The following is a 72,089-nucleotide window of genomic DNA, read 5'->3' as shown; positions in this document are numbered from 1 at the left end:
TTGGTAGAGTGCTTTAGGGTCCTCTGGGATGAGAACATCTCTGTAAGCATGAGTCATTACCATTAGACCAAACTACCTCCTTCCTATTACTGACAGCTCCAAAGAGTTTTCTTCCCATCTTCCTGCATTCGATCACCAGCTGCTAAGATGGAGATATTAGGATAATGCTGCTATTAGAGGTGATTGGAAGCATTTATACCTTTATTAGAAACATCTATATGGCAATGGCGAGGGGCATCCAATATGGTTCCCGAGGTAAAGGAAAAAAGATGCTTCCCTTATTGCCTTTTGTCATACTATCTTGTCATGAACATCAGCACCCCATCAGGTTGAGGTAACATTTCTAGTTAGTGATTGGGAGAAGCCAGATAAAATTCTGTAAGGAAATAGAAAGCAGTGTCTGCAGAGTTAAAGACAATCCTCTAAGGCAGGGAATATTGATCTTGTCTATGAACTTAATATTTATATATATATATATATATATGATAACTGAATTTCAATAGGTTTCCCTTATAATTCTATGCATTCTATTTTATGCATTTAAAAACATTATTCTGAGGTTTCGTTGTCCAGGATACAAAAAAAAGAAAAAAAAAAGGTTCAAGATTTCTGCTCTCAAGGTAACCTGGGACTTTGTTTTGCTTTCCAAGATTATTCTGTAGATATATTTTCCCACCTGGTTATCTGGTCCAGGTCTTCCAAATACAGTAGCCTCTCCAGCAAGACCTGTTCTGGCTGCAAAGACTCAGAAAGCTGTAGGTCTTCCCATTGTAGGAATGGAAGAAAAAGTGATCAGCACTGGAGGTTGAGAAGTTCCCTATATAGGGAGAGCTTGAAGGATCTCTTAAAAGGAGGTCAGCAAGGAAAAGAGAAAAGAGAGATGGTGAGATGTCCCTTGGATTTCTAGAACAGCTGTGCAACAGTAGCCTGTAGCTACTGTAGCTGTGCAACAGTAGCTACATCAGCAGTTTCCCCTCTTAAAATCTAAACCTCCATGGAAAAACTATAATAAGAAAAACTCTCAAAAAAATAAAGAGGCATATAATTCTCTCTCTCTCTCTTCTCTCTCTCTCTCTCTCTCTCTTTCTCTCTCTCTCTCTTCTCTCTCTCTCTCTCTCTCTCTCTCTCTCTCTCTCTCTCTCTTTCTCTTTCTCTCTCTCTCTGCTTTGTCTCTTTCTTATCTCTGTCTCTTTCTCCCTCTTCCCCTTCCTTCTCTCTGTCTCCTTTCCTCCTCCATTTTTCTCTATCTCTGACTGTCTGTCTCTCTCCCCCTTTTATCCCCTTAAATCCTCCTCTCTCTCTGTTCCTGTCTCTTTTTCTATTCTCTCTCTCTCTAAACTATAACTATATACAAACATGTATGTATTATATATGTATGTAAGTATGTATATAATATCACCATTGCCCCTTCTACCTGAAGGCCAGGTGTGTTACATTTCACTTCTTCCCCTGGGTTCTCAGGTATGCTTAAGAAATTTGAGGATGTTGGGGTTCTGTTCCACTTGCTCCAGCCTTGACTAGTGGTGTTTCCTTAATTTCAGGGGGCAGGATTTCCTTGTATCCTTATTCCATTTATCCACTAACAGTCAGATTAGCTTTTATACAGGAATGTTTACTTCAAAGGTATAATCCTAAACATGCAATCACTTCCCCCCAATATATGAGAAGGATTTCCAGTTCCAAGTCCCAAACCACATTTGGGTTCAAGTCTCGGGGACCCTGCCTTGTCAAGGCATTCTTGCTGGGCCAGCTAGCTGCAACATCCCTCCTATTATCCTGGCTCCAAGGTGGTTGTGTCTTGATCTCCTTGTCAGGTAAGGATCACCCTGGCACCTGAAACAAGACAAACAACACAGAACAGTCAATAGTCAATAAACACAGAAGAGAAACAAACATAAACTTTCCCAGTCCATTTTTCAGAACCAGAGTAAAGGATAAAGAGGGAGGGCAAGGAAGGAGATCTTTCCCTCTCATCAGCTCATGGTAGGTAATCTTTACCATTTAGAGATGGCAAAAAAGAAAAAAAATATGCCAAAAATAGATTGTCTCAGTGTTACAAGTTTTAAAGTTGCAACTTGTTTCAATTGCATAGTTATGGGCAGTTGGTGGCACAGTTAATAGAGTACCAGGCTTGGATCAGGAAGCTTTATCTTCCTGAGTTCAAATCTGGCTTCAGACACTTATTAGCTGTATGATCCTGGGCAAGGTGCTTAATCCTGTTTGTCTCTGTTTCCTCCTCTGTAACATGAGCTGGAGAATGAAATGGCAATGTAATAATACTCCAGTATCTTTTCCAAGAAAACCCCAGATGAGGTCAGAGAGACTGAACAACCCCTAACTATATGGTAGATGATTCAGTGTACTTCTATATTATGCTATCTGGCCATATTCCAAAAGCCTCTCTCATCTTAGGAGATTTTGGTATGCCCAAACAAGGCCTTACCTACCATTATAAATGTGTGTATACATACACATTTGTAAATATGTGTATATATCCATATACATACATATTTACAAACACACACATAGTGTTCCAAAGTTTTCTTTTCTTTTCTTTTTCTTTCCTTTTTTTTTTTTTTTTGTGAATTTGACAAACCAACAAAAATTAACATTTCCATATACAAAATAAACCAGGAAAGAAATGATTGTTTAGGACAGAAAGGGCACAATGGGAAGAGCACAGTCCCTGGAGTCGGAAGGATCCAAGTTAAAAATTCACCTCAGACACTTACTTTCTATAATGACTGTAGGCTAGTCACTTAGCCCCAATTGCCTCAAAAAAAGTGATTATACATAAAACTAAATCTTTATTATATAAAACTGGTGTTTTTAAAAGCATTTATTAAAATTTAAATAAAAGTATCCACACTGCTTTGCTTATTAATGTCCTTTTCTGAACTTCCTTAAGTTTTCTTCTGTGTTTAAAAAATAATTTACTGACTTCTTTCTTTCTTTTTTTAAACATCATGATCTCTACCACTATACTGCCTCAAACTCTCTCACACCCCCAAATAAATCCCTTCTTTGTAATAAATAAGCATAATCAAGCAAAGCAAATTCACATATTTTTCATGTCTGAAAATATGTCTCATTCTATTTCTGCAAGTCCATCACCTTTCTGCATGCTTCATCATTAAGTCTTTTAGAGTCAAGACTACTTACCACATTGATCAAAGTTCTTCAATCTTTTGAAGATGTTTTCCCTTATAATATTGTTGTCAATGTATAAATTGTTTTGGGCCTGGTTACTTTTCTTTGCACAATAACATAAAAATATTTATAGGTTAATGTAAATCCATCATTTTGAACTTATTTGTCTTTGTTCTCTTTTTATTCTTATATAGATACTTTGTTACATTTATAATAACTAATAATAATTTTTTATGTAGTACTTTGCACATATTTCACTTTATCCTCATAACACTCCTGTCAGATAGGTGCTATTATTATTCCCATTTTTCATATGAGCTAATTGAGACAGACAGAGGTCAAGAAATTTGCCCAGATTCCCATGGTTAGAAAGCATGAGGCTGGATCAGGCCTTTCTTTATCCAGGTCCAGTGCTCTAGCCATTGTGCTACTTAGCTGCCTCTCAATTCATTAGGATGAAATGCCTGGTGAGTAGGAATTATTTTATTCTTTGTATTTGTTTTCCCTGGTAACTAGCACAATGCCTGACAAATAGTTAATTTAATAAATGCTTGCTGATTGATTTTCATTTTTCATGTCATAGTGATATTCCGTTGCATTCATATACTATAATTTGGTCTAGTCATTCTGGGTACCTACTTTGCTTCTATTTCTTTGCTAAAACAAAAAGTATATATATATATATATATATATTTTTTTTTTTTTTTTTTAATGGCTTTTTGAGTTATAGGTCCAAGTTGTTTTCTGGAATAACTAGACCATTTCAAAGCTCCAGCAATAGAGCATTAATGTGTCTATACTTCCATACTACCTCCAATAATTGAATTTTTAAGTTTTATTTTATTTTATTTTATTTTCCTTTTTTCCTGAGGCTGGGGTTAAGTGACTTGCCCAGGGTCACACAGCTAGTGTTAAGTGTCTGAGATCAGATTTGAACTTGGGTCCTCCTGAATTCAAGGCTGGTGCTCTATCCACTGCTCCACCTAGCTGCCCCGAATTTTTATGTTTTATAATGGGTACGAGGTGAAACCTGAGGTTTCAAAATTTGCATTTCTTTTATTATTAGTAATTTGTATAGCTTTTTATGTAATTGATGAGTGCTTGCCTTTTTTTATGAGTGGCTTGCTCACATTCTTTGATCATTTTATCTTTTGGGGAATGGTTCTTGTTCTTATATATTTATATAAATTCTTACCATATATCATTTATAATTATATATTATATATTTATACTATATGTATGATATATTTCATTTATGTATATATATATATATTTATTAGAGAAATTTGATACAAATATTTTTCCCAATTAATAGTTTTTCATCTAACTTTAATTGCATTGATTTTATTGTGCAAAGCTTTTCAATTTCATATAATCAAATTTGTATGTTTTTTTTTTTTATTACATCTCTCCCTTGTTTGATCAAAAACTTTCCCCCTATACATGGGAAAGTATTTTCTTTATTTTTCTGTTATTTTGCTTATAACATAAACTTTTATTTTTAATCATATTGCCATTTAGAATGTATTGTAATATGTGGTATAAGAAGTTTATTTAAACCTAAATTCTGTCAGCCTGGTTTCCAGTTCCCCCAGAAATTTTTGTGGAATAGTAATGTGGTAGGTGAAAGATAAAATGACTGAAGAAATAAAGGTTCAAGTATCTGAATGTATCAATTATGAAGAAATGCATGTTAATTGTGTAATAAATCAGACACCAATCCTTGAATATGGGGGAAACAGAGTTTATGAATTAAAAATAATTAATCAAATAAAACCAACTAATTAAAAGAAAACAATTTACCAGGGAACAAAATTAGGTAATCTTATTTCTAAGTAGAGGAAAGACCTGATTTATAATCAGGCAGGAGGTGTAATTCCCTAAACCTAGAAAAAAAAAGTGTCCTACTCCCCCCAAGTGTCTGTATTAAATTAAAGAAACATAGAAACAATAACTAGTTGACCAGTAACGGACCAGTTTTCAGATAAGATAGATGAGTTGTTTGAGTTATACAACTGTGAAAAAACTCTGTCCCATTCATGTTTACAGTTAGAATTATTATTTGTGTATTTCTCTCCATCATATCCACTTACGGTTTTTTTCATCTTTTTGCTGACCTTCATGTTTGTTTTCTTTACAAAGATGGTAAAAGAGAAATAATGTGATTACTAATAATCTATAATTAAACTGATCTAAAGATTCAGTTTGATCTTTTCCCTCCTCATCAAGCTGAGATGAATCACTGTTTTTGTACTTATTATTTCTCTTATTTTGCTTCTCCCCTTTTTGATCCATGCTATGAAATTAAATTTTGCTTTCCTATCCCCAACTTTATCCTTCAAATTAATTCTTCTCTCTAATTTTCTACCTATTTTCCTGTTGATTTTAATATACTTTGCATTAAATTCTTTGTATAGATGTGTATGAGCATGAAAATTTCTTTTCAAATAAGAGGGAGAATCATGAAATGCCTATTTCCCTCATTTCTTACTGTATGTTTGTATATTTTAACTCTAATACACCTCTTCTTTCTTTCTTTCCTAGTGATATTTTCTTTTTTTCTTCTTTTAAAATCAGACATAACAAAACAAAACCCAGATCTTACACTGTTCTGAAGGGACACATGTTTTCTGCTCTTATTGGAGTGTAAGCACTCCAGAATCATTTAACACTTTTTAATCATTCAAATATATGTGCTTTGTTAGGTTTTTCTTGCTTCCTTTATTTGTATTTCAATAATTCTACCCAACTCTTGTCCTTTCATTAGAAAAGTTTGAAAGTTTTCTATTTTATTAAAAGTACAATATTTTTTTTCCTTTTAAGAATATGTTAAATTTTATTTTTAGTTGTAAGTTTTTTTTAATTATAAATGTTATTTTTTAATTATAAATTTTTTATCTTTTGCCTCTTGTAAAATTGCATTCTAATATTTTCTCTTCTCATGGTAGTTCTGCTCAGTCTTATGTGATCTTGACTGTGGTTCCTAGATGCTTAAACTCTTTTTATTTTGATGCTTGCCATATTTTTCCTCTAGCTTGGAAACTATGACTATTAGCCATAATATCTCTGTGCTTTCAGTTATTTTGCCCAGTTGTTTCTATTTTCCTTTTGCTTTCTGGTTCTATTTTTGTACTTTTGTCTTATTTCCTTCTTTGACCTACTCTTTTTCCAACCTGAGCAATTTGAACACTCTTTAGGAATCTTAGTAGCCGTTTTTCCTCAGGACTTCATCATATTAGTGCCATACTTAGTGTAAGATTCCTGTTTGGCTTTAACCCTATTCCTGCAGCCCAGAACTACTAAACTCATGCAGTCTGCTTTTCTTCAATCTCCCTAGAAGAAGTCATTATAAGTGTGTGTTGCCATAGTAGTTTTTGCTTCATTTCTTCCAGCCACTCTTTCAATTCTTATGGCAAGGCACTTTTTTCCCGGAGGAATCATTTGCACTTATCATGTATTCTCTTTATCTGGGTTTATCTCTTGAGCTGCACTTAATCATTTCTTATTTGGATTAAGACTTCTCTTAAGTCAAGAAGCATGTATCAAGCTCCTATTATATGTGAGATGAAGAAGCTTCTTGATGAGGGTGAAGAAAAGAGTGTAAAAACTTACTTGGAGTTTAACATAAAAAAACCCCTAAGATCTTGGTAATTTGTCTCATCACTTCCTGGCAAATAGAGGGAGAAAAAAAGGAAATAATGCCAGGTTTTATATTTTTGGGCTCAAAGATCACCGCAGATGGTGACTATAGCCATGAAATTAGAAGATACTTGCTCCTTAAAAGGAAATCTATGACAAATCTGGACAGCATACTAAAAAGCATATATCACCTTGGTGATAAAACTCCATATTGTCAAAACTATCTTTTTTTTTTTCAATAGCAACGTATGGTTGTGAGAGATAGATCATAAAGAAAGTTAAACACTGAAGAACTGATGCTTTCAAATTGTGGGCTGGAAAAGATTTTTGAGAATCCCTTGGAAAGCAAGAGATAATCATTCATTATTTAAAGAATTAATTCAGGATATTCATTAGAAAGACAAATACTAAAGCTGAAGCTTAAATACTTGAGCCATATAATGAGAAGAGAGGATTCATTGGAAATTACCCTGATGTTGGAAAAGACTGAAGGCAAATGGATGCAAAGAATAAGATGGAAAGATAATATGGAAACAGTGAACATGAACCTGGACAGACTTCAAGAGATAGTGGAGGACAGAAGGGAATGGTATATTTTGGTCCAATGGGGTAATGAAGACTCAGACACAACTAATTGACAGAACAACAAAGGTGTGAGATATTATGCTATGTTTTTGCAAAGAAAGGCAAAAAATAATATGCTCTGAAAAAGTTGACAATCTAATAATGGAACAACACGAAAACAACTATGTACAAACAAAATTATAAACAAGATAAATTGGGGAGCACTTCAAAGGGAAGTCATTAGCATTAAAAGGGAGCAAAAATAAAATTTCTTGTAAAAGGTAGGATTTTAGCTGAAACTAGAAGGAAACTAGAGGCAGAAGAAATGACAGAAAGAATTTCAGGCATGGGAAAGGGGGATCAGACAGTGGAAATGCATTGAATTCAAAGATGGTGTGTCATATTCAAGGCACAAAAAAGCCATTTTCACTGGATTACAGAAAGTAGAGCATCATGTATACAAGTTATGAAGAATACCAGGTGTGAAGGACTTCAAAAATCAATCAGAAGATTTAATCCTAGAGGTAACAGCTATCCACTATTTTATTTGTTTATTGAATAAGGGGGTGGCAAGCTGAGACCATTACTTGATAGTTTATTAGAGAATGGACTGGAGTAGGAGAAAATTGAGGCAGGGAAGACAACTGGTAAACTATTGCAAAACTCCAGGATGATGAGGGCCTATTGCAGGGTGGTGATAGTGTCAGGGGAGAAAAAGATACATAGCAGAGGTGTTAAGGTAGAATCTACAAGGCTTGGCAACTGTTGATAGTGAAGAGTTGAGAATGACATCTAGGTTTCAAGCTAGAGTAACTGAGAGAATGGTGGTGCCCTTGATAATAACAGGGAAATTAGGAAGAGAAGAGGGCTTGGGGGAAAGATAATGAGTTCAGTTTTGGACATGTTGAATTTAAGATGTCTATGGAGTATCCAATTTGAGATGCCTAATAGGCAATTGGTGATGTGAGACTAGATGCCTGGAGAGAGGTCAAGGCTGTACAAGTAGATCTGAGAGTCATCTGCATAGAGATGATAATTAAAACCATAGGAGCTGATGAAATCACCAAGTGAAACAGTATGGAGGGAGAAGAGATGAGGGTCAAGGACAAAACCTTGGGGAACACCCACAGTTAATGGGTATGACAAGGATGAAGATCTAGCAAAGGAAATTAAGAAGGATCAGTTAGTTAGGAGGAGAATTAGAAGAGAAAATCAAGAGAGAATAGAATAGCGAGAAGAAGAGGATGATTAACCATGTCAAAAGCTGCAAAAAGGTCAAGCAGAATGAAGATTCAGAAAAAAAGTCACTAGATGTGGCAATTAAAATATCATTGTTAACTTTCTGGATTGAGGCTTTTTGTTAGAGCCAGATTTCATTTCTTTCCATGCTCGTCAATTAGATAGGCAGGTAACAGTTGGTCCAGCCATATCATCTTTATACTACTGTTCTGGGTGGGAGGGTTCATATTGGGATCATAATCTCTGACATCTAGGTTTATTTTCTGGTGGTTAAGTACAGATTACTTATCCTGCAGACCTGGCTTTTTTTTCCTACTGACACTTTACCAGACCATGCACTATATACAGGAGATCATCCTGACTTTTGCCTCATCTAGTCTGACTCCTTGTCTAGTACCCACACCCTAGTACGCTTCTTTGTCTATTTTCTTATGCAGACCTGGACTGGGTAGAAGAGCTTACTGCTATTTTATTGATCTTTACTGTCTGGTGCCCTTTCAGATCTCCGTAGGAGTATAGACTAGAGAACTGGGCTTCTCTACAATTTTCTATGTCACCATATTAATCAAAAGTCTCTCCTAACATATTTTTCATTACTAAGTCATGTCTGGCTCTTTGTGACCCCGTTTGGGGTTTTCTTGGTGAAGATTTGCCATTTTTTCTCCATCTCCTTTTATAGATGAGGAAATGAAGTAAACAAAGTTAAGTAACTTCCCCAGAATTATGAAGCTTGTAAGTAGATGAGGTCAGATTTGAACTCAGGTCTTCTGACACTAGGCCCAATGTTCTATGCGTTTTGCTCCCCCAATCTGCCTTTTACATCTTTATTAGAGTATAATAATAATCTCTTAAATGATTTCACTGCCTTCTCCAATACATGCTTCACATGCCTCTCAAAATGATCCTTCTAGCATATCGCTTTAGTCATATCAATACTCTATGAAAAAAAAATACTTCAGAATTTCCCTATTGCATATAGGATAAAACCAGCTCTGTAGCCTGGCATTTGAGGTCTTTCACAATGTAGGACCTGTTGACCTTTTAATATTTGTTTGCTCTGTTCTCTCTTATTGGAAAGTGAAGAGCTCCTCCTAAACCTCTATTTGAGACAGGCTCCCAAGCTAGTCATCCTTTCATTTTCTACTCAATTGCACTCCTTTGATCTTTTCAATCAATAAATCTCCATGATTGACTCTTTATTGACTGACTGGTTGACTGATTATGTAACCCAATGGCCCAGTCGTACTGGACTTGATCTCATTCAGTCCTTGTTATTACACAATGGATGAATAAATGCACTTCATCTTCCATATCAAGAATGCCATTTAATTATTTTCTCTCCCTTCAAGAGCCAGTTCTAGCACTACTTCCTCCATGAAGACTTCCTTGATTCCCTCAATTGAAAGTGATCTCTTTCTGTTCTCCCTGTTCTCTTAGTTTTCTCATCTATAAATTAAGGATTTTATATTTATTATTTCCACTTTATATTACACTTATGCAGATAATTCTTCTTCCCTGATTGATCATAATTTCCTTGAGTGCATAGATAGCATTTGGTTTCATCTTTGCATTTCTAGCATTTCTTTTATACTGAAAATATAAATCAAATTAAATTAAGACATCCCAGTACTATGGAAAAAGCAATGATTCTGGAGTTAGAAAATCTCCATTCAAATCTCACTTCTGATACCACCTGTGTGATCTTTAACAAGTCATTTGTTTTGTCTGGATCTGTTTCCTCCTTTGTACCATGAAGGGGATGAACTAAATAATTTCTAGTGTCCTTTCAGAAACATGCTGATAAATGTTTGACCACCAACTGTCTAGAATATATGTGTATATATAAATGTGTATGTGTGTTTATATCTATATCTATATATCTAAACAAACACACACATGTGTAGGATCCAATTTTAATTTAATCTACTTAATAATGTTTTATCTATCATATTCTTAAGTCTACAGTATCATCAACAAAGCAATAAATCAAATCCTGATTGTAGCTTTTGCTAATTTCCAAGGTATAAATGCTCACATTGAAAGTTTAACTGTGACTTCCGGCCAAGATGGCGGCGTGGAGGCAGACAGCTGCTTGAGCTCCTCGTTTTCTCTCAGAACTTACTTCATGACAAGCCTCTGACTTGATGCTTGACCCAGAAAGAAATCCACAAATTAACACCAAGAGAAGACATCCTTGAAAGTCGCCAGAAAAGGTCTGTGTTTGTTCGGGGGAGGGTCAATCAGACTGGGCGCAGACTGAGGGCAGACAGCCAGAGCAAGACAGGCAGCTCACACAGCTCAGACCAGAGGGGGAGGGGTGTGATCTCTGCCGTTTCTGTGAAAGGGCTTTTGCCCCAGTGTGGATGCTCCGTCTTGGCAGCAAGCCAGGAGCAGCAGAGAGGGTGTAAACACCGGAGGTGAAGATTAAAACCCCAGAAAGCCAGCGTCTCTCAGAGCCCGGCCACCCCCAACCCCCACCTGGACTGACTCGGTGCGTTCTCATTGCTGTTCTGTTAGCGGCTCTCTGCTGCCCTAGCCCCAGTCTGTAGAGGAAGCCCATTAATAACATCCAGCCTTATCCCCCGCAAAACAGACCAATTGTTTCTCTTGTCAGTTTGTTTTCTTTGATTCCTACTCTGACAAAATGAACAAAAAATTCAAAAGGGCTCTAACCATTGACAGCTTCTGTGTGGAGAGGGAGCAGACTTCAAATGCTGAGGAGACTAGGAACAGAATGTCCCCAGATGTATCCCCTGGGAGGGATATAAGCTGCTCCTCAATACAAAAGAACCTCATTGAGGAAATCAAAAGGGCTCTCACAAGAGAGCTGGAAGAGAGATGGGAAAAAGAAAGGGAAGCTTGGCAAGAGAGCCTGGAGAAGTCATCCCATGCATTCAAAGACAGAATGGATAAAGAAATCAAATCATTGAGAAACAAGATTAGTGAGCTGGAAAAGGTAAACAACTCCAAGGAAAACAGGATTAGTGAGCTGGAAAAGGTAAACAACTCCAAGGAAAACAGGATTAGAGAGCTGGAAAAAGAAATCAGCTCTCTAAAAAATAAAATGGATACAATGGAAAAAAATTCCATAGAAGATAAAAACTCAATTGGACAATTACAAAGAGATATAAAAAAAGTGAGTGAAGAAAATACATCATTGAAAATTAGACTGGAACAAGTAGAAATGAATGACTCAAGGAGAAACCAAGAGGGAGTCAAGCAAAACCAGAGAAATGAAACAATTGAAAAGACTGTCAAGTACCTTACCAGAAAGACAACAGACCTGGAAAACAGATCCAGGAGAGACAATTTGAGAATAATCGGACTCCCTGAAAAATGGGAGGAAAAAAAGAGCTTGGACACCATTTTTGAGGAAATTATCAAAGAGAACTGCCCAGACGTTTTGGAAACAGAGGGTAAAATAGACATTGAGAAAATTCATCGATCACCTACTGAAAGGGACCCTAAAATCAAAACGCCAAGAAATATAGTGGCCAAGTTCAAGAACCATCAGACAAAGGAAAAGATATTGGAAGCTGCTAGAAAAAAACAATTCAGATATGGAGGATCCACAATAAGGATAACACAGGATCTAGCAGCATCCACATTAAAAGAACGCAGGGCCTGGAACATGATATTCCGAAAGGCTAAGGAACTTGGTATGCAGCCAAGAATAACTTACCCAGCAAGAATGAGCATCGTTTTCCAGGGAAGAAGATGGACATTTAACGAAATAAATGAATTCCATCTATTTTTGATGAAAAAACCAGACCTACATAAGAGGTTTGATCTTCAAATACAGAACTCAAGAGACTTCTAAAAAAGGTAAAAAGAAATCTTGAGAACTATACTTCTGTCAAAAAAATATGTAAAGAACATATGTACAATTTGTCTTAGAAAATAGAGGTGGAAAGGAGATTATATCATAAAAAAGTATAAAGTGGTGGTACTACATCTCATGAAGAGGCAAAGGTAACCTATTATATCTGAGAGAAAGAAAGGAGGGAGATGAACATAGCGTGTATCAATAGACATATTCGATTTATGGTGAAACTTCTTCCACTTCATTGAAAAGTGAAAGGGAAGGAGTAAGCTAAGGGGAAGGGAATACAGTAATTTCGAGGAAAAGGGGTAAAATAAGGGGAGGATCTTTAAGGTGGGGGAGGGATCCTAAAAAGGGAGGGCTGTGAAAAGCAAGTGGTGTTTACCAGTTTAATACTGGATAGGAGGGTAAAAGGGAAGGAAAGGGGAAAAGCATAAGCAGGGGTTAATAGGATGGCAAGCAATATAGAATTAGTCCTTCTAACCATAAATGTGAATGGGGCAAACTGCTTCATAAAGAGGAAGCAGTTAGCAGACTGGATTAAAAGTCAGAATCCTACTATATGTTGTTTACAGGAAACACACCTGAAACAGGATGAGACATTCAAACTAAAAGTAAAAGGGTGGAGCAGAATCTATTATGCTTCAGGCAAAACCAAAAAAGCAGGAGTAGCCATCCTCATCTCAGATCAAGCAAAAACAAAAATTGATCTAATTAAAAGAGATAAGGAAGGGCATTATATCCTGCTAAAGGGAAGCATCAATAGTGAAGCAGTATCAATATTAAACATGTATGCACCAAGTGGTGCAGCATCTAAATTCTTAAAAGAGAAATTAAGAGAGCTGCAAGAGGAAATAGATAGCAAAACTATAATAGCGGGAGATCTCAACCTTGCACTCTCAGAATTAGATAAATCAAACCACAAAATAAATAAGAAAGAAGTCAAAGAGGTAAATAGAATACTAGAAAAGTTTGATATGATAGATCTTTGGCGAAAGCTAAATGGAGACAGAAAGGAATATACTTTCTTCTCAGCAGTTCATGGAACCTATACAAAAATTGATCATATACTAGGGCATAAAAACCTCAAAATCAAATGCAGTAAGGCAGAAATAGTAAATGCATCCTTTTCAGACCATAATGCAATCAAAATAACATTTAATAAAAAGCCAGGGGAAAATAGACCAAAAAATAATTGGAAACTAAATAATCTTATACTAAAGAATGATTGGGTAAAACAACAAATCATAGACATAATTAATAACTTCACCCAAGAAAATGACAATAATGAGACATCATACCAAAATGTGTGGGATACAGCCAAAGCAGTAATTAGGGGAAGTTTTATATCTCTACAGGCCTACCTGCATAAAATAGAGAAAGAGAGGGCCAACGAATTGGGTTTACAACTAAAATTGCTAGAAAAGGAACAAATTAAAAACCCCCAGACAAACACAAAACTTGAAATTCAAAAAATAAAAGGTGAGATTAATAAAATTGAAAGTAAAAAAACTATTGAATTAATTAATAAAACTAAGAGTTGGTTTTATGAAAAAACCAACAAAATAGACAAACCCTTAGTAAACCTGATTAAAAAAAGGAAAGAGAAAAAGCAAATTGATAGTCTTGAAAATGAAAAGGGTGAACTCACCACTAATGAAGAGGAAATTAGAACAATAGTTAGGAGCTACTTTGCTCAACTTTATGCCGATAAATTCGATAACTTAAATGAAATGGAAGAATACCTTCAAAAATATAGCTTGCCCAGATTAACAGAAGAAGAAGTAAGTAGTCTAAATAGTCCCATCTCAGAAAAAGAAATAGACCAAGCTATTAACCAACTTCCTAAGAAAAAGTCCCCAGGACCAGATGGATTTACAGGTGAATTCTACCAAACATTTAAAGAACAACTAACTCCAATGCTATGTAAACTATTTGAAAAAATAGGGATTGAAGGAGTCCTACCAAATTCCTTCTATGACACAGACATGGTACTGATACCTAAACCAGGTAGATCGAAAACTGAGAAAGAAAACTATAGACCAATTTCCTTAATGAATATTGATGCTAAAATCTTAAATAAGATATTAGCAAATAGACTTCAGAAAATCATCCCCAGGATAATACACTATGACCAAGTGGGATTTATACCAGGAATGCAGGGATGGTTTAATATTAGGAAAACTATTAGTATAATTGACCATATTAATAATCAAATTAATAAAAACCATATGATCATCTCAATAGATGCAGAAAAGGCATTTGATAAAATCCAACATCCATTCCTACTAAAAACGCTTGAGAGTATAGGAATAAATGGACTATTCCTTAAAATAATAAGGAGCATATATTTAAAACCTTCAGTAAACATCATATGTAATGGTGATAAACTAGAACCTTTCCCTGTAAGATCAGGAGTGAAACAAGGTTGCCCACTATCACCATTACTATTCAATATAGTACTAGAAACTCTAGCCTTGGCAATAAGAGCCGAGAAAGAGATCCAAGGAATTAGAGTAGGAAATGAAGAAATCAAATTGTCACTTTTCGCAGATGACATGATGGTATACTTAGAGAACCCCAAAGACTCTGCTAAAAAGCTATTAGAAATAATTCAGAATTTTAGCAAAGTCGCAGGATACAAAATAAATCCACATAAATCCTCAGGATTTTTATACATTACCAACACAATCCAACAGCAAGAGATACAAAGAGAAATTCCATTCAAAATAACAGTCGATAGTATCAAATATTTGGGAATATATCTACCAAAGGAGAGTCAGGAATTATATGAGCAAAATTACAAAACACTTGCCACAAAAATAAAGTCAGATTTAAATCATTGGAAAGACATTCAATGTTCTTGGATAGGCCGAGCGAATATAATAAAGATGACAATACTCCCCAAACTAATCTATTTATTTAGTGCTATACCAATCAGACTCCCAAGAAACTATCTTAATGACCTAGAAAAAATAACAACAAAATTCATATGGAAGAATAAAAGGTCGAGAATTGCAAGGGAACTAATGAAAAAAAAGTCAGAGGAAGGTGGTCTAAGTGTACCTGATTTAAAGCTATATTATAAAGCAACAGTCACCAAAACCATTTGGTATTGGCTAAGAAATAGACTAGTAGATCAGTGGCATAGGTTAGGTTCACAGGACAAGATAGTGAATAAAAATAGCAATCTAATCTTTGACAAACCCAAAGATCCCAAATTTTGGGATAAGAATTCATTATTTGACAAAAACTGCTGGGAAAACTGGAAATTAGTATGGCAGAAACTAAGCATGGACCCACATTTAACACCACATACTAAGATTAGATCAAAATGGGTCCAAGATTTAGGCATAAAGAACGAAATCATAAATAAATTGGAGGAACATGGGATGGTTTACCTCTCAGACTTGTGGAGGAGGAAGGAGTTTGTGTCCAAGGGAGAACTAGAGACCATTATTGATCACAAAATAGAACATTTTGATTACACCAAATTAAAAAGTTTCTGCACAAACAAAACTAATGCAAACAAGATTAGAAGGGAAGTAACAAATTGGGAAAAAATTTTTACAGTTAAAGGTTCTGATAAAGGCCTCATCTCCAAAATATACAGAGAATTGACTTTAATTTATAAGAAATCAAGCCATTCTCCAATTGATAAATGGTCAAAGGATATGAACAGACAATTTTCAGATGATGAAATTAAAACTATTTCCACTCATATGAAAGAGTGTTCCAAATCACTATTGATCAGAGAAATGCAAATTAAGACAACTCTGAGGTATCATTACACACCTGTCAGATTGGCTAAGATGACAGGAACAAATAACGATGAATGTTGGAGGGGCTGTGGGAAAACTGGGACACTGATGCATTGTTGGTGGAGTTGTGAAAGAATCCAACCATTCTGGAGAGCAATCTGGAATTATGCCCAAAAAGTTATCAAAATGTGCATACCCTTTGACCCAGCCATACTACTACTGGGCTTATACCCCAAGGAACTACTAGAGAAGGGAAAGGGTCCTGTATGCGCCAAAATGTTTGTGGCAGCCCTTTTCATAGTGGCTAGAAGCTGGAAGATGAATGGATGTCCATCAATTGGAGAATGGTTGGGTAAACTATGGTATATGAATGTTATGGAATATTATTGTTCTATAAGAAATGACCAACAGGAGAAATACAGAGAGGCTTGGAGAGACTTACATCAACTGATGCTGAGTGAAACGAGCAGAACCAGAAGATCATTATACACTTCAACAATGATACTGTACGAGGATGTATGCTGATGGAAGTGGATTTCTTCAACATAGAGAAGAACTAATCCAATTCCAATTGATTAATGATGGACAGAACCAGCTACATCCAGAAAAGGAACACTGGGAAATGAATGTAAACTGTTATTTTTACCTTCTGAATCCAATTCTTCCTGTGCAACAAAAAAATTCGGTTCTACACACATATATTGTATCTAAATTATACTGTAATATATCTAACATATATAAGACTGCTTGCCATCTGGGGGAGGGGGTTGGGGGAGGAAGGGAAAAAAATCTGAATAGAAGTAAGTGCAAGGGATAATGTGGTAAAAAATTACCCATGCATATGTACTGTTAAAAAATGTTATAATTATAAAATAAAATAAAAAATTAAAAAAAAAAAAAAAAAAAAAAAAAAAAAAAAAGAAAGTTTAACTGTTGGCTCTTGGGAGCCAACTGCCTCCACTGTGCCCTTGGGGCCCTACCAGATTTAAGCCTATGATCCTATGACTCGAACTGATATACATGAAGGTTCAGGAGCTTCTGGTTAATATTTCTCTAAAGCACTGCTCTGTTCAATTGTGCACAAGGTTCTCTCTTCTACCTGCTTCTCACTTCCTGTTCTGGCCCATCTGATGACTTCCAATAATGATAATTCTCATTTATTTAGTGGTTTAAGAGTTATGTTTTTTCCATAACCCTGTAGCAAAGTAGTTCAAGCATAATGATCTTTCTTTGGTAGATTCTGTAAATAATATTTCAAGAGGTAAAGTTACTTACCTAGGTAGTCTTAGCTTCTAAAACTTTAATCACAATCCCCATTTGGTCAGATCTCTTTACTTGAGGAAGATAAAGAAATTGGATATGAGCATTTTAAAAAATAATAGCTATTATTTATATAGCATTTTCAGGTTGGCATAGCATTTTACAAATATTATCTATTTTATCTTTAAAACAACGTTGGGAAGTAGGTGCTATTATTATACCCACTTTACAGATGAAAAAAAAACTAAGGCATACAGATAAAATGACTTGCCTAGGATCATACAGCTAGTATTTGAAGCTGGATTTGAATGGACAAAGACTTTATAAAGATACTCCCAGAATACTCATTTACCTCCTCCATTTCCCTGTACCTAGCTTCTTCTAACCTCTCTAACTTCTCTTCTCACAACTGATAGGATAATATTCAGAAAACCCAAGTTACTCCTCTGCTCAAAGAGCTCCAGTGGCTCCTTTTGCCAAGGGATAAAATATAAGCTTCTTTGGCATTTAACATTTTTCATAATCTACTATTACCTAACTGCAGATCTCTCTTCTGATTGTGCAGACTCTGACCGCCATTTTATAGGATGCTCAGACTCCTTTCCCTAATCTCAGGATTTCTCTGCCCAGAAGTCTTATTTGATGGATAAACAGAGGCCTCTGAGAAGTTGTGATTTTATCCAAAGTCATATGGGTAGAATGTGGCAAAACTAGGCAAAAGGTTCCCTTCTTTCATCCTGGAAGAGAATATCCCTCGTATCCTTTTCCAATTGTTTGTTCTATGATACGTTACAGCTGTTAGGGATGTTGAATTTCATTTGTGCAGGTAGAGACTAGAACTAGAAGAAACTTCAGTCATCATCTGCTACAATACTCCCCATCTCCCCTTCATTTACAGATGCGGAAATAGACTAAGAAGTTAACCTCTTTAATTCAGGTTCTGTGATCCTAAATATAATATCCCTATATATACCAGAGATATTTTGTATTTACTTATTAGGCATTAATAGGCAATATTCTCCCATTTCTCTTACTCCTGACCCCAGTAAGTTGTAAGAAGGGACTTTTTTTTTTCCTTTGAGTCCTCAATATCTAGTGTGTATTATATATGTGTGTTTGTGTGTATGTGTATATATATATATATACACACATGTGCATAAACATATATATGTGCATTGTGTAAACATGCATGCATGTGTGCATGGGTATATTGCATAAATATGCATGTGTATGTGTTGAATATATATGTATACGTGTAAATATACATGTCTACATATAAACGTGTGCATGGGTATATTGCATAAACATATATTTGGATGTGTTGTGTATATGTGTGTAAATATATATGTGCCATGTATATAAACATATACATGTGTGTATAAACATAGATACATGTCTGCATTATGTATATGCACACACACATATATAGTCTACTAGATGGTAAGCACTTAATAAATGCCTGTTGAATCATTCATTCTTTATTCTCAAAGAATGACATCAGGAGGGTTATGTCTTGACTTTTAAGTGACCTGAATTTAAGGGAGGCAGGGCTGTACCAAGTCACCAGTCTCTCTCTCTCTCCTCCAGGGACATCTGAGCCCAGTGGTAAGACCTGAGTCAGGACGACTTACCACAGACCCGGGAAAGAGCGGGAGACTTAACCTTTTTAAACGAAAGTCTCACTTTTATCTGAAGCAACACCCATTCAGTGACTAAGGCTAGGTAAGAACTGAGACAAAAGATGGTCTGGTTTGTCTACTCAAAAGACTCGATCTAGGACTGGAAGACCCGTAGAGTTAATGGCCAGCACAGAAACAATTGCTGTTTACATTCCCTCCGAATTGAATTGAACAGAACGGTGCAAATTGCTTTCATACTACCCAACGGCGAGTTGAGCCAGTGGTGACCCCGTTCTGGACTAACAGGGGCAGCCTTCCGTGACAGCAAGTCCGGACACGAGATTCGGACTTCAGAGGGCTTCCGAAAACACAGGTCTTGCCCCAGCCGAGGCCGGCCATGTGTTGTTCTCCTGGAGAGGGTTAAGGGAGCTGGAGCCAGTCCCTAATCATAGCCCTTGTAAAACGGCTTCGCGGGGGCCGGCTTAGGGGGTGGGAGCCCCTGGGCCAGAGCAGCTGAGAAGGTGTTTGCCTTCAGCGCAGACATTGTTAAACCAGAGCGGGCAGCTCTGTTTCATTTTGAACTTGACAGATAAAAGGCCGACTTTGACTGAGGCTATTAAGCTTTTGGCAACCGCCCAAGAACGCTGAACAGATGAGGAAATAATATAAAATAAAAGGCGTCTGCAAACATTGATTGTCGGCTGCTTTCCATAAAATACGCCCACTGTCGTGTGTGCAGAACTCCCCAGCCCTTCATTTCCCTGGCCCCACCTCCGCGTCCACCTTTCCCTGGCTTGCAGTGATTATAGAAATGGGTTTTTAAAAAAAATTAAAAATTGTATTAATGCAAAAAAAAAAATCCAAAACCACACACTGAGAACATTTCTTTCTTCACAAGGAACGCTGAAGCATTGTAGCCAAACAGTTAATGTACATCCTCCTGCCCCCACAACCGTGCACACACTCACACCCCCCTCCCCTCCTCCTTGCTTCCTTTTCAACCCTCCATCCCATTAGAAAACACAGAAGGAAGCAGCAGCGAGATGCGAACACAGCAGCTGAATGAATAAGGTTGCTGAGCTGAGCATGATTTAGAAGCTATTGTGGAACTAGACTCTATACCCTGACCTCCATGAGTCATGGGTTTCAAATGAAGATGTGGTTCACATTGTCAGGAGTCATCAGCGCCAAAGAGAACAGAATCACAAAATGTTGGAGGTGGAAGAGGCCTTTAAAAAGCATAATTTCTTATTGGAAAGATTGCTGAATTACAAATCAGAGGATCTGGGGTTTTTTAATCTGCTTCTGCTTCTTAGGAACTGGGTAATATTGGAGAAGTCACTTAACCTCTTAGTTTATTTCCTCATCTGTCAAGTAAAGGGAGAATTGGACCAGATAATCATTAACAGCCCGTCCAGTTCTATGATCCTATGTTTCTCTAGTCCAGTGCAATTTTTCCAGACAACATGAAATTCAGCATCAGTAACAGCTGTCGCGTCTCAAAGAACAAATACCAAGGACAAGGACATGGGAGGAAGTCTCTTCCTGAATGAAGGAAGAAGACCCTATTTCCAGTAAATGAGGAAGAAAAAGATGACAGTGATATAGGCTGTATGCACACGTGGTAGTTATTGCAAGGAGCAGTAGCAGCTCATATTGGTTTGGTTTTGCCTTTCTTCAAGACACAGGAAGGCAAAGTGTCACTTTGCAATTAGCCCAGCAAGGGAATAGTTTATTATTTGTCTACTAGAAGCTACCAATCCTGTGCACTTGCCAAGGTTTCTCTCATTTAAGAGTCAAGAGATCTCTAAGACTCTCTAATAATTTCCAATAATTCTAATCTCTAATAATTCCAAACTACATGACTTGAATTTACAAGGGAAGATTGAAACCTTTACAAATTAGATTCTATATTCAAAGCCAGGGGTTATTAAATATTGCATCAAAATACAAAATTAGAGAAATTTCTGTGATTTTCCTGCATTCCACATCTACGAAATTTCCTATTTCAGTCTCAACCAACCACATTTGTAAATTCTAAACCAACTATTTTTTGTGGTCACTAATTTGAGATATATATATATGTATATATATATATATATATATATATATATATATATATATATGGATATAAATCTGGCTCTTCCTGTCTTCATCTCTAACAAATGTTCACAATTCCTTAAGTCATGAAAAATGGATGATTTTAGAGGTGTGTGTGTGTGTGTGTGTGTGTGTCCTAAATTTGACCTTGAAATGAGTCTCAGATTGTCTCAAGGAGAAAAGCCCATTTCCCTGCTTCAAGTTCACTACTTTACACTCTGTGATGACTGACAGTTTCTGGCATTCTGGAATTCACCAAAAGCAATGTTCCCCACAGTCTTGGTCAGCAATTGCTTGAGGTGCATCTGCATGAGGGGTAGAATTGGTACAAGACGAAAATAAAAGCAACTCTGAAATTCTGTCACATCTTTCAGATGCACGAAGATGACAAAAATAGAGAATGACAGTTGATGACAGGACTAGAAGTCAGGAACTTATACATTGCTGGTGGAGCTATGAATTGGTCCAATCATTCTGGAAAGTAATTTGGAAGCAGTTAAAAAAAAAGTCTTTAACTAGTATATTCCTTCACTCACCAATATCATTGCTCAACCTACTCTGCAAGGAGATGATAGAAAGAGAAAAGAGCTCATATGTACAAAAATATTTATAGTGGCATTTTAAAAAGTTATACTAATGATGCCCACTAAATGGAGAGTGTCTGAACAAATTATGGCATACATATAAAAGTAGTCTAATAAATAATGAAAGGGAAAGTTTCTAAGAAACCTGAAAAAAGTTGTATTAACTGATGCAGAGCATAGATAAGCAGATCCAGAAAAATAACATATACAAGTTTATTGTAAACAAAAACAACTTTGAAAGTTTTAAGGCCTTTGATTAGTGTATTAACAATTCCAGAAAACAAGCAAAAGAGTGAGCCTGATTCTCATCTTTTGGTACAGAAGGAGTCATATCTTCTAGGTACAGAATGAGATAGACATAATTAATATAATACCAATTTGTTTTCCTTGATTCTACTTGTTACAAGGGAGAATTTTTATTTGGATGACAGAGGTTTATTGGAGATGGCACTAATTATGATACCAAAATGAAAGAAAGAAAGAGAGAGGGAAAAACAAGAGAAAAGGAAAGAAAGAGGGAAGAAGAAAGATAGAAGGAAGGAAGGAAGGAAGGAAGAAAGAAAGAAAGAAAGAAAGAAAGAAAGAAAGAAAGAAAGAAAGAAAGAAAGAAAGAAAGAAAGAAAGAAAGAAAGAAAGGAAAAAAGAAAGAAAGACAGAAGGAAAGAAAGTGAAGTAAATGTCTTGCCCTAAATCATACAACCAGTAATAACATTGGAACTTAGATCTTCCTAATTCTGTGTAGAATTCTATCCACTAGATCATATAGTTTTCTGATATACTCTTATTTTCCTAATTCCATTCAATACATTTCCTTTTCTTTCCCTTTAATTCAGTGATGTTATTAAAGTTTTCTACAATGTATACCAGCACTTAGTTATTGATGTAATCTTTGACTATCTATCCATAGGCAGTCAATAGTTTTTTCAAGCAGATTATGCCATGGTGGTTTTTAATGCCTGTCTTTAAGAGTATTCTCAGATAATTCTACCTTCTCTTTTTATCATCCTTGCCATGGTAACAGCTACAGCATATGCAATTGTGTGAGAATCCTGAAATATTTTTCTTTACACTCTGTCAATTGTTGTGAGAGAATACATTCATTTATGATGTTTATAGCAAAGACCGTCTTTTAAAAATTACTCTGCACTAGTATAGTTTGTCTCTAGGTTGGTTTCATACTTAAGATGAAAAAGACTTAAAAAAATTCCATTCTAAGTATGCCCATCTTCCTTTCAAAACCATTCAACCTGTTGGTATTACTTTTATGACCCATTTCATTGTTAGCGAGCACATCTGGGGCTTAAGTATGGTTCTATAATTCCTTTGGGTTCTTCAGGGATCTCTTTCTTCAAATGTTAACTCTTCAATTTTCACTCATCTCTTCTAATCTAGGTTTGGAAATGAAGTTATTCTTTAAGAATGTCCTGAATTTATCTGGATTATCTTGTAGTGTAACTGGGACCCAAGGAGATTGCTGTTTTAAAGCAGTATGAAGCCCTCTCCTAAAAGTGCTAAGCTCTGTTTGGAATGTTAGGTTGTGTTGTTGGTGTGTTTTTTCAGTCATGTTTAATTCTCTATGACTCCATTGGGGGTTTTCTTGGCAAAGATATTGGAGTGGTTTTGCAATTACTTTTCCAGCTCATTTTACAAGTGAGGAAACTGAGGCAAATAGGGTTAAATGGCTTGACTAAGATCACACAGCTAGTGTCTGAGCCTGGATTTTAACTCAGGTCTCCTGATTCTAGGTCTGATGCTCTATCTACTATGCTTCCTTGGTAGATTGTAGTACTGTTGAATAATAAAGGGATTCAAATCTTCAGTCCATTTCATTCTCACCTATGGTTCACTATCCTCAGTAGAGAGAATTATTTGCATCAAAGCACTTGCAGCAAAAGGCACTCTGGTATTTCCAATATCTTTTTTTTATATCTGGCCTTTTTTTGTGGTATTAGAATATGAAGAGGCAGCATTTATTCTGCTGTTATCTGTGTCAAGCAGATCATCACCATGGCTCAGAGTGGGCCAATTTGCAATCCTATGCCGCCCTTCTATTTTTTAAATACCCTGAAAGACTTGACATCACACTGGTTAAGCCTCTAAACTAATTATCAGCATCATCAGAACTCACTTGCTAATGTTTCAGGATTCTTATCAAGTTTTCATGGCTACCAAAATGCCCTCAGAAAGCACAGTCACTGATGTACATCATTCTGGCTGAGGTGCTCTTACTTGGTTATTGTCCCTCCACCTCCACGACAAAGAAAACAGGATGGGCATTGGTAACTATTTTATAATAATTATTATTATTTCCAATAATAATTATAACAATATTATGAATAGATTCTTTGTGTTTTCTTAGTATTGCCATGGAGACTTAGGATGTGGTAAATGATGGTGGCAACTAAGGAGACATTTTTAACCAGAGTTCCCAAGGATCTGTGGCATTGAATTTGGGGTAGATCAGGTGCTGGAACAAGGACAGAGGAATATGATCCATCTTGGTTAGCCATGTAGAAAAAGGGAATTGATGAAGATTCCAGCAATATCTTTCCCTTTCTTCTACCTAATCACTACAAACTCTTTCTCAGTCATTAGGAAGAACAGAAAGGACTGAAATGGAGGGGATGATCTAGAGATTGTCAGTAACTGAGAGGCATATTAATTGAGACTAGATTGGTAGCACAGTGGAAAGACTTTGCTTCCCTTTTGTTTGTTTTGAAGGAGTTTTTCCCAAAGTTTCATAGTGACCTATTTAACAGCCAATTGACTTACTCAGTTCCCTTCTTTTCTCTTGAGGGAAGAGGTGAAAAGGAAAAAAGTTAGACTGCCTATTCTCAGTAACCAGCAACTAAATTCTTTCTCTAGAAAATATGTTAATATTTTTACTCTAGAAAATATCTAAATACAAAAGATAATGTGTATGATTTCATTAGCATAGGAAATTCCCAGATAAGGAAATTTTCTCTAGTAATATTTAGGTAGGCAACTCTTTTGTAATATAGAATTCTTAGAGTGGCTTATAACAAGAGAGCTTAAATGGCTTGCCTAATAGGTCAGTTAGGAGGCCTGGCAAATAGAATAGGAAGAGGGCAGGGAGCATGGCTAAAGTCAAGAAGACTCTTATCAGCTTTGTGATCCTGACTAAGTCACTTAACCCTGTCTGACTTAATTCTTTATTTGTAAAATGAGTTGGAGAAGAAAATGGCAAACCACTGAAATATCTTTGCCAAAAACAAAAACAAACAAAACTAAAACAAAAGGGATGATGAAGAGTTGGAAATGACTAAAAAAAATAAATAAATAAATAACCAACAATAAAGTCACAAAGTAAACATTTGACAGAGCTGAAACTTGAATTCATGTCTTCATGGTCAGCTTATTACTCACTATACCACATTGCCTCTCTTTCAATGTCTAAGTATTATGCTATTTCAGTTGTTTAATATAAAGGTGCTGACCACAGCCCACACTGGTATGATTGATGGCAATAGCAGACTGAGAATAGGGAGGGAAAGAAAGATTTTGAAAAAGGTTTCCACTCAGCTGCCAACATCATCTTCCTAAAGCATAGGTTTGGCCCTACTCAATAAACTACATTGGCTCCCAATTACCTCTCAAATCAAATATAAATTACTCTGTCATTTAAAGGCCTTTCTAACAGCCCTTTCTTGTCTTCCCAGTCTTCTTAAACATTATATCTTTCCATACAATCAATGGTCTAGCCATATTGACCTATTTGTTGTTCCTCACACAGAACAATTCATCTCACAATTCCTTTCCATTTGCACTGGCTGCTCCTCATGCCCAGAAAGCTGCTCTTACACTCCCAGGCTTTCTTCAAAACTCACTTCAAGCTCCACATTCTTGAGGGGGAGGAAGGGAATAAAAGGGGTGGGGCTTAGCTTTTCTAGTCTTTCTACTCAAAAGCCTTCACTTAAGGTAATTATGTATATTTATATGCACTGATTTATGTTTATGTAGTTTCTCCTACTATAAATATAAATATATATATATATATATACACACACACATATATATATATATATATATATATATATATATAAAGTATGGAGACTGTCTTTGATCTTTCTTTCTTTCTTTCTTTCTTTTTTTTTTTTTTCTTTTTTTTTTTTTTTTTGGTAACTAGAGACTCAAAGACAATTAACATGGGACACTTTTCTCACCAGTGTCGATCAACACCCCAGGGCTGCATGAAAGATAGACCAGAGTTGAACAAAGGAGGAAAGACGAGAGCTCCAAACATATAAGTTTCCTTAAACGTTTGAGTTTTAAAGGGCTCTCCAGTCACTTGGAAGTGTTTCTGGCTTTCAGTTTCAAGAGAAAAGATGGACCATGGCAAATTCCATTTCAGATTGCTGAAGGGAGAAACCGAGAAGAAGCTGATATGAGAACAATTAGAAGTTTCCATAATGTTCCCAGCTTGCTATATAAGAGTCTTCAGGGAATTTCTCCTTTGGGTGAGATTTGGGGCTTTTTCTTATTGAGCCAAATTACCTTGTTTCCAATGGGACATTGTCTGGTATCTGTGTGTGTATACACATATATGCACATGCATATACTAAATTACATACATATTCATGTGTATGTGTGCATACTTTCTCTGATTTCTGTTTGCCATTGACTCGGTCATTTAGGTTTGTTGCTGCTTGCTATGTGTGTTCATTGTGGAATTGGTGTTTGGTGGGAAGGGAGTTAAACCTTGAGTACAATGCCTGTGTCCTCCTTCTCTTCTAGTTTGGTACTCCATTCCTGAGGAAAGCAGAGTGGCCAAGTTCTGGTACCAACCTACAATTTTTCTTTTTGGCAGTAATTAAAGTCTCCCTTAGAGAAGGGGAGGGGGCAAGAAGAGAAGACACTAGATAAATCTATTCTGCTTCCTTTGAGTTACATGAAACTCCCATGCTGTATATGGGGTACAAATTCATTGTACTTTGTTTCCCCAGAGCTTAGAACACAGTAAGTTCTTAATAAATGCTTAATGATGGATTGATTAAAGAGGCAAAAGACAATTTTTCTCTCCCTTAGGAGAAACTGAGATGGTGAGGGAAGCCCCTGGAGCCTATAAAGGAGAAGGTATGTGAATCCTGATTGTGCCTTGGAGGCTTAAATTCATAGATAGAGAGAGGCCCATAAAGACTGCCAACCTCCCAAGTTCCCTGTTTAGTCTCCTATCGTTGCTTCTCAGAGGGCTGTTGAAAGGATAACCTAACCCAAGGTGGAAGGGCAGAACTGCAGCATGTGTTGTGGATTTGAGCTGAAAGTCACCACCATTCAAGTATCACCTCTGGGGAGCTAGAAGGCTTCTGGCTTCACTCATGCACTCTTCCTGATGGTTGGAATTATTATTCTCCTCCCCTTACCTCATATTCTTTGAATTCTGGAGCCCCTTAAACATATTAAACCAAGTTCTCCCTTGTCATCACTTCTATAGTGATCTTGCTAGGATAGCAAAGGAATGGTTTTGAAAATGGGAGAGTTCCAAAGTAATGGAAATAGAAAAACCCTTTTTTTCTCCTACAAATGTGGTCATCCATACCCATGATAAGCAACAATAACAATAAAAACACACCACACTGAGTGACCAGTTGATAGACATTACTGATAGTCCCGTAGTGTCCTATCCATCTTGCAGTCACCATTAGTCTGTCTATGCTGCTGGAGCCCAAACCTTTGAGATGGAATCGAAGAAGAAGCTTAAAAAGCAGAGCATCTAAATGGTACTAGATTCTTTTCATGCCCATCCACTTCCCTAACCCATCTACCCATCAATCATCAAAACCTTCCCTAGCTCAGTGAGCTAATTAAAGTAAGAATTGTGTTCAAATATTTGAAAAGTTGTCATATGGAAAAGAGATTGGTCATGTTCTCTTAGGTCTCAGAAGTCAGCTCTAGAAGCAATGGGGAAAAGTTATAAAGTGACCAATTTAGTCTTTATGTCTAGGAAAACAAACAGACCAAAACAAAACAAAACAAAACCCCACACAAACCATAATCATTAGAGCTACATAAAAGTGAAATGAATAGTTTGTGTGGAGAGCCTGTGAGTAGATTCCCCTTGTTTAGAGACTTTCCACCAAATGCTGGACATATCTATGTAATACTGGCATTCCTTTTTTAAAGTTGCTTGAGCATTACTTCATTTGATCTTCACACATTCTGGGTGTTGAGGATAGGGATTAGACCTGTGATTTCACTTATATAAGGAACTCCCAGATGAGGGAATTCCCTTAACTAAACAATGCTGCAGAGCACCTTCTCTGCAACTTAGAATCTTGGAGATTTACTTAGAAAACTCAGAGAACAAGTGACTTTCCTAGGGTTACCCAAGTAGTATTTGTCCAGAGACAAAATTTGAATCAAGGTAGAGTTATTATTATTCCCATTTTACAGGGAGGTTCTGGAACTTGCTTGAAGACAAACATTCAGTAAATATAAAAAGTGAAATTTGATCTCACTCTGAGGTAGGAAATGGGAAGGGAATGAAGGAAAAAAAGGGAAAAAATGAAATTTGCATGATAAATTTATTATATATTTAAAGGAATAGCAAGTTGTACATAACAAATTTGCATTTTCATGTGTGATATCATATTTTTACTTAAATGGAATGCTTGTTTTTTCCATATATTAAAATGTTATTCTATAAGTTAAAAATAAAATAAATAAATGTGAAAAAAGAAAGAAAAAGTGAAATTTGAACTCAAAACATCTTGATTCCTAACCTATCATCCATGATCATCATCCTTTCTCAATAGAAAGTAGCAGGGCCAAGATTCACTTCTGTGTCCAAACCTTCCACTCTTTCTGCTAAATCACACCCTCCAGAAGTCCCCTGCATGAAAGCCAACAGTATAATATTGTAGAAAAACAAGAATTTGAGATCATGGGCCCTGAGTTCAAATTATGGCTCCTCCCAGATTACCTCCAGGAGGTATCTTATCTTTCCTTATCTGAGCTTTAGTTTTTCTCTTTGTGACATGGGTTTCATTTAGAATATCTCTAACCCATCTTGTAGCTCCAAGTCCTCCAATTCCACAAAATGGATAGTGAGACAATGAGATGCACTCTTCTGAAAAAGTGCTGAACTGGGTTTCTGGAAAGATTAAATTCTATTTCTGCTTTAAGCTCTCTAAACCCTTCAGTTTTGTGATCTTTAGAATGGGCTTCTAAAGTCTCTTGATTTTAAATCTAGGATTTTAATTCAAATTCCTCAATCTCCTATAGGGGGTATCATGCTTCATGTTGTACCTGTCTTAGATAGGGAGTTATTCTCTAAGTCTAAAGCATACTGAGTCTTTCTCCCTGCTTTCCTCTGTCTCCCACACCAATGTCACACATATTGGTTTCGACTGTTTAATCAAAGGTGAGCATGCTCTCACACTCTTGGGGCATATTGATCATCCACCAGGGCAAGTGTAATCAATATTTCCTGGAAACTGAATACAAGTTCTTTTTGTCCTAATTCTTCTTCTCACAGAAGAGATCTCTGAAGCATGAATATTCCTATTCACAGAAGCCTGGTCCTAGCCTTTCAAGACAAAGTGGATAAGCATACGTTTGTTTCTTCCAAGTGTTTCTGAAGAAACTCTATTAATGCCCTGGCTGCTTCATCTCTTGTCTAAAAAAGATGTAATATTTTTATCTCTTCTTACAGGGTATATGGATAAGTACACATTTGTTTCTGCCAGGTGCTTTTACAGGAACTAAGATTTCCTAATTTGTCCTTAGAAAACTGTGAGTAAGGCCATGGAATTCCCAGGTATTCCCTGTCTCAAAGCAGACATTTCTGGTTGTTATGGGGAAGAGAATGAACATTCCTAGGTTTTCCTATTCCAAAATGAAATCTACCTCACTGTGATTCAGTATATCTTCTACATAGCGAAAAGAGAAGGGGCAGTCCAAAAAGGCTGAGAGCTTTTTGTCCTTCTTAGTAAGGTTAGTGCAAAAACAAACTCCTGAAAAGGGAATCTGAATTCCAGCCAGTCAACCATCCTGGAGGTAGCTGCATTCACCAAAATGGAATAAAGAGTTACATGTATCTTCTGAATAAGGCATAAATGTATAGAGTTAAGTTCTGGGGAGGGAGAGAGATATGTTCACATTAATTGTAGAAAATCCTCCAGTAGATCACCTTTGTCGTTCCCATCCTATCTTGCTAACTATATAGGAAAGTCCTGGAAGACAAAGAATATTTGTGTATTCTCTGTCTCTCATAGCACAGTTAGTTAAACATTTATGCCAGTCACTGTGCCAAATACTGAGAACAAAAAGAAAGGCAAAAACACAGTACATGTTCTTAAGAAGCTCATATTACAATGGGAAAGGCAACATGTAAACAGCCATGCATATATAAAATATATCCAGAATAAATGGAGCTAATCAGGGGAAATTGAAGAGAGGGAGAGAGAGAAGGAGAAAGGGACCTGATCCTGTCTCTTGGACAAGGTAAGATTTGAGGTTGGTCAAAGGAAACCAGGAAATTAATAAATAGAGGTAAGGAGGGAGAGCTGGAATATAGCTATAAAAAGGCCAGGCAAGAGTTAGAGAATGTATGGGAAGACAGCACAAAGTCCAATATAATTGGATATAGAATACATGAAGAGAAGAAAAATGAGAGAACTAGAAAGACAGGAAGGAGTATGGTTGTGAAGAGCTTTATTTTTTAAAATAACATTTTAGTTTTTTTCCAATTTTATGTAAAAAACAATTTTTAACATTCAAGTTTCAGGGGCAACTAGATGGTACAGTGGATAGAGCACTGGCAATTCAAAACTGGCCTCAGACACTTAATATTTTATAGTTGTGTGACCCTGGGCAAATCACTTAACTGTAATTACTTCAGCAAAAATAAAATAAAATAAATTTTTAAAAAATTCAAGTTTCAAATTCTTTTCCTCTCTTCTACCCTTCTTCTCTTGCTGAGATAAGCAATCTGATATATATTATGCATGTGCAATCATGTAAAACACTTCCATTAGTCATTTTGTGCAAACCCCCCCCCAAAAAAATTCAAAAACTTCCCCAGTGTTCTTGATGTTCTTATCAAACAAGAAAAGAAAGAAAATAAATAAGTGAAAATGGTATGTTTTGATCTGTATTCAGGTAACATCAGTTCTTTTTTGGAGGCAGATAGAATTTTACGTCTTGAGTCCTTTAGGACCATCTTGGATCACTATTACTGAGAATAGCCAAGTTATTCACAATAACTTCATCCTACAATATAGTTATTACTGTATACAATGTTCTGCTGGGACTTCTCACTTCACTTTGTAAATCTTTCCAGTTTTTTCTGAATTCTGAATTTCTGAATTCCTTTACAATTATTTACAATACATATTACAATCAGCCATTCCCCAATTGAAGGACATCTCATTTTCCAATTCCTTGCCTCCACAAAAAGAGCTGTTATAAATAATTTTCTACAACTTTTGGAATTCCCCTTCCTTTTTTGGGAAAAAAAAATCTCTTTGGGATACAGACCAAGTAGTAGTATTGCTGGATCAAAGAATATGCATAGCTTGATAACCCTCTGGGCATAGTTCCAAATTGCTTTCCAAAATGGTTGGATCAGTTTATGAAGAGGTTTAAATGGCAGCAGATTTTCTATTTGATTCTGGAGTTAATAGGGAGCCACTGGAGTTTATTGTATAGGGAGTGATATGGTCAGTGCTTTAGGAATATTTTCGATGCTTTCTTATGTTTTATAAAAATCATTTTAGCGACTCAGCAATTCAATACTTCATCATTAGAAAGTATGAAATAAATATTTTTGATTGATTGATTTCTCAAAGTTTCTGACTTTCCTGTACAGAAAAAAAGTATCTGTTGTGAATTTTAAGAGAAAAATTACTTTTTGTAAGATTGGAATAGTATAAAAGCCTTTTTCTATTTCTTTGTTTTTCTTTTTATTGTAAGAGGTGGAATTAATTGATTAAATGATTGGCTATTAAGGGAAGTGTTTTGGAGTCAAGAGATTTATATTTTATTTTTTATGTTTTATATTTTAATATCACTTTAATACTAGAATACTTTTTAATATTTTAAAACTTCAATACTTTATATTTTAATACAAATTTTGATACTGATTTCTCTTTAAATCTCAATTTCTCTAATTAGAGAGTTTGATAAAATGCTCTCTGGAGTCATCTCCAGATTTAAAGAGGTACTGTAAATATATAAATGAAATTAGCCTACCATTCTGGGTAGACAAAATCCAACATCCATTTAGGATCATTTCAAGGATACTTTCTCTTCTTAAAGCCAGAATTTAAGGCTGGAGTTGGGGGAGGAAGGGAAGAATAAAGAGAAGAGAAAGAAAGAGGTAAATTGGATTTCAACCTAAAATCTTGGAGACAAATAACTGAGCACTATTTGCATTAGCGTTTTGGCAATAGCAAACTAGTATAACATCATGAGAAAAAGACTGGAAAGTCTATTACAAATAAAATGTCACTCTGGAACCTCATACAACTGAGTTCCAAGTTTGGCTAATTGGTGTAGAAAATAAGCAGTTTGTCATAGTCATTCATGGAAAGAGCAGCTACCAATGAGTAAGATAGAGAACTGAGAATCTTGGTTCCAGCAAGTATAAAAGCTGGTAGCTAAAGAACTAAATCCTGTTCATATTTATTGCTTTCTCATACCTTTTAAATCTGGATTTGGCACCTGTCAGGGCTCCTTGTTTAACTGCCTGGTACCTTCTGGTTTGAGAGAGATATAAAGGGAGAAAGACAGGATCTTTTCCTGTTTTACCATGAAGTGTTTTGCTAAGAGAAGAAGTGTGAAGCTGATTGGACAAGCAGAATCTTCTAGTTTCTTAACTTAAAAATTCTAATGTTCAGTACTATTTGAATCTCCATGACCCTATTAAGGGTTTTCTTGGCAAAGATACTGAATGGTTTGTCATTTCCTTCTCTAGTTCATTTTACACATGAAGAAACTGAGGCAAACAGGAAAAAGTGACTTGTCCAGATTTATACAGCTAGTAATTATCTGAGACTGGATTTGAATTCAGGAAGATAAGTTTCCTGACTCTAGAACTAGAACTCTATCTATTGGACCACCCAGCTTCTCTATTATATTAAGGTTTATAAAGCTGTTTACTCATTTAATTCTCACAACAACCCTGTGAGGTAGGTTCTATTATCACTATTCTTCAATCATGTCTGATCCCATTTGGGGTTTTGTTGGCAAAGATACCAGAGTGGTTTGCCATTTCATTCTCCCACTCATTTTACAGATGAAGAAAGTGAGGTATTTTCTCCAGTTTGTACAAATAACTCATAACTTGGCATAATTCCACCAACAGTAGCTGTGATATATTCTTTTACATAAGGTAATTGTAATTTAGAAAGAATTTATAACTTTTACAATATAAAGGGAAAACAGTTGGGTTATTTTTCTTGGTTTTAATCCTAAAAGTGGTATTCTATTTGTTGTGCCCTCTTAACCTTTTCCATTTATGTTCAAAATACCTACAAGATTCAAGACTGTAGGAAGCTATTTTGTGGCTTTTATGTTTAAATAACTCACAATTTAGTTCCTATATGGAAAAAGGTTAAGAGGCCCACATTTTGAAAGTACAGAAATTTATATGCTATGTCAACCTTTATAATTCATAGAAATTAGAATTGCATCATTGGTCTCTGTTTTTTCACTTTTTATTTTTTAAATCAAAAGTGGAATATTGAATGGTTTTTGAGTTGTTAATTTTTTTCTTCTAGAATAGCCCCACAGAAAGTCTCTTAATGAGACTACTGGTTCACTTCCAAATTCTCAAGTTAATATAATCCCTCCTTTTTCTGAATATATTTGAAAAGACTTTTTTTATGGGCATAGGGGTGCTGCAGTGATTAAAGCACTTGAACAGGAATCCTCATACTGAGTTCAAACCCAGGCTCAGACACTTACTAGTTGTGTGATCCTGTTTGCCTCAGTTTTCTCATCTATAAAATTATCTGGAGAAAGAAATGGCAGACCACTCCAGTAGCTCTGCCAAGAAAACTCCAAATGGGTTCACAGAGTCAGACATTATTGAAAAACAACAAACTGAGGCAAAGAGCCTTCCTGACTCTAGTTAGGTCTAGTACTCTGTGTACTATGTTGCTACCTAGCTGGTCTTTCTATGGCTTTAGGAATATTCTGTAAAATAATTCATCACTGTTTCATCAATTTGTTTCATCAAATCAGAGGCATAAGCATTATCTAGCAAGAGGAACACCAGCAGAAATGAAGTTTTGTGAGCTGAATATTGTCTCCAAAGGGGTCTAAGGACCTAAAGATCCATGAAGTCCATAACTATGAGATATCCCAGGTATAATAATTTCTCCATTGATGTGCCTCCACGCTAGATTTTATAGAAGCATGAGCCCACTCTCACTAATGGGAAAATGCAAACCAGGTTTATATATGAATGTGCAATGGCATTTGCAAAATCTTTACATTTTGTGTAATGAAAATAGTCAAATTTAACAAAATGAGATCCTCTATATCATGCCCTCATTTGCTCAGAAATTTTCCCCCTTTCCATAATAATGAAAAGTAACTGTTCCCTTCTTTACTAATTTATGATATGACGTTTTATATCTAGGTTATGAATCCATTTATAACTTGTGGTATAGAGTGTGAGATGTAAGTCAAACCCTAATTTTTGCTCTACTGCTTTCTATATTTCAGACACATTGTTGGGGAGTAATGAGGACTTACTCTAGTAAGGGCAGGATTAGAGACCAGTATTTGGTATATTGAACAATAAACTATGATGTTCAATTACTTGTAGAACACAAGAGTTTTCACTGATCAGTTTCACTGATTGCGATTTCTATTATGTAACCACTACCAAATAGTTTTGATGATTACCATTTTGTGTTATGGTTTTAGATTTAGTACTGCTAAATGCCCATCTTTCCCCACCCCCCCCATCTTTCCCTTGAGGTTTTTGATCTTTTGCTTCTCTAGATAAATTTTGATAATATTTCTAGATCCATAACTAGTCTTTTGGTAATTTGATTGGTATGACACTAAATCTATAATTAATTTAAGAAATATTTCCATTTTTATTATTTTAGTACACTGACCATGTGCAATTAATTTTTCTCAAGTATTTTAAATGTTCCCCATTGACTTTGATTACATCCCAAACATTTTTCTCATTTTAAAATGAAATTATCTATTATTTTTATGATTTGTTTTTTGACCAAGTAAATCATCAATGTTAAATTATTTAGTCCTTCCAAAAACACTTTATTGATTATAATTTTTGTTGTCATGTGACTCTTAATAAATGTATTTGAGATTTCTACTGTTCTGAATCTTTGTGATTTATTAATGATTATTGTAATGTCTTAATAAATGGCTTTTGTAAAGGTATCATATATAGCAGAGAAATATACATCTGCGCACACACACACACACACACAAACACACAAACACACACACCTATGTATATTCCTTTTGTTTCCTATTCAATAATTCACAAAAGTCTATCATATCTATTTTTTTAAAATTTTGGTTAGGTCCTTTATTTTTTATTTTGTTAGATTTTTCTAGATCTGAAAGAGATTAATTTAAATCTCCAACTATTATAGTTTTCTATCTATTATTACCTATAATTTGATTAGATTTTCTTTCAAGAACTTATATGTTATACAAATTGATACATACATATATATATATATATATATATATATATATATATATATATATATATATATATATATATATATATATATATATATATATATAGGAATTATTGATATCATTTCATGATTGATGACATCTTAAGCATAATATAATTTCCCTTCTTGAATCTTTTAACAATGATCATTTTTTACTTGCCTGAGATCAATAAATGCTGCCTCTGATCTTAAACAACAATAACAACAACAACAAAAACAAAAATGATTCTGAAGCATAATAAATTCTCCAGTGCCTCAATCTGACTCATGGAGAATCTTAGGTTTTCTGAGTGTTTTACATAAAAAAAATATTGGTTTCTGAATTCTAATTTATTCTGCCAGCCTCTTCTATTTTGTAGGTGAGTTAATACAATTTATATTAATTGTTCTGATGGCATATTTCCCACTATCATAATTTTTTTTCTTTATCCTTGTTCCTTTCATTATTATAAAGACAAAGGGATAAAAGAAAAAGGAACATTTTGTAAGTATTCATAATCTATTGTTGAATTGTTCCAATTCTATTGCTCTTTCCCTCTTTGCTAATTTGGACTTAGATCTAGGCTACTTATGTTTTCTTTATCTTTTTTGATCAACCATCCATACTTGAAAGTTATTTTCTTTGTGACTTTACCCTCCCTGAATCAATTCTCTTTATAAAATACCACTTTCTCTTTCCCAGTCTTGTTTCCCTTTTGATTGTAATACATTTTCTACTCCAACATTGTTGTATATGTGTATATGTATATTCAACCTTTCTTTATCCATTTCAGATAAGAGGAAGATCACTGATGTCTACTTTCCCCACTCTTTTGTTCATGAGGGTATATATTCTTTTCCCTAACCCCATTTATGTGAAATAGTAAGCTTGCTACTTTGTTCTTCATTTCTTCTTTTGTATTTATTTGTTCTTTTAAAGTCAGCAAAATAGAACAAATTTACCCCAGGCCTTATGTTTATCTTATTTAATTTCCACTGAGGCCCTTGAAGATACTAAAATTCTTAAGCAATACTTTTCTCTTCTTCTATTATAATATTAATACTTAATTAACATTTAGTCCCTTCTAATTTTTCAAATGTATTTACTTTTCTGTCTCTTATCTTCTGTTTTGCATCTTAGAGTTCCTATCTAACTCTAGTCTTTTCATCTGGAATTGTTAAATGTCTGTCTTCTATTTTATCAAAGCTCTTCTCCTTTTCTTTCCCCTCCTCCTCCCCCACCAAATTGCTAAATTACACTCAGTGTTTCAAAGTAAATAATTCTTGATCACAAACATTCATTGCTTCTTGCAATATAATATTCCAAAATCTTCTCTCCTTTATAATAGGTTTTGCTAAGTCTTCTGTGATCTTGACTATGACTCTTGAGTACTTAAATTTGTTTTAGAAGCTTGTCATATTTTTGCTTTGACATGGAGGCTTTGGAATTTTGATATGATATTTCTGAATGTTTTTAGCTTGTTATATATTGTTTTCTTTGACATGGAAACTTTGGGATTTCTAAATGACATTCCTAGATGTTTTAGTTTGAAGTTTTAGAAGGTGATAGATGAAATATACCTATTTTCACTTTGCACCTGATGAGGTCCTTGGTCCTTGGTAGCTAGGTGGGCTTTGAAAGAAAGCCTGAATTTCTGAAAAGAATCTGCAAATCAATCTACTCCCTGAGGAAGGAAAGGAGGTGTACTGTTAATTCTCTTTTAAGGGGACCTTTTGACTTTGATTAGGCCTTTTGTTATATAGGCCTTTATTGCAGTAGGCCCTGATTGAATTATTTGTTCAATTTCTTGCTTTGACAAATCCTACAGTTACTATGTCCAATCTGAAGGCCAAGTTGTGATTTCAACCCCAGAGGTTATTTCTCCTTTATAATAGAACTCACCTGTACCTTAATCCCCCAATTCCCAATTCATTAGCCCACTAGTCAATGGTGGAATCTCCCAATTCTTTGAGGGTTCATTAGGAGCCACTTGCCTTATGTCAGCAAGTCCATTAGGACTTAGTCTGCCTTATGGCACCTTCTCCCTAATTGGCTGTGAGTTTTGCTAGGGGACTAAACCCTTGTCTTTCTCTTTATTAATGGTTTTAATAAAATCTTTGCCTATTGATTTGGGGAAGGTTTAAGCATACAAGTTCTTTTGAGATATCTCATGACACCAGCTTGAGACTACGACTACAATACACTTTTAGAATCTGAACTCCCTCTCCCCAACATTTGGTAGACAGTATGAGTTGAATCTTAAAACCCCAATATATTTTGAGAGATTTGCTGCTTCTCCAACTCAATACTCCAACAACCTGAGACAAGGAAAAGTCTTGACTATGGGTCCTGCCACTCCACAAAAAAATCCCAGGTGAAAACATTGCATTCCCAATCCCTCTTTCTTACTAGATTCGGTTCCATAGCTATGCTCTACTTTATTGAATGTTGGCATATGCTTTTGCTGCATTATTATTGCAGATTGCAGATGGTGACTGAAGTTTTTTTAGATCACAGCTTAAAACAGAGGAACAAAAAGCACTTGGACAGTGATAGAGCATATCTAATTAGGTCTAGCAATATATATTATAAATATAATGTTACATATTTTCTTGAAGAAATAAGAATATAATTTGCAGGCTTTTTAACTGAAAATGAGGAGGGACAGGGGGAAAGTGGCAAGCCAGATATCAGAGAGGCAGTTTATGACAGAGGATAGATCTGAAGTCAAGAAAACCTGGATTCAAGTCTAGTCTCAGGCACTTACTAGTTGTGTGCTCCTAGGCCAGTCACTTGACCTGTATTTGCTTTAGGGTCTTCATATGTAAAATAATAGCACAATTTTGTGGGGATCAAATGAGATAATAATTCTAAAGTATTTAGCACAGTGCCTAACATGTACTTTTTAAATGGTAGCTATTATTTATTCCATATCAGAGAAACCAGTTAATACACCACAAGGAGAAGAATATTGGTCACAATTTTAGAAAAGAGGTAAATTCAGCCTCAGGAGGCTAAAGTTCAGAATGAATTGAAGCTGATCAAGAATGTTAAAGTCCAGAAAATGAGCTTTGTAGTAAACTCTACTAGAAGGGGACAGGATCTGCATATTGGGAAGGATGGGCCAATGACAATAAAAAGAGAAAAGACAAAACTATTCAGCTCTTTTTATAGGAGAATTATTTTAAGAATGATGAAGGATAAACAAAAAAATTGGTTATTTAAAACAAAGTTAAAGCCAATAGAATCAAAGAAATGGTATAGGAACACCTCACTATCTTCCACAAATTCAACTCATTGGAAGCAGAGGAACGACACCCTAACATGCTGAAAATTGGTACATGTCATCTCTTGAACCACTGTCAGCAATCATTGAAAAAATTGCTGCAAGATTTTAAAAGAGAAAAAAAATGTTTCCATTATTTTCTAGTGAGGAAGAAGCTACTGCTTCCCTCAGCAGAACACATCACTTTGGGATAGTACACATTATTAGGAATTTTTTTCTCCTTGGGTTATGTTTAAATCTGCTCCATTGCAACTTCTAACAATTACTTACTGCCCTCTGGGGTCAAGTGATGATGATGAATAGCATTTATAGAATATTTTAATGTTTGCAAAGCACTTTATATATATATATATATTGAATAAATATATCTATATATATACATATATATACATATATAATTTTATATTCACAATAACCATTTGAAGTAGGTATTATTATTATTATCTACATTTTACAGATGACAAAACTGAAGCAAGGAGACCATTAAATGGCTTGCCCCAGTCACACAGGTAAAAAATGCCTGAGGCAGGATTTGAAGTCAGTTCTACCAGATTCCAAGCCCAGTATTCTATTTACTCCACCATACATTTGCTAAAGACAAATCTACCTCTTCCATTTAATAAGCAAAGGATCTAGAATTACTTCAGCAGCATAAAATCCTATACCAATGCAGATTGTTAACATTGGTATATAAGGTTGGTAGATAGATCCTTAAACACAAAGAGGTTAAATGACTTCCCTGGCCAAGGTCCTATAGCCTTCAAAATATTTGTCTAGACAGCTATCTTGACTTCTCATAAGTCTTATCTTCTATATTTTTATATAATACATTTTCAAGCACCCCAATTAAACTGGTTAACTTTCCAGAGAAAGACTTTCTAGAGGTAGGGTGGGAAACCTTGGACTCACAAAATCATTTGCATAATCAATGCAGGGGATGTTGAGCTAAAAACTAGATAGAACAACCTCCCATTGCAAAAAAGGTTCCTCACACTGCTCTAGAGAATGTCTCTGCTTTCCCTATGATGTTGAGTCTAGAACTGAACACAATATTCCAAATGTTTTGGAGAAAATGTTCTCTTAATTTGTCTCTAAATTTGTATTAGTTTTTTATGGGGGGAGGGACTGAGGAAGTTTCCATATTGTTCATTGTTATTTATTAATTCTTTCATTGATATTATAGTTTAGTAATGACTCCTGATCTTTTTATACTAATTTAATCATTTCCCCCCATTTTGTACTTATTTTTTATGTCTTTATTCTTTATTTTTCTATCAAGTCTCCTTCCCTGTCTCCTCCCCATCTGCCACCTGCCTTCCACCCAAAGTAAAAAACTTTGTAGATCTTACCCTTACTCTCATAAGTCTTCCTTGTCTTTATACCCCAAGTGTTTTTAGTTTGACATGAACAGGAAAGGAAAAAAAAGTGAAATTTACTATCTTCCTAGTAGGAAAAATCCCTCATGCATAAAACTAGTATGAACTTAACAGAAATGTTGGAGAATCACCTGTTTAGGAATGTTCTTGCGTCCATTTTTTTTCCATGTGTCAACTCCAGAGAAATTGACATTTTTCCCACATTAAAAACAAACAAAAAAATCAACCCAGTACTATCCAATTATCTGTCATAATTATTTAACCCCACACTTTTCAAGGGGAAAGACTGAGCTTAGACTATATCAAGGACAAACTGGAATTCATGACCTGTGCATTAATTCAGGATACTTATTTATCAGGCAAAGAGATTCACAGCAGCTTGAAAAACTAGGAAGTTTACTTAATGGCTTGTAATCATAATCATTGCCCCATCCTATGTGATGAGCCTCATTCATGACTAATGAGAACTCCTCTCTCTGATCATCATCTCCACCTAGTTGTCCTACCAGAACTACAAGTGCAAAATGTTCAAAACTGGCTTCTTTTCTATCCTATTCATTCACCCCAAACCATGGGTTCTTTCTGACTTCCCTGTTTTCACTGGTGATCTCATCATCCCAGACAACAAAGCTTCATATCACAGGCATATTCTTACTTATCCCCCACTTGCATCTGAACCAGCCTACTTGCCCCTAATAGAGATGACCTGAATGTATACAGTACTTTCAGCTTTGCACAATTCTTTCTCTACATTAACTCACCATCAATAATATCAGTCAGGAAGTAGCCCATAAAAAAGAATCCAACCAGGGAAGAGAGGTCTAGGTTGAATAGGGGTAATTTATATCAATTAGCTTTTTATCCATATAACATTTCTGTGATACATTTGCTACTATTATCCACATTTTACACAGATGAGATGATGAGAGAATGTTAAAGGACTTAACCATTGTCCAATAATTAATGTGTGTATGGGGCAATACTCTACCTACTATGGCACACTACTTCTCAAGTTCTATCAATTCTTTCTCATCAGTATCTCTTGCATTTACCTTCCCTTGCCATTACCTAGTTCTGATACTTACTAGCTTTCATCTAAATTTTGGGTATAGCATGGTAACTTATCTTCCTAACTTTGATCTTCTCTCTCTCTTAACTCATTCTTCATATATCTGAGAAATTTATCAACATGCATGCACAAGTCAGTTATCAAAGTCATGCCATAAAAGAACAAAAAGAAAGTCTCCATTGTCTATCAAACAAAGACCAGACTAAGCCTGTTTTTCAAGTCCCTTGATGATTTATTCCAACCTAACATTATGATTTTTTCTTCTGATCTATCTAGCTGTAAGTGACCATCATTTGATGGTGTCTCCTTCCCTAACTTTGTCTTCATGTAGTAGGTATTTTCTGAGCTCACTTTCCCAGGAGATTTTCTATCAGTGTTCTAGAATATCCTAAAAGGTTGGGGTATCTTTTCTCTAAAAGTAGTGACTTTAGCCTCTATTTGGATTTTCCCTTTGGCTAAATTGACAACTATCTTCCTTTCAGTCCCATTTAACCAATTAACACTAGGTTTTTACAAAGGGATATTTACTTCAAAGATATGCAAGTACAAAATTTCAAATTTTCCTGGCCAACTCTGTAAGTCTTCAACATTATACTTTCCCCTATACCAAAACTTCTTAAACTGTGGAGCATGACCCCATATGGAGTAGAATAACTGAACATGGGGATCATGAAAAATATGGCAATAAAAAACCATGCAACAACCAAAATTTAATTCAAAATCAAACATGTCATAAATCTGAGTTGTTTCTGGCTGTTCTTGTCCATAATGCATTGTACAATTTCACTGCAGCCTAGGTTCTGAACATACAACATGCACATAAATTTCTTTCTGAATTGTTATCAGTAAATGTTTGATTTGCATACTTATTTTATATATCTATAAACCCTGAATCACATGAAAATATCTTGGGCAAAAAAAGGTTTGGCAGTGGAAAAAGTTTAAGCCCTACCCTGTATAACGCTGTTCTTTGGAAAGTGTGAATTCATACTTGTGAGAAATGCTGAAAAGTTGGGTTTCCAGTGTTGCAAGCTTTGAGGTAGTGTGGACACTGACCAAGAGGTTTTCAGAATGTGAGAGGTTAAGGAAGGTTAGGATTCACAGAACAACTAAGTGATCAGAAGAAGCCCAGAGCAAACAAGAAATTGGGGTGCTAGGAAGGTACAGGTAGATTCAACCAATCAGAAAGAGTCTTGTGGTTTTGAGAAAACCACAAACTTAAGATAATAGCCCATCCAGCCCACTAGTTGGGATCAATGAAGTGGCCTGACCTGACCTGACCAAATCATTACTGGCCTGCTTAATAGGCGAATTGAATATAAAACAACACACCCCAGAAGAAGTTTTCCACCATTTTTGAACATGGGATGTATGACTGGGGGAGGAGATTTTGTTTTATACCTATTAAGGGGAAACATGTAGTGGGTGTATCAGAAAGAGTGTAACCCGGATAAAACGGACCAATCCTCTCACTGAAAGGAGGAGCTGTGTCACACAGGAAAGTATAACGTTTCTCTTTGGGAAAAAGAGGAGCAGGGCCTGCTTCTGTCCAGAAACCTTAAGATGATTCTTTACGATTCTTCTTCTTTAATAAATTTTCCTTCATATCTGATTTTCAGTGTCAAAAGTGTTATTTCTAAAATACTTAAGGCAGTTCATTGAAACATTATTACTGAATTGGTCTTTGTCTTAGGTACTACACTAGAAGCGGTAGAAACCCTGAGAGTCTTTCCCTCCCAGCTTGATTTTTTAGTTTTTTTTTTTTAAATAAGGTAAAAGAGGCCATTCTTTGCCTTATTTTTTCTCTACCCTTAATTATTGAATGGGTCTTGCCTCAATCAAACTGAGATCTAGGAAAGACCTTAACTTAAAAAGACCTGGAGTCATTTTCAGTCATCCAGATCCATATTTTGCTACTGGACTCAGATGGCTCCAGAAAATGAATGAGGCAAATTTTCCACACTTAAGTCCAATTCACTTACAAATCATGACATTTTCTTCCTGATAACCATGATCCTCTTTGAGAACATAGGACAAACAACAAATGAACTGGGCAGCTCTTAGGTTAGTAACAGGACTGCTATTAGAAACACATTTTTTGTTTTGTTTTGTTGCTGGAGTTTATTTATTTTTTTGTACATTGCTGCTACTGGATTTCCATGACTCTGGAAGAAAGAAGGAGACTGATGACTTTACTTAATTAACTGTGTCACTTAAATCTAATTTGCCCTTGAGTCAAGACATCATTCCTTAATGTCATCCTTCCTCTTCAAATGTGAAAGACGAACAATAAGGTCCAAAGTCTCTAGTGGGATATCCATTTTAGTTATCACTATACTCTATGCAGTGGTCCTCAAACTTTTTAAATAGGAAGGCCAGTTCACTGTCCCTCAGACTGTTGGAGGGCCAGACTACAGTAAAAACAGAAACTCACACTCTGTCTCCCACCCTCAGCCCATTTGCCCAGCGGGCCTCATAAATATCCTCAGCACCACATGTGGCCCGCGGGCCTTAGTTTGAGAACCCTTGCCTCTATAGCAAGCGTTCTCCCCAGTGTCTTCCACGTGAGGAATTGTACCAAGAGCATTCTATATATATCTGTTGGGGGTTGAGCTCATTGGTCTGCACCCTACTTAAGACAAGATTTTGTACTTCTCTTAATTCACTGAGACTATTTTGTAAAAGTATTTATTTGTAGAGGCTTAGTGCTCTGAGGCTTTAGGCTAATTGTATTTGCATAGGAAAAGTCCAGAAAGGCAGCTTAAGCTGAGAAGGAGACTATGACCTTGTCCCTTGAGTTTATTGTGGTCTCTGAAACTTCTCCCCACTTACTCATTTACTGAGGATTCTTGGAACTTGAAAACTGGGGAAACCTGAACTCCAGGATTATTTGTTAGATATTGAGAAAATAATAATTATCTATTAAAATTTATAGTCTAACCTTCAAAGTTTAAAATTGGGAGATATATAAAAACTGCTCACCATTCTGTGTGGTATGTGTGCTAGACCCCTTTATACAAATTAACTAATCAGAGACATCTTCAAGTATAAAGAGAAAGCATTTATTTAATCCCTGCAAGGAAAGGCCCAGACACAAACCTGGGAGTCATCCCAGTTCCTTCCATGTGCTAGTGAACCTGACCAGCAAGAAGTAGAACACCTGGTTAAATAGGAAAAGACCCAGCCTTTTCATTGGGCAGACTAAAAAGATGTAACCATCCTTGACCGATGGTCACCAATACGTGTCCGCTTCCCATAGGTCACTTTCTGTAGAGATCATGTGACTTCTCAGGGTCCTTCTTGGAGTCCAAGGCCTGATCTCCCAGCTCTGGGAATAAGGATCATGTGACAATCTCATAAACTGAGAAAGCTTCATCCAATCAGACCCTTTCAATTCTAATGGGGAATTCCCTTAGAATTCTACTAGAGAAATTCAGCCTCTAACATAGAAATCTAAACCTCTAGACCAGAAAGAAGAGTTCAAAGAAAAGAGTAAGCTTGAGGGCCTTATCTAGTTTAGAAGATGCAATCTTGGCTCTAAAGAGGTTGACTCACCATACTGAAGACTTGAGGCGGGAGAAATGCCCAAGGATCCATGTGAGCAAGGAGAGACCAAGTGAGCACCAAGAAAGCAAATGAGAAGCCCAGGGGTGGCCTCTTTTTCGTTGACAAGAATTTCTGCATTTTTCTAAGAGAGATGGGGAAACTACATGGTATTATGTTAAAAAAAAAAAAGAACAAAACAAAACAACAAAACATGGCAGCAACAGCTCTTCCCCAAGGAAGAGCAAACCCAGGATTTCAGCTCAATCAGAAGTTGGAGGCAATAGACATCCTGTCTGAATGTAGTCAGAGAAGAAGCAGCTGGCAATCTTTTCCAGTGAAAGAAGGTCTGGCGGAAGGGCATCCAGAAATCCTTGTCACACTTGCTATATGAAGAGTCTCTTGTCCAGTGGAGAATAAGAGATCAGTGGGAAGCAGTGTGCTGCTAACATTAAAACACGTCAGTGGCAACCCTGGAATTATTTGTTCTGCTTTCCACATGCCCTGCCCACACAAGTTCCCTAATGTGTATCACTAAACACTTGACCTCTAGTTCTGTTATCAGTGTGTATACTTTCACACATCTGCTTTGTCCACACATGTTCCTTATGTGTGTGTTCTACTACATATGCTCCCTAATGTGCTCACTCTTCTTCCAGATGCCGTGGAGTTTAAGGAGAGTGCCTTTTAGGAGCAAGAGGGAGAAATGTTTTGGTTTTTATTTTTTTATTGTCATTTCATTAAGTGCTTTTGTCTAGAACTAATAATATACTGTGGGATGATTATTAAACACAAGTATAGCAATGGGGGCTCATGAGCTATGATTTTAGGGAACATAGATCCAAAGTGTACCTTGAACCCAGGCAGTCACCTCTAAACTATTTTTCTTGATGGTTAGAGTGACCCAAGACAATTCAATGGTCTTCAAAACTTTTTAAATAGGGGGTCAATTAATTCACTGTCCCTCAGACTGTGGGAGGGCTGGACTACAGTAAAAACAAAGCCTCATACTCTGTCTCTGCCCCTTAACCCATTTGCCATAACTGGCAGGCAGCATAAACGTCCTCAGTGGGCCAGCACCCGCGGACGGTAGTTTGAGAACCCCTGCATATATTATGGGAACTCATTTGGGATGTAAGAGAGAAGTTTATTTCCAATTAAAACAAAGTGCTTAATTCTTTTTTTTTTCAAACCTTATACATCTTTGGGGTTTGTCTGTTTGATTTTCTTTTCTTTTGAATTAAATACGTTCCAATATGGTGATGAGACAGAATAATTCCTTTGTATTTCCAGTTGAAACATTTTATTACTGCATGGATCCTTTGAAAAAATTTTGTCTGGAATTCCATTTGGATTGTTTTATGTCTTGCAGAGATCCATTGGAATAATTTTTACACAGGACAGTTTGCTTTCCCACCTGAGGGTGAAAAATCTCATGTTCCAAATTCTTAGTTGAGAGAGTGCCAAGTACTTTGAGAGCTTATTTGGGACTATACTCCTTCTCTTGGGGAGGGAGAAAGGAATGGGAAAGAAGAACAGTCCTTCCTTTCCTTTTTTAAAATCTTTTTTTGTGTTATTGTTATTTATATTTTTAATTTTTTCCCCTTTCTTAATTATTGTAGGTTAGGACAGACTCTTATAAGAACATAAATATTCATTAACATATGGGAACTTTTAAAAAAACATCATTTGCTTGTTGAATTTGATAGTGTGCATAAATTCCAGATCAAGGTACAGGAGGTCAGGTAACTCAGAAAAGACAATGTTTAGGATTGTCTAAGAGTTATTCCTATTGAATAACTGCTGGAGCCTCCCTAGGCCCCCAGAGCACTATAAATAACTAGGGGTATTGAGTAATTATGCTCCCAAAGCCCAGATTTCATTTGGTAGAAAAGCAAATATTCATATAGGAAGAAAGAATAAAAAGAGTGATCAAAGAATCCCTGGAAAATCTGATGATTACTTCTAATTAAATAAATAATATTATAGTGCATAGATCTAAGTAGAAGACTACCTTCTATAGAAAGACAACACTCCATTATTTCTTGCTGAGAGGACACTTAACTCTGATTAGTCCTCAATGACTAGGTTTTTTTTCTCCTGTATGTTTGGCAACTGGTCTATAAGAGTAAGCTGTAAAGTGCCTCACTTCTTTCTTTTCTTAGATTTTTTTTCACATTTAAACTCTCTGATTGGAAAGCAGAAAAAGAAGATGGTAAAGATGGAGTGTTTTTCCTTTCCAGTTCTCTCTTCTTCATTCCCCTCTCCCCAAGTGTATAAAATATGGAGACTTTCAGGAGAATCTCATGGTAAATGGGTGATGCTGCTTCCTGACTGCTGTGAGCCCTCACTACAAGCAAGTTCTCCCCACTCAGCCCTTTTTCTAGTTAGCCATCTCATCTCTATAGTCCTTATTTTGGATTTTCTTTTTTTGCATTTTGTTTGTATTTTGTTTTTCTAAATAATGTAAACATACTTTTTAACATTCATTTTTGTAAAATTTGTGTTCCAAATTTTTCCTCGCTCTCCCTCTCTTAACTCCTCCTTCCCTAATTATTTTGGAATTCTTTTTCTACGCTTCACGCTTCTTCCAAGTGACCCCCACTGAAATACCCTTGGGACCTTGTTCTCACTTATCTGCTAGAGTTGGAAAACTAAACAATAAACTAATCCCCAGTGGTTTTTCCAAGGCAATCTTTACCATGATTGAGAATCCATGCATGAGGTCTTTAAAATCAATACCAGTAATGGCTGGGTTTCCATTGTGAAAGATTTCACACATGTTTATTCTTTGTCTGGTTCTGATAGTAGATAGAGTTAGAAGTTAGGAACTTTGTGAATCAATTCATAATTTTTATCTGTGAGTCCCAACTGCTACTATTTTTATTTAAAAAAATAAAAAAAAAGTTTTTTATTATCTAAGAAATAGTTCCCAAATTTATATATATACATATATATATGTACATGTATATGTATATGTATATGTGTGCATGCACACACACATACAGGGCCTAAACTTGTCTTTGCAACTTTAGAACCTAGCACAGTGTCAGACATACACAATAAGTGTTTAATAAATGCTTGGTGAATATTCACTTAATGAAAATGCACACGCCAGAATCCTCACCTATGACTAATTGTTCCTGAAAAATCTTGGCAGGACTATTCTCCAAAGCACTATCATATTTTCTAGGTGAATTAGGTTTGTCTTAACTGGTTTCATATGTTTATGCTACATTTGTTGACAAAATATTTTATAGCAGAAAATGGAAATAGCTGCCATTATGTTATCATACCATATTAGATACAGCAAGTCCCCATTAGCTAAAGATCTCTGGATTTTTCTCAATCCACAATGTAGCCAGAGAAGGAATTAACAATAAGAAAAGCAGTGTGTTTCCATTCTCATTCACACCTTTCTAAGATGTCAGTCATATGGAACTGATAAAGTTTATTGGGGGAGAACATTCTCCTTATTTTGGGAAAAACTATGGAAAAGTTAAATGAACAACAGATTTTGAATAAAACTTTTCTGGGCCTCAGTATCCTTATGTATAAAATGATAGAACAGACTACAAGACCTCTAAGGCATTTTCCCACTCTAAATCTAATATCAATTTCTGGGGTTCTCTAATTTTTTTAAGTATGCTTCCAACTATCATGTACCTTATCCTTATACTACTGCTTGCTATAGGCTAGGACGGACCAAAATGATCCCCCGGGGTACTTTAGGCTCAATATTAGAACAAAATGAGATATCTGTAGTCTATATGGAAGTTAACAGAAAGATTTACTAGACATTTCAGGGGAAGGATAATCAACAAAGATATACATCAGGAACATCATGTTGATTCAGCTGAGTTTAGCTCTCTGAGTCTAAGTTTCCCAGGAAGGTCTAGAGATTAATTAATAGAGGGAAATTAGAGCTCCTCCTCTTAGTGGGTTTTCCTCCTTAAGTAACCAGGAATCAGTACCAACAGCCAGAATTTTTAAGAGTATTGAGCCAATTAAGTCTCAAGGATAGCTTCAATGCCCTTTAAGGAAAACAACTAGTCCAGCTCAAATGATAGGGGATTATTGAACTAAAACTCATATACCACAACTTCCATATTTCCCATTTCCTTCTGTCATGGTGGACTCACTTAACTGCATATTAGAGTGTCCTGAATTGGATTTTTGAATGGAACCCATTAAAAAATGGTAAATTTTGTTTGTCTACTTGAGAAATGGTGGAACTGATGTCAAGTTAATAATGAGCGTGGCTGAAGAATAGTTGGGTAGGGTCTATATTGAATGTAATATACATTGTGTGACTTTGAGTAAGTCTTTCAAATTCTCTAGATCTCAATTGTCTCCTCTGTAATTTAGGAAAATTAAATTGGATAATATCTAAAATCTTTTCCAACACTAACTCTTATGATCCTCTACTTAGCCTTGTTCTTCATTTCCCACCTTACCTCTTTTCCTTAGGCATACAAATATAGATACACAATTAATACAAAGAAGACTCCTCTCTCACATAACCTTTCCCAGTACATTCATAATTACTTATTCATGTGTCATTGACTAAGGAAATGTCCAGTTGTATGGGGCAATACTAGATAGAAACAGAAAGCCTGGATTCAAATCTTACTTACTGCTTGTGTGACTATAGGCAGATAGCACTGCACCTCACTTTCCTAACTTGTAAAGGGAGAGGGTTGGACTACAAGACCTCCAAGGTCCTTTCAGCTCCAATTCTATGATATTATGATCCCTTCTGCTGTACCCTTAGACGGTTGTTCTCCCTTCCCCAGCTTGCTCCCAGCTAGTAATCTATCAAGGTCAGTCCCTCCACAAAGTTACAAAGTTCCTAACAAAGCAGAAACTTTCTGCTAATCGGTAAGTATGACATATCTATTCAATGTGCTTCAAGCAGGGCTCTGTAATTACTTAATAGCTAAACTTCCCCTACATTTGTGATACTTGCATAGTATTTCTGTCGTAGTATCTCATAGTATCACTATCCTGATTCCATTTCAGCATAATATTGGAGCAGGAAGCCTGAGTCTCACTTTCTGGAGGATTAGCCCTGTAGTCACTCACAATTATTTTCATATACTTAAAAAAAGTCCTATTTTAAAAATTTTCTTAACTCTAGAATGGGAAATAGATGTGTAGACAGCAAGCAGCAATATGAGAGAAAAGTGCCAATGATTAAAAGACTGTGACATTCCAAATGGTTACCTAAACCACTGTTTTTGAGATTCTATTTTACTTACAAAAAGATTGTGATTGTTAGGGAGAAGCTCACTTTCACCCTTCTCTCCTCACTGTTATTCATTTCTACTATAGCTATAGAGAGCACAGAAGGCTAGAAACAAAGGGCTTCCTTGCTCTACCATCTGTAGAGTGTCAGGAGAGGAAGGAAGGGAATTTGGAGGTAAAAGCATGAAATCGTGAAATCTTTTCTGATTTAAGCCCTGCTTCTATATCAGCCTTTAAACCCTCCCCACCCTTTTCTTTACTGTTTTACCCTTGCTTATTATCATCTTCATTCTCTTTTATTCTCTTTCCTTTACCTCCCCATCTCTGCGGTACTGTCATTCCTCCTTAGAAGACTTTTCTTTCATACTGGGTATTCTAAGTAGATTTCTATGTAACAGAGATACAAAGAGAGGGTGTGTGTATGTGTGTGTGTGCCCATGTAAGTGTCCATAAGTTCATCTGTTTGGGTATATCTATGAGCACATGTGGTCACATGTGTGAATATATGAGTTTGAGTATGTATTTTGTATGTGAGTATGTGTTTGAGTATACATATGAGCATGTGTGTCTCTGTGTGCATATACATACATGTAAATGCACAAGCTCATGTGTACGGGTATGTATATGATCATGCATGTGCATGTTCACACAAATGTATGAGTTCAGGTATGTATATGAGCACATGTGTATGCACATGCATAATTGTACAGTTCATGTACTTGGGTATTCCTATGATCATGCATGTGTGCACACATGTAAATGTATGAGCCCATGTGTTTGGGTATGTATATGAATGTGAGTGTGTATGTTCATGGGCAGACAGACATCTGAAAATCAGCCACCTCAGACCTATGGAAATGCTCCAGATAGAATAGCTCTCAGCTTCTGACATTTCTTGGACAGGAGATCAATAAGTGGGCAGATCCTGAAAAGCAGATGATGTCCCGAAAAGTCCCTGGGGAAACCTTGGGGACTGTCATAGCAAGGAAAGAACATCTAGGGAGGGTAAAGAGAGGAAAGCACAGACATCCTCATTATAGAAGAGGAACGGAATTGAGCTTTCTGGGGAAAAAATACATATTCTCTGCCCCTCTTTCCCCACCGCCTTCATTAACAATACTTTGTTACTTACAATACTTTTAATATGTGGATATCTATGCTTTGAGGCTGGATATTTTTGATGGGACCACTGACACAAAGTATTTATAATCAAAATAACAATTGAGACAGTAATCAGAAGGGCCCACCATACATAGCATAATCATTCTCAGAGATTCCTCCTATCTCTTTTGTCTCTCAAACTGACCAAAATTGAAGGAATGAAAATATGTGGTAAGCATGTACTAGCCCAAGTATTTCCCTGAAAGTGTAAATTTTCCTTAAATCAAGCTGTAAGCTGCTTCTAGATAACTTTCCCCTGATGCTTTTGGCTCTATTCTCTGAAGCCAAACAAAAACTAATCAAATGTTCAAAATTTCCCTAACCCTGTTAAGTCTTCTCCATATTCAACACTCCCATTTCAACTAGTTTGCATGACTTAATTTTGAAGCTACTCATCATCATATTTTCCCAACTTATTAGATGCTCTCCAAGTTGTCAAATGCCCTTCCCAAAATGGTTCTCACATCAAAGCAGTGTATAGCAGGTCCATAATTTTTTTAGTCCTTCTTTCAATTATACATCTGTAAATGCAGTCTAAGTTTCCATTATTTCTTTGGAGAATAGGGGAGAGGGGAGCTACCATATCATACTTTTAAGTCACATTAAGCTTGTTGTTGTTGTTCAGTCATTTCAGTCATTCAGTCAAACCCCATTGGGGTTTTGTTTTGTTTTGTTTTGGTTTTTTTTGGTAAAAATACCGAAGTGGTTTGCCATTTCCTTCTTGAGATCTTTTTACAGATGAGAAAACTGAGGCAAATAGGGTGAAGTGACTTGGTCAGGGTCAAAAATTGTCTGAGGCCAAGGACTCAGGGAGATGAATCTTCCTGACTCAAGGACTGGCACACTATCCACTGCAACACCTAGCTTGAAATCCACTAACTGTCAAATCTGAAGTTGTAGGTTTTTTCAAATGAATTGCTCTCAAGTCATCCTTCCCCTATCTTGTACCTGTAGTTGTTTTTTTTTTAAACTCAAATAAAAGAGCTTATATTAATTTTTGTTAAATTTTAATTTAATAGAATTTGACCCAAATTTCTAGCTTATTAAGATATTATGTATCTCACATGTAATTCCTTGCTTTGTATTATCAGCAAGCTTAGTTGCTTAGAAAATACTATGATTTTATCTAATTCACTGTTAAAAATGTTAAATAGCATTGGATGAAGGACAAATCCCTGGAATATTCCATTAAATATTCTGTTGGAAATTTCATTCCAACTTGGCTTCAGAAACCTAAACGGTTATTCTCTGGATCCAATTCCTCAATCTATTCCAAATCTATCTAACTATACTATTGTTTAGTTCATATACTTCCATTTTGTTCACAAGAATAGCACAAGATATTTAATCAAAATGCTTTTACAAAATTTATGTAAGTAATATATATTTATATGTGTGTGACATGTAAAGGAAAGAGAAAGAGAGATATGCAGAAAAGGAAAGGAGGCTAGACTGCTGTGATCTATTCCCTACTGGGTCTTTATTCATTTGCAGTTCTATGGAATCCACCATTTTTTACAATTAATACATGGGTTACATTTATGAAAGCTCATCAAGAACTTTTTTCTGTTGTTGCGGGAAATGGGCTATCCCTTTTAGTAAAACTTTATAATATTATGCTAAATTGATGTTTGGGGGTAGCTAGCCTTTATTGATGATGTGGGATCAAAATACTTTTTACTATCTCTTCACTAGCTTGCTACATCATTAGCAGTATGCTAATCAGTATAGATCTTGGTCCTCATACAATGGACTGTCTATCATTGGGCCTTGCCTACCAGATGATGATGATGATGATGATGATGATGGTGATGATAATAATTATTGCTATTATAATTCTAACAATTAGAAGCCACTCCTGGGGCCAAGGGGCTGGAGGTATCTAGCAAGTAACTAGATTTTCTGCCCCAGGTAAATTGGACAATTTTGGAAGTCTTTGAGTACTAGGCTAAAGTTTTAATTTTATAGAGCTTTGAGGAAAGAGTAGAGATTGAAAGTATTTCCACAGGAAAGTGACAAAATGAAAACAGTGTTTTAGGACTAATCAGTATAAGGAATGGATTAAGAGGGGGATACCTCATGAGAGGATATTATAATTATCCTTGTAGGAAGTCATGAAGACTTTGACTAAGGAAGCAGCAGTGGAAATACAAAGAAAAAAATTCATGAAGGATATTACCAAAGTAAAATATGATAGTCCTTACTAGTTGAGTGGATTTGTTGAATGGGGGAGAGAAAGCAGCTAGACATTTATTTAGGGTCTTCAGTTTTATAAACCTTAGAGGATCATGGTACCCAAGTAGAATAAAGAACTTTAAATGGAGAAACATTAAGAGTAAGAATTATGACCCTGAGATATAATTAAAACCAGAAGTAGGAAGATGTGTTTGCTTATCACTAGTTTAGAAGTCAACAGCACAGACTGTGCTGGTGTCCTATATCTCTCAATGATTCTGTAACACTATCACAAACAGATGCCTCATACTCATGCATGTTTACTTGTTTCATTTTACAGACAATTACACTATGTTTTTTTATCATGGAGAATATAATTGGAAAAGGCATAGTTAAAATAAAAATTTTGCCTAATTTTAACATCAGCCAACTTAACAAGTCATAAATGTGTAGCTACTGTTCTAACTTAATTTCCACTATTCATTTACATAAATCTGCTGTTCTAGCCAGAATAGTATAATGGAAAAACACTGGACAGGCAGTTAAGGAACCAGGATTCTAGTCCTAAATCTGCTGTTAATTAGTTGTATTGTAGACAGTAGACATCAAAGAATAAATGAATGATAAAAAGCACTTATTAAAAGCTAAGTGGTGGGAATATCAAGAAGTGGAGACAACTCTTGCTCTCAGGGAACTCAAATTCAAATTGGGTAGGCACGACACCCAGTAGGATCTTAGTAATGCTTATTGATTCATTGATTGATTGACATATAAGAGGTTTCAACTGCAACTCTACTAGAAATGAACATTTTCTGTAGGGTACAGCAGCAAATCATATGGTAATGAACTTGCTTTAATGTCATTTCCACCAATAAAAACTATGTCTACTTCTAATATTGAACCATTTGACAATGCCAAGGAGTTTGGTGATTAGAACTTTCTTTTCCAAGTTTTCAGTAGCTGTGGCTGTTGAGGAGGTGGAACAGAAGTAGTAATTGTATCATGAATAAAGTCCCAGGTTTCATTCAGTTGAACAGTTAGATTGGAGTTTAGATTACAAATTAGACTATAAATAAATATAGACTACAAATTCCATATTATTCACTATAGAGATAAATTATATGAAACTTAGTTTGGTTAGAAAGTGTAGAGTGTGTTCAGTTACATAGTTTGATTGTGGCTTGCTCTATAAGCTCTGTGTTATTCACTATGAAGGTGGATAATATAAAATAAGACTATAAAAGAATACTATTGCTAGGCCTCCAAAGATTTTGAAAACTAGGCAGAAAAATTTAAACTTTACTCAATAGGTGATAGGGAGCCACTGAAGATTTTTTTAGAAGAATGATATAATTAAGTCTGGGCATGGCAAGGAGTATTTAGTTGTTGAATGATGCAGGGAGAATGAAGGCAAAAAGACCTTGTTGGAAGCAAGTACAACAGCCTGAGCAAGTGAAAATTAGGGCTATAACATGCCCTAATAGTAATTGAGAGGAGGGGATGTGAGAAACTCTGGAGAAGTGGAATTGACCGACATTTTGTAGAAATAGGTCAGAGATATTGGCCATAATGGTGGTTAACTGTTTGGATTTTGAGAAAATAAATGTTTCTAACTTGCAGACAACAAAGCATTCTTCCCTGTGGGCTTTCTGATAAGACTATGGGTGTCTGTGGGGAGAACATTAGCCTTCACAGAGCTACACTTGAGTCTCTTTGGCCTAGAGATTTTTTATTGTCAAAGGCAATCTCCAGTCTTATTAAAGAGAACATTAGAAAAATAACAACCGCAGAAAACCAATTTTAACCTCCTTAGGCCTCCTTTTAGCTAAAATATTCTGGAATGATTCAGGCTGATTTAAAAACAACAGGGAAAACAAAAATAATCTGATCACTATACTTCTCTGAATCTCCTCCAAATCTTGTACACGTCGACCTCAGCTGACAGCCGCCTCCCTATTTCTGAACCCCTTCTCCCTCTTGTCCTTGTGTTTCAGAGCCAGTGGGAATGTTTACTGCTGACTGATTGTGCCAAGAGAACAGAGCCACTCAGAGAGATATGAGCTCAGTTCATTTGAATCCTGCAGCCCTGATGTTTAAAATGCCATCAATATTAACCTGGGGTGTGTGTGTGTGTGTGTGTGTGTGTGTGTGTGTGTGTGTGTGTGTGTACACATTTTACTTTTCAAAGGGCTCCCCTCTACTCTCTTCCATATTTGTATTAGCTAGGGAGAGAATTAGACCAAAATGACCATCTTTTTTCTGCTCTAGCTCTAGCTCCCAGAATGTGTGACCCACACCTGGAGTCCAATAGGCACTTACCTCACCAAGGCACAGTAAAGATGCATTAGTCAATGCTTGCTAAATGCCTAGAAACCAAGAACCGCAATGTAATTATTGTCCTGGGCATTTCACTGAGTGAAAAGTAGGCTCTCGCTTATGACATCATGCTATTCAAACTGGGCTTTGGATGATTATTTGTTTTCCATGGGAACTGAGATTGCTTTTTCCTTCCCAATCAGAAGCTGCCATATACTTTCAGAAACTGCATATGAGAGCCTTGGGAAGGAAAGAGAAAGGGGAGAATTGGGGTGTGTGGTGGGAAAGAGGGGTGGGATTTAGAGAGTTGGAAGGGAAACCTCCAAGTATTGCTAGAAGCAGAGGTTTTTTTTTTTAAACTACTTTTACCACACATCATCATTTGAATCCCATTATTTCTCTCTATTCCAACAACCATCACCTTAATTAAGGCCTTTATCAGCTTTCCTTTGGCCTATTACAATAATTTCCTATTTAATCTGTCTACCTTAAGTCTTTCTAACTTTCCTCTACACAGCTGTCAGAATGATTGTCCTTAAGAGTAGATGTCTTCCCAAGAGAATGGGAGCTCCTTAAAGGCAGAGACTGACTTTTGATCCTTTTCTTTCCTCCCTCCCTCCCTCCCTCCCTCCCTTCCTTCCTTCCTTCCTTCCTTCCTTCCTTCCTTCCTTCCTTCCTTCCTTCCTTCCTTCCTTCCTTCCTTCCTTCCTTCCTTCCTTCCTTCCTTCCTTCCTTCCTCTTTTCCTCTTTTCTTCCTCCTTCCTTCTTTACTTCTCTCTCTCTCTCTGTCTCTCCCTCCCTACTTACCTCCCTCCCTCCCTTCCTTTTTTCTTCCTTCATTCCTTCTATTCTTCCTTTCTCCTTTCTTTCCTCCCTTCTTCTCTTCTTCCCTCCATCCCTCTCTCTTTCCCACTCTGTCTCTGTCTGTCTTTCCCTTTGTAACTTCATTTTGATTTTTTGTACCTACTTGGTGGAGTACCTGGCACATAGGAGCCTCTTAATAAATATTCATTGACTATGGGGGAGGAGGGAAAGAGTAGAGCTATCTCACTTTTCTACTTAATAAAATCCAGAATAAAATATAAACTCATCTGTTTGACTTTTAAAAGTCCTTTATAACCTGCCCCTAATCCATCTTTCCCACCTCTACTAATTACTCTCCTTTACCCAGTTGTACAGGCCATTCCATATACAGACACTCCATTTGCAGCCTGTGTACACAAATTATCAGCCATACCTGGAATATGCTTCTACCCTCACTTCCTTCGAGATGCAGCTCAAATTGTGCATGAGATTGGCCCAGTATCATATAGCTAGTTTGTGTCTGAGACTAAACTTGCACTCAGGTCTTCTTAATTTCCAGCCCAGAACTCTATCCACAGCTTCCACAGCTCAGATACCATATTTTAAATGAAATCTTTTCTGTTTCTTCCAGCTGTTAGAGTTCCTCTTACCATTTTCCCTTGGACTAGTCTGTATTTATTCTGTACATGAATAAGTGAATGAATGAATGATTTATTAAATGCATTCTAGGTCCAAAGAATAGTGCTGGGAAAATTTTAAAACAAGACAGCACCTGCTCTCAAGGATCCCACATTCTATAAGGGAGGGTTCAGCTTCCAATCAAATGGGAATGGTTCAGTGACAAAACAAAACATATCATTTCTTATTTAGTGTCATTTTTACTGAAAAATTATATCAGTTTTTGACGTTGAAACTTTCAACAATGAGCTAGAAACACTGCTATTCCCAAGTCTCTTGGTTCAAAGTCTTGGGCTATCTCCATCAGAGTCATATATAGATGCATGCTACAACTTCTTGGAGCCATATGTATAGATAGAGAAATAGCTAGATAATTATAAAGATATGCATGTAGATACACAAATGTATATATGTCTCTCTACATAAATTATATATAAATACACATGTGTTGTTAGATTCAAACATAAATGTATAAGAATATACTGGTGAAACATCTGGATATCCGAGGGAAAGACAGGAGGTATAATGGGCCATCACCATCATCTTGACCATGCTCTCCCCTCAGACTCTGATGGAGATAGTCCAAGACTCTGAACCCAAAAGACTTGGAATTGCACAAAGCTGATGACTCTGCCTCCCTTAAATCCAATTCTTGCACAAGTCAAGACATTACACATCATGATATACTTCAAAAATGAAGAACAACAATATACACATCATGTATATCACATACACACATATATGTTGAAAGCTGTACAAAGACTTTAGGTGCATAGTATATATGTTGTCTGCCTCAATAGAATGTAAGCTCTTTAAGAGGGCAGGGTTTTTTTCCTTTCTTTTTTGGTTTTTGTTATCACAGTGCCTAGCACAGTGCTTAGCATATTGTGGGCATTAATAGATGTTTGTTAATTAACACATCAACAATTGCCTGTTACTTTCTTTGAAATCTGTTGAAACATAGGAAAGCATAGGAAAAGAAGGCTTGTGTGCAGAAAAGATAAATTTTATAATGAAAATAACAATAATAACATTTATATACTATTTACTATATGCCAAGCACGTGCTAAACACTACCAATATTGACACATGGGATCCTCAGAAAAAATATGGGAGGTAGGTGTTATTATTATCCCTGTTTTATAATTGAAGAGACAGGCTGAGGGAGTTGTGTTTAAGTTCCTCAGCCTCAGTTTCCTCAATTATAAAATATAAATTTTGTATTTTTATAAATTATAAAATATAAATAAATATAATATAAAAATATAAAACACACTCAGGCTCACCTAGCTATAAAGTGTCTTAAGATTCAATTTGAACTCTATCACTCTCTCTGTTGTACTACCTAACTGCTTCCTGACCTAAAGGGAAATTACCAATAAAAATTGCCTTTTGGTACAGCTTAGACAATTAAAAATAAAATAAAATGACGATGGCTGATATTTAGATGACACTTAAAAACTTACAAAGCTCTTTATATGAAGAGTTAAACTATTCTGATGCTATATGAGGATCTAGTTGAATAGAGGAGAGAGAATAGATGTGGAAATACTCTTTTTAAGTTCAACCAAAAAATTATTTCTCTTTTGGTTTTATCAGCAATATCTTTTATTTTGTTCAAAATACAGCTTATTATCTGTTGTTATAAGAAAGTAAATTTTACTCTTTAGAGATACAGTGAAGGTTTGGTATTGGGCCCTTTTCCTATCTTCCAACAGTGTGTGCTTCCCAGAACACTAACAGGATTCTGGATTCCATTTCAAGTTCTTGGGAGGAGGAAGAGGAGCATCAAAGGCTTCCTCATACTGGGAAGTCAGAAAGGATTTTCTGTTTAATCACTCCTTTATATGGGAACAAGGAGGTGGGACACCCCAAAGATGTTGAAGGTAATATAAATCAATGCTCTAATGGAAAAGATTGACAAAGGAATAATTGTGAGCATATCACTCTATACTTTTACATTTGGGAATTTGCTATCCTAGTTATAATCAGCACCAGCCCTAGTAAGAGGGCAGGAGATGGGAGAGGAGGCAGGGATAATTACTTGTCCAGTTTGTTGTAGAGGAGATTTTTGTTTCAGTTGTTGTTTTTAAGAAGACCAATGAATGAAGGAGTTATGTCTTGACTTGTGGGTACAGAATTGGATTTAATTCTGTGAATGTGGGGGATCTCAAAGGGACCACTTCTCTGAAGGGGATGGCATTCATATGGAGAGACTTTTCACTTTTTGTTTTGTTTTTTGCAAGACAATTAAGTGCTCAGGATCACACTTAACACTTACTAGTGTCAAGAACAGGAGTTTGTATTTGAACTCAAGTTCTCCTATCACTGTCCAACCTATTTGCCTCCTCATGGAGTTTTAAAGTCTATTCTGTAATCCTATGAAGTAGCTGACACCTCCAGCACCATTCTAATCCTACATAAAAACGAGGTCTTATTACTGATCATTCATAAGGTCACTTCTGTCTATTCTTTGTCCCAAAATTCCCCGAATTAGTCAGTTCTTTGGATTATAGGAGAAAAGTGTCTCCACACGGCTGTGGTTAAAATTCAATTAGAGATTCATTTGGGTTAACAACCAGACTCCTTTTAAATGCAAATACCCATGGGATGATGGAGAAGATCTATAAGTCATTTACTTCAATACTACTAGTTTAATCAAATCACTTTCCTCTTAGCACCTACAAGAGAAGTCCCACTCAGGAAATGGAATTGTTGATTGAAGTGTGGGAAGGAGAGAAGGGAAAGAGCTAAGGTTCCTAACCTGAATTCTTAAAACTTGTGGGTTTTTAATTTTTTCTGATATTTTAAAGTGATTAATCTCCTTTATAATCCTATGTGTTTTATTTGATGCATTTAAAAATGTCCTGAGAAAATATTCGTAGGCTTCACCAAAAGGACTACATGACACAAAAATGGTTAAGAACCTAAGCAAGGAGAGAAGTGTTAAGGTGCAGAGCACAAGATGCAGGTCAGGAGACTTTAAGCTTGCCTCTAACACCTCATTGGCAAGTCATTAAACCCTGTTTATTTCAGTTTCCTGATTTATAAAATGAGCTGGAGAAGGAAATGTGTAAACCATTCTAATATGTTATGAAGGAAGGAAGGAACGAAAGAAGGAAGGAAGGAAAGGAGGAAGCAGGGAAGGAAAGAAAGAAGGAAGGAAAGAAAGAAGGAAGGAAGGAAAGGAAGAAGGAAGGAAGGAAAGAAAGAAGGAAGGAAGGAGGGAAAAACGGAAGGAAAGAAAGAAGGAAGGAAGGAAGGAAGGAAGGAAGGAAAGAAAGAAGGAAGGAAGGAGGGAAAAAAGGAAGGAAGGAAGGAAGGAAGGAAGGAAGGAAGGAAGGAAGGAAGGAAGGAAGGAAGGAAGGAAGGAAGGAAGGAAAGAAAGAAGGAAGGAAGGAGGGAAAGAAGGAAAGAAAGAAGGAAGGAAGGAGGGAAAGAAGGAAGGAAAGAAAGAAGGAAGGAAGGAAAGAAGGAATGAGGGAAGGAGGGAAGGAAGAAAGGAGAGAGGAAGGGAGATAGAAAAAAGAAGAATGAAGTAAAGAGTATATATGCATAACATATGTATAATAGATGTATATATATGTATAGATATGTGTGTGTAAATATATACATATATATGTGGTATGATATATAAATTTCAATTTTCAATATTTTAGATGAGGGGATCTTTTTACAGTCAGTTTGAGTCTTAGGCCTCCAGAGGGCAGCATGAGGCTATTGAGTGTCCAGAGAAGCGTGGGAGTAGAGACTCCCAGAAATAGGAGAGACAGAAAGGGAGGTGAGAGGGCCCCAAGGACAAGGCTTTACAAACTTGCTGATTCTCTTCGAGACTCAGTTCCCCTTGTCATTCCTAGAAAGCAGCTAGTAAAAGTCAACCATCTTTAAAGTAGCTCCAGGAAGGTCTCAGGTCATGATGGGGTCTCTCTTCAAAGAATAAAGACTTAAGAAGAAAGGATGAATGAATAAATGTATGTATGTGCATGTGTATTTGTGTATGTATGAATGAATGAATGACACAGAATATTTGAATCTGTAAGAAAACATTTGAAAGCATCTAGTGACTCCACCCTTTATTTAATGGATGAAGAAACAGGCTCAAAGTACTTCACGAGCTTATTTCAGATCCCATACCTAGTAAATAATAAATGTAGAATTCAAACCCAAATCTGGGAAGGAAATGGTAAACCACTCCAGTAGCTTTGTCAAGAAAACCCAAAATGGGGTCACGGAGAGTTGGACATGACTGAAAAATGATGGAACAACATCTCTTTTTCTAGCTCATCATTCTCCTGTTGAAAAATTTGATTCCTTTCGGAGTGGAAAGAAGTGCCCACTGCTCACATAGAGAGCAAACCTTCTCTCCTTCAACCTCTCAAACTTCTTCCGGCCCCCTCACAAAAGGTCTCCATCAGCTGGGTCTGGTCCCATGGTACCTGACATGTTTTTTCCCCTCATCTCCACCTTCTTCTGCAAAAGTCTTGCCTTGTACAAGAAGCCTTTCTCAGTCTTCCTTAATCTAAATGTCTTTTTTTTTTTTTTCTGAGATCACTCCCAATTTATCCAGTATATATCTTATTTGTACAGAGTTGTTTGTATGTTATTTCTCCTCTTAGACTGAGCTTCTTGAGAAAAGAGACTTTTTTCCTTGGCCTGCTTTGTATCCTCAGTGCTTAACAGAGCACCTGGCATATGGTAGTCACTTAATTAATGCTAGATGACTGATTGACTATCCTGTGAATATTACATAGGTAAAAGTTCAGTGTTAGTTGTACATGGTAAACATAAAGCATATGCACAGATGTTTGGAGTTACTTGCAGTAACCAAAGAAATTTTTGTTGTTCAGTCATTTTTGACTCTTTCTGACCCAATTTGCCAAAGATACTAGTATGGTTTACCATTGCCTTTTCCAGCTCATTTTAACTGAGGCAAACGGGATTAAGTGACTTGCTCAGTCACATAGTTGGTAAGTCCTAGTCTTCTTCCTGACTTCTGGCTGGGCACTAGCATTTATAGAGTACTTTATATTTGCAAGCATTTATATTTATAGAATTTATTTGTACTTACTAGCATTTATAGAGTGCTTTAAGATTTGTAAAGAACTTTGTACATATCAATTCATTTTAGCATTATAGCAATACTGAGAGGTAAATGCTATTATCAAGACCAATTTACAGACAAGGAAACCGAGGCACATAGCAGTGAAGTGAGTTGGTCAGGATCATCCAGCTAAGGAAGTGTCTGACACTGGATTTGAACTCAGTTTTCCTGAATCCAAATCTAGCTACATAGATGTGCAACTTTGAGACAGTATTTGTGTTGAGTATTCTACAGTGGTTCAAAAAGCTTTTATTTCTATCCCAACCTGTGATTTCCCTGGTGTGGGGAGCTGAGGAACTATCCCTAAAGATGGAAATTGTTACTCATTGTTTTAGACTGGAGCAATGAAAGCTTACTTGATTTGCTCAGGGCATAGAGTCAGTATTTATGGCAAAATTTGAACCCAGGGCCTGACTCTGAGACCAACTCTACATCCACTAGGCCATGTTATCTTTCGCGACTCAAAGCATTCATGAAAATACACAGAGCCCAAATGAATTAGAGAAATTGCACAGTAGACCTTGAAAAACCTGGCACTTGAAATAAAACAAATTCGGAGACTTAGTGTCATTGGGAGTTGTTTGGTTTGTTCCAAGGGAATTTGTCTGGAGGAGGCTGAGGGTATTTGCAGGACTCCAGTGCTTCCGCCTGCTCAGACAAATGTCCTGTACAGTGCGACGACGGGGTAGGGAGGGCAATGAGAAATGGGAGCAGTCCCATTGAGCCTGTGGTGAACCAAATTCAATTTTTATAGATCCAACAATTCACTCCTATGCATCATCGCAGGGCTGAGCTGAGCATGGCTTCCTGAAGACTTTGCCAGCAGAGCCTCAGTGCTGGCAGATCCCATCAGGCTGGAAACTCTCCAAGTACAAGCCCAATGACAGACTGTGTGTCTGGTGTCTAAGGAGCAGCCTTGATAAGTGTGGAGAAACTCATCACCAGAAGGGGAACTACCAGGTGAGGAATTTTTTGGCCACAACAGCTCATAAAATAACCTTCTAAAGCTTGCAAGCATTGGGTCAGGGAAGGAAGTGCTCCTATTAATGAAATATTGGGCCCTTGGAACTAAGGATGGAAGGAATGTTTTTTTCTAGGATAATTCAATAAATTGTGATCTTTTGAAAAGAGGGCAAGATTATGGGTCTAGATTCTCTGTCTCTGCTACTACTTTGCTGGCTATTGTTTAGTCAAAAAGCTTTATGCTAATCTTATAATAATAATAATAAATTGTGAGTCATTTAATACATTTCCCTACTTTTAGGCTGGACTTAATGATTCCAGCCCATTCATCTCCCTCTGAGATTTGTGAATCCACCAATCTACCAGCAAAAGGAACAAGATGATGACATCTTAATAGGGAAATTCAGCTAAGCTACTCTGTCTGCATTTGCTAGAGCAGATACAGTAGATAGACACATTGTATTTTAAATAAGAGGGAAAAAAACTTCCACAAATCTTCCCTAACCTGAACACAGATCTTGAGTATCACATATATGCTAACAGTCTGATTCTCTTGTTCCTGACTTCCTCGCTTTGTATAATTTATAAGAACCCAGGGAGAAATGACCTCCTTAAATTAATATTTGATTCAGCCCACTTTCTTTCTACATCACCCTTCAATGCAACTGCAATAGCCAAATTAATCATTTTGGATCTGAGTCAAAAATCAAACATCCTATTCTTCATCTGTATTTGATAGAGGCAAGCCCCTGGTTGTTGTAAGGAGGTCCAAGAGGGATTTACAGATGTAAACGCAATCTGGTTGGGACAGCTCTCACCCCAATGATCACCAGGGCTGAGTCAGCAAGTCTGGCTGACTAAGACAGGTGTCCCTAGCCTCCTTCATGGCTTCCAATGCTATGTGCTTATTTGGAGATCATGGCCCTCCTTCCTTCCCCGCCTCCCCTTCCCAGCCCCATTGAGGGGCATCATCCTTCAGTCAAGCGCAAAGATGCTTTGGCAGCACAAATTCATCAAGGATGACAACAAGGAATACCCTTGGGCTCTGGGATGCAGACACTTGGTGGGAAGTAAACAAACCTCCACACACTTGAAGGGAGCCATGCCTACTAAAGAATAATGGACAGCTGAACTAGCTGTCAATATGAAGAAACAGAAACCAAGGACAAAGGAACAGCAGGACAAAGAAGAGCTCTGCATGCTGCCATCCGTTGTAGTTCTCATTGGAGGTAGTCAGCCTGATCCAAAAGGACCAGTGCTTGGGTCTTTGGACCTTTGACGCAGAAAAGCTTTGCAGAAGAGGAAAGGTTTTGGAATGAGAGAAAGATGCTCCTAGGCATCCCTTCAGTGTTCTCTAAGCACAACGCTTTAGGAAGTTTAGTACTCAAGATCCTCTAAGAGACCCTTCATAGCACATTTCCCTACTTTTCTGCAACAATGTACCAATAGTCTCTTTCTTTTGTAAGCTTCTCCAATCCCTGCCCAGTTCTGATCAGACATCTCGTTGCCAAATGCCAGGGGCAGAAGTCCTCTCTCTATATTAGCTGACTGCCGGTAACCACAGAGAAGCCAGGTCATCCCTCCCGGGTATTGGCAGCAGCTACTGCCTTCTTGCCCCAACAGTTCAATGGCACTGAGTTTCTTGCTGTGCTCTCACTGTCAAAGGCTACTCTTGCTGCTGGCAAGCTGCCTGGCAATCTTTCTTAGCCTTGCTGAAGAGGGCTATAATAAAAGAAAAAGCTCTGTGTGATGATGCAGAATACTTAGAGAGAACCACAAAAACCTGCAGATCCCTCCTCCATTTGACTCATTCTATATACTTGCATTCCCTTCTTTGGTCAGCCCATTTGGGATTTATACAGGGAAACTACTTCTTTGTCTTTTTTTAAATCAATCAATATTCATTTAAGAATTGCTTCCGATGTGCCAGGCACTTGCTAAAAAGGGAGATGTGAAAACAAAAATGAAATAATCTCTGCCCTCAAGGAAGGAGAAAATAAGGTCACATATAACTAGAGACAGTTTATGATTTTACTGGTATAGGAAACTCCCCAGGGGAGGGAACTCCCTTAACCAATGTAGGTCAGCACCCTTTCTGTAACATACAGTCTCAATGTAGTGGCCTAATGAAAATGCTACCCCCACTATAGAACTGATAGACTAAATGCATTTTGAAGCATTTTTTTTCACTTTTTTTGAGTAGTGTGTATGTGGGTGTGTGGGTGTGTGTACATGCTTGTACGTGTGTTTTCTTTAGCAACATGACTAATATGAAAATACGTTTTGCATGGTTTCATATGGATGATCGATATGTTGCTTGTCCTCTTATGGGATGGGGGAGGGAGAGAATTTGGATTTGGATAGCAAAATGTTTTAAAAAATGAAAGTTTACTTTTTAAAAAATTTATTGTGAAATGTTTAACTAAAATAAATAAAAATGTATTTAAAAATAAAAGAATGGCTTAGAACACTGAAATGTTAATTGATTTGTTCATGATTACATGATCAGTATTTCACAGATGATGGATAAATACAATATATACATATTAGTAAAAATAATTTTAGCCAGAGAAGTCACTAGTAGCTGAGAAGACCCGAAAATGCTTCATAAAAAAGAATGTCATTTGAGCTAGATTTTTAAGTGTATAGAGGTGGAGGTCAAGAGAAAATGAATTTCTGGCAGGAGAGAGCCAATGAAAAGTGTAGAGATGGCATTTCCTATGGGAGAGATAGCAGTATGGCTGCAAAGGTTGTTTGGGGCTGGGTTACGAAGGTTTTTCAATGATGAAAATAAGAGTTTGAATATTATTTTGGAGTTAGTAGGAGAGGAATATACATGGCCAAACCTACTCTTTCGTATAAATCCTTTGGCTACTATGTTTTTGGAGAGTAGAGATCCCAGGGTGTAGATACTACTGAGTTGTGCTTATTTGTGTGGAGCAGGAAGAAGCCAGAGTTGGTATGATTGCTAACTGATGAGCACTGGTTTTGATTATGCTAAGTAAGTGCCTGTCTTCAAGCGTATTATTGGGGCTTCCCTGCATCTACTGTGAATGAATAGTACCCTGGAAAGAGAACAATATCTCTGGCCATGGAAAGGGTCTCTTTCCCAGAACTATCTTAGATTCTATAAGACAATGCCTCCCCTACTCTCCCCCCTCCCCAACCCCTTTGTCTGCTGATTTTTCATTAGAATTTCCAATTCTTGGGACTGTCTCCCTTCCTCCATCTGGCTGAGCAGCTTTGGGGGTTGCTCAGCAGCTGGGATACCCTTCAAGGGCTTGCTGAAAGTGTCACAGCATTGGAATAATTTCTTGAAAATGCGTTTTTAATTTTTTTGTGGGCAGAAACTCAATCTTCATCCAGAAAATCCCTTAACACAACGGATGCCCCTTCCATGTCTGGCAATGTGAAGGGACTGGAGAAGTAAAGGGGAGACTTTGAGGGCAAAATGTTGGTATCATCTTTGTAAAACATTTGCCAGGAAGCTTAAAAAACCTTGGCTGGCCAGATGTGCTAACAAGCAGCTTGGAACTGTTCCCCAGGTTTGTGGCAGTCTTTCTGGATTCCTCCTTTGAACTGACAGCTCCCAATTTGGGTAATTTTGCTGCAATTTTTCAAATGCACTTGGTCATCTGGGCCTAGGTCTTAAACTCATTCATTTTGTTTACTCTCCCCCGCCTTTTTTTGCCTTTTAGTCAAAAACTGACTAGCTTGAGAGTTCTCATTAAATTTTTTTAAATAATTGCTTGAGTTATTTTTTTCTTTATTTTCTTAGAGGCTCTCACAGGGTTAGATAACAACAACAACCCTGAGCCAAACTGAAAACCTCCCAGTGTCTTACTTGCCAAGTGCTTACAAGCCCACAATTGCCTCAATTCTGAGTTCCAGCAACATGAGAGCATGCTCTGAGTGGGGCAAAGACATAATGTGAGTTCATGCCAAGCTTCCCCTTTGCTCTGGGAAGCTTTGGGGAGCTATTGTTCTAAAAAGGACGACTGAGAGGTACTTCACAAAGAGACCTCTTGATCTGACCTTTTGATCTCATGGTCACTTTGAGAAAGAAGTCATCCAGAACTCAGGGGTCTGCTGGTAATATTTAACAATCAGGCATGAGATACATTTTTTCATTTAATCTGAATTATTAACATTATCCTCATTACTTTCTTAAGTCTAGGCAACTAATAAAACACTAAATCAAGTTTTGATGTATAGTCTGCTAATTTCTGAGGTGCAAATGCTTAAAATTTAACATTTGGTTCTGAGAACTGATTCCAGCACTTCATCTCTAGCCTCACTTCATTAGATCATAGATATGGAGCTAGTTGTAGACTGCATAGATCATCTGATCTAAACTCTCCATTTTACAGTCTATTGAAGCCCCCACTATCAGCTCAATAGTAATATTTGCACTAAATCAAACATGTACTATGTTGTCAAGTAAGAATTCAAACTCAGGTCTTCTAGATAACACCAGCTTTTGCTGCGTCTCTATCAAGGACCCGGATATTAAGAGTTGTGGATTTTTCATTCTCTTAGAACAGGGAAAAAGTTCATTTCAATAAGACCAATCCACAAGGCAGCTTTCAGATTCCAACTGTCAAAATGTTCTATTTTCAAAGCCTAAGTACCCCCGTCAGTCACTGGAAAAAGTACTGGCTGACCTTTGGAATAAACTGACCCTACCCCCATGTCAAGAGGGGAAACTTGTGCTGAAGTAAAGTATGTGCCTTCCTAAGAGATTGGGGCCACCTAACTATTCTTGCTGTCAAGATCATCAATTTATTCAAAGTCAAATTGAAATATACTGAGATTCGATATGAAATCCAGGGGTTTGATTGACATCACTTTCCTGACTGAACAAAATCACAGAATAGTGGGAGGGACTTCAGAGGTCACCTAGCTCTGCTCCTCCCTAAGTCCCTCTAGAAAGTCCCAGCCACTAACCTCTTGAAAACCCCTACTGATGGTGAATGCATTCCCCAATCTGACTTTCTATAGTTTCTACTTCCGAAGTCAAGAATGCATTTTATATCAGCGTTTAAAAAATACTTGCAGATTAACACTGAGAACTACCTTTCTTGGCTCAAAAGGTCAGAAGTAGGACCAGTGGTAAAATGTGTAATAATACTACTTGTTTTCAACTTTTAAAAAAAGCCTATATGAGAGTCTCAGATCTACAATTTACTAACCATGTGACCTCCAACAAGTCTATTAAAGCAATGATGTCAAACTCAATAAATGGATTCTTGTGAGCTGCATATTGACTTAGAAAAACACAAATTAATGTTATCTATGTTATATAAAGAACAAGTAAGTGATACAGAGAATGGAGTGTTAGGATTGATGTGAAGAAAACTTGAGTTCAATTCCGGTCACAGGGAGTTACTAGCTATGTGATCCTGAACAAGTCACTTAACTCTTTCTTAGTTTTCTTATTTGTAAAGTGAACTGGAGCAAGAAATGGAAAACCATTCCAGTGTCTTTACCAAGCAAACATAAATGGGGTCAGACAAGATTGAAATTACTGAACACAAATAAATGCTTTATTATACTTTTACTTATTTTATTAAACATTTCCTAATTATAGTTTTAATCTGATTCAGGTGACACTTGAGTCTTGCTCATGGGATCCAGGAGGTCATGTAGGTCAAATCCCTCATTTTAAATGAGAAAGCTGTAGAGAAAGTCTAGAGAGTTTTTCTAGAGATGACACAGAACTAACATTCAAACCCAAGATCTTGGATTCTAAATCTAGGATTCCTTGACTTCTCTTAATCTCAGTCCCCTCATTTATATAATGGAGTTGAATTCCAAGGCCTCCTTTAACTCCAACATTCTAGGATTCTATCATTCTGGGGAGGAATCACCAGGGAAGAATTCCCAGTTTGGAGCTCCTTTCTCTGGGGAAAATAGCATGGGACCCATGACCTGACAGAGGTGAAAGGGACTGTGCAGTGTCTACTTCATTATTTTCTCTAGCCTAAGGAAGTCAGAATCATTATCTCAATCCCCACCCCCAATATATGTATCACACAGTCTTTAATAAACAGAGAAACTGAGATATAAGCCCTGAGGAAAGAGCCTGTTTATTCACAGAGCTACCCTCCAATATCAAAGACATTTAAAAAATGAGTCTTTCCTTGACAATCTGCCCCCACCCCCACTCCTGAGACATATGGAAGAATGAAGTATGTTGGTCCAAGAAAATGTCCAGGTGGCAGCCCAGCCTGAGAGAGGCCTTAATTTCCTTTCTCAATGTCATTAGATAATCGAGGGACTCACTGGGTTACCAAACAGAAAAGCCATGTGCCATCTGCATTAATGGTTCCATGAATAATATATGAAATCTGTGCAAAAAGTTCTCGTCTTTCCCTTGGCAACATGTGCCAGAACGTCTGTAGTGGAGACAGTTTATAAGGAGGGGTGGGAATACTCACCGCCTGCCTTGCAGAGTAGTTAAGAATAAGGTGAAGGATCTCAGGCAAAAAGGGTGTCTCTGGGCACTATCCGGAATCAACCCCTCAGCTCAGTAGGGAGCTGCTCACATCCCAGATCTGTTTTTCAGTGAGCTCAGAAAACACTTTGTAAAGTATTACAAGACTGTCCAATGTCAGCTGGTATCACTGGGACATCAGCCTAAATAAGTTTGTTTCATATTCTGATTATTTGTATGTCTTGATCTGGGGTTAGAATTATCAAGTTGTTATCTCTTCTTAAGTTATGACTTCATTAACTCTAAATATTTGGTAGAATACATTTTCTTCCTCCTCCATGCCTTGGAATTTTGAAGCTTTTAATGAAACAGGCTAACGACTATTATTCTCTGTTTGGCCAGGGAAGAACTGGGCATTGCAGGGTGGATTTGTCATCATAGGAAAAAGGGCAAAGGAGAAAGGTGGGGAAAAAAAAAGACAGATAAGAAGAGAGCTAAACAGACCCTGGCTCAAATACTATTGTTTCACTATAGTGAAACAATCTGATATATACTCTTGGTGAATAACAATAATAGTTGCCACCATGCATATATCCATGTATGCATATATTTTACTTGATTTTCACAAGAGCCCTATGAGGCAGATGCTATTATTATCCCCATTTTACAAATCAGGAAACGGGTTGAGAGAAGTGACTTACCCAGTGTCACACAACTAAATAAATATCTGAGGCAAGATCTTTCTGTCTCAAAAGTCCAGTGATCTATCTACTGCACCACTTAGTTATACTTAAAATTAAAAAAAGCTTTTCTGAGGTTAATTGAGATGAAAGATGAACCTTTCTCTAAATATTAATTAATGCCTTAGAGTCATGGGCATAGACTTTCCCTGCTTTGTGGGCTCCATTCCCACATCTGCCATTAGTCATGGGATCATGGATTATTTGGATGTCTTGATCTAGGAGTGGAATTTCCAAAATGTTCTCTCTTCTCGAGTTATGACTTCCTTAGCTACAAATACATTGATAGAAGAGCTCTTTTTTCTTCTCCATGCCTTAGGATCTCTTAAGCTTTTGATGAACCACAGAAGTAACTTTAAAGGTAATCAAGTCTAATCTCTTTGTTGATAAAGTTAAGTGATTCCCCCCAAATCACACAGGTAGAGCTGAGATTTGAACTCTGGTTTTCTAAGTGATCTTTCCAATGAACAACCTTACCTCCAACTTTCTAATTTTATGGAAGATGAAAACTAGAGTTTAGTTAAGGTCATGTAAGATCAAGATAGACATACTGAAGATCCTGATAAGCTTTTGGACAAAGCTTCTTAATCTGAAGTTGCATGACCTCACGGGATGTATGGATAGATTTCATGGTCCATGAACTTGAGGTGAAAAAAAAATCTTTATTTCAATACAATTTTTCCCTTTGTACTCCTATGTATTTTATTTTATGTACTTAAAAACATTATTCTAAGGAAAGTTCCACAGTTTTTACCAGATAGCCAAAGGGGGCCAAGACACAGAAAAGATTAAGAAACTCTACCATATGTCTCTACTGAGTCTGTATCCCAAAGTAATCATAAATAAAGGAAAAGGACCCACATGTGCAAAAATGTTCATAGTAGCTCTTTTTGTAGTGGCAAGGAATAGGAAACTGAGTTTCCAGTTAGGGAATGGCTGAATACATTATGGTATATGAATGTAATGGATTATTATTGGAGAGACTTACATGAACTGATGCTAAGTGTAGTGAGTAGAACCAAAAGAACATTGTACATAGCAACAAGAAGCTTATGCAATGATTAATTGTGATAGATTTGACTCTTTTCAACAATGAGGTATTTTATGTCAGTTCCAAAAGACTTGTGATGGAGAGAGCCATCTGCATCTAGAGACAAGTCTGTCAGGACTGAATGTGGATGATAATATCGTATTTTCACTTTTGTTGTTGTTGTTGTTTGCTTGCTTGTTTTTTCTTTCTCATTTTTCTCTCTTTTGATCTGATTTTTCTTGTGCAGCATGATAAATGTGGAAATATGTTTAGAAGAATTGCACATGTTTAACTTACAATGGATTACTTGCTGTCTAGGTTGTAGAGGGCCACAGATAGTGACAGAACTAGGTATAAGACCCTTTAGCCCAGAAGGAACCTGCTGACAATGTCTAATTCAGCTCCCCACCTGCCTTTGGTGCTCTCACCCTTCCTGAGAAATCAAGGAGAGCATGACTATCTCTTGTCTACTTGAAGCAAGAGATACTTATAGTAAAGAGAGGTGTTTACATATCAATAGCAGGGTTCTTATAGTTGGTACTTGCACAGTGTGCTGTGGTGATGTAATGCTATTATAGTTAGCACTTGCTCACTGTGATGTGATGATGTAATGGGTCTCTAGTATGCACATACTTAGTGTGCTATAATAATGTAATCATACCAAGATATATATATATACCATACCAACGCATTTAAGGGTTAAGAGGACTTGAAATAAGGACTCAATCTTTGACCATCCTCTTGAGTCTCC

Source organism: Sminthopsis crassicaudata, chromosome 3 (genome assembly GCF_048593235.1).
Source record: "Sminthopsis crassicaudata isolate SCR6 chromosome 3, ASM4859323v1, whole genome shotgun sequence".
In the NCBI taxonomy this organism is placed as follows: domain Eukaryota; kingdom Metazoa; phylum Chordata; class Mammalia; order Dasyuromorphia; family Dasyuridae; genus Sminthopsis; species Sminthopsis crassicaudata.
This window is presented reverse-complemented; position numbering follows the sequence as displayed.